The 72089-nt window shown below is 38.6% G+C and overlaps 2 protein-coding genes across 3 annotated transcripts; one reads left to right on the top strand and one right to left on the bottom strand.

The window, feature by feature from the left end:
- Positions 1 to 11704: 11704 nt before the first annotated feature.
- On the top strand, positions 11705 to 40872 carry vrk2 (VRK serine/threonine kinase 2). The gene is made up of 13 exons (XM_073833927.1): positions 11705 to 12046; positions 12353 to 12408; positions 12492 to 12561; positions 19617 to 19704; positions 20104 to 20212; positions 24915 to 25007; positions 25319 to 25451; positions 31032 to 31152; positions 31467 to 31525; positions 32913 to 33070; positions 36532 to 36678; positions 39961 to 40122; positions 40344 to 40872. The coding sequence occupies exons 1-13, from the start codon at positions 11920 to 11922 to the stop codon at positions 40728 to 40730; spliced, it is 1710 nt and encodes a 569-aa protein (XP_073690028.1). The 5' UTR covers positions 11705 to 11919; the 3' UTR covers positions 40731 to 40872.
- fancl (FA complementation group L) lies at positions 40662 to 66811 on the bottom strand. Of its 2 annotated transcripts, XM_073833929.1 has the most exons (14): positions 66590 to 66811; positions 66367 to 66425; positions 65053 to 65113; positions 64672 to 64728; positions 64405 to 64502; positions 59531 to 59627; positions 56616 to 56684; positions 47973 to 48123; positions 47762 to 47845; positions 46153 to 46198; positions 45741 to 45822; positions 41191 to 41307; positions 40943 to 41014; positions 40662 to 40793 (listed from the first exon to the last, which is right to left on the bottom strand). In XM_073833929.1, exons 1-14 carry the CDS (start codon positions 66674 to 66676, stop codon positions 40758 to 40760), a joined length of 1116 nt encoding a protein of 371 aa, XP_073690030.1. In that variant the 5' UTR covers positions 66677 to 66811; the 3' UTR covers positions 40662 to 40757. The 2 variants fall into 2 exon arrangements, with proteins under 2 accessions (XP_073690030.1, XP_073690029.1); XM_073833928.1 differs by lacking the exon at positions 40662 to 40793 and having other exon boundaries at positions 40884 to 41014.
- Between the last annotated feature and the right edge of the window lie 5278 nt (positions 66812 to 72089).

Raw genomic sequence — 72089 nt, 5'->3', positions numbered from 1 at the left:
AGGCAGAACATAAAAGGAAAAGGTAGTGCTAAGTAAATAATATTATTGTAATTGGCACACAGGTGAATAATTCGCTGTAATTCTCAAAGCTTGTTAAGGTTCCCTGATGTGTACAGCTAGAGAAACTGTATGCCTTTCTACTGTCATTCAACTCATAGATTTGGGCTACTATAAACAGGCAGTGCATAAGAACGGAAGTTCGCACATCTATTTTAAATTCTTTCTCTCCTTCTTAGTATTTTACTTGCACAATATAAGAAACTGTACACATGTAATCAGATTTTTGGTTAAAACACTACAGCTGAAAAGTTTGACAGAAATCTTGGAAGTAAGATTTATTTATTTTAAAGAAATTAATTTTATTCAACAAGGACACATTAAATTGATCAAAAGTGGCAGTAAGGACTTTTACATTGTAACAAAAAATATTTAATTTAAATAATAATGGACTATTTTCACAAGACTGATGATGTGTTTCAACTGTCATCATCATAATAAATCTTGTTTTTCTTATTTTGATTTAAAAAAGTACATTTATAACACTATAGTTTCTATTATATCACCTTCTCAAAACTAGTTAACGCTAATGCGAGGGTGTTTCTAATGCTGTGTCTATAGGAGGAACAGTAAATGTTATTGTTCTCTGTTCTGACTGCCAATATCAGTCTTTCTCAATTTTTTTTCCTTTGATTGAAAGTTGTGAAAACTAGGGATGCACCGAAATGAAAATTCTTGGACAAAGCCAAAGCCGAACAAAATTAAACACTGGATTACTGAACATTTTTTGTGTCTTTCCCCCAATGTATTTTGCCAACCATTGCATAAACTAAATAGCCAAAATGTGCTTTGTACAGTTTTGTCTTGCTTTTCAAAGAAGAAGAATAATAATAAATTACAAAACAACAATGTAAAAACATTTATTTAAAGGGATAGTTCACCCAAAAATGAAAATTTGATGTGTATCTGCTTACCCCCAGGGCATCCAAGATATAGGTGACTTTGTTTTCTCAGCTGAACACAAACGAAGATTTTTAATGAAAACCGGTGCAGTCTGCCAGCCAAATAATATGAGTGGATGGGCACCAGACCTTTAAAAGTAAACAAAAACATGCACAGACAAATCCAAATTACACCCTGCGGCTCGTGACGATACATTGATGTCCTAAGACACGAAACGATTATTTTTTTGCGAAAAACTGAACAGTATTTATATAATTTTTTACCTTTGATACACAGCCACGTCCATCTGTCAAGAGCACGAGCTTATCATCCGGCTCGTGACATGTGAACGCGCTCTGTCGTAGAATACGCAAACGGCGGAAGCAATCTGTCGCATGTATACAACATTCATTGTTTACACAGTGCACACAGACTGTGGGTATAGCGGCTATTCAAAATGGTAATTACTTGCGCTTATCCTGATTGTTCAAACCGATTTAAAGCTAAAAGATTACGTTTGCTTGCGCAAACTCATCCGGGACTTTTCACTGATTTCCCCTTATGCCGTTTGCGTATTCTACGCCAGAGCGCGATCACATATCACGAGCCGGATGTTAAGCTCGTGCTCATGACAGATGGACGTGGCTGTGTATCAAAGGTAAAAAATGATATAAATACTGTTCAGTTTCTCACAAAAACCATCGTTTCGTGTCTTAGGACATCAATGTATCGTCACAAGTCGCAGGGTGTAATTTGGATTTGTCTGTGCATGTTTTTGTTTACTTTTAAAGGTTTGGTGCCCATCTACGTCCATTATATGGCTGGCAGACTGCACCGGTTTTCGTTAAAAATCTTCGTTTGTGTTTTTCTGAGGAAACAAAATCACCTACATCTTGGATGCCCTGGGGGTAAGCAGATAAACATCAAATTTTCATTTTTGGGTGAACTATCCCTTTAACACTGAACATTTTTAATATTCTAGTAGACATTATAGCCTACAAACAAAGCACAATTTAACTTAAAATTAATAAGTTGGTAAAATAATATTCTCTGGCCATTTTTAAGACCCGCTTCTTGAATTAGGCATGTTTTTTAAAATGTACAAATTGCTGCATTAGTGCGCGCCTCTATTTGATCGCGTCACTTCATTGTTCTCTATAATTTATTCTGCCTTTTTGCTTATTCAAAGTTTTTTTTTGCCATTTTCAGCCGAATAATTTCGGTTTCCGAACATTCGGTGAATCCCTAGTGAAAACACTATCGTGAAGGGTTTTTGTTATTTGAACAAATGGGAATGCAAATAATTATTTGTCTCCCTTTCACTGCTCTCAGATTTTTCCCCAACTTCCACTTTGAGAAACCCGGAAATGTGAGAAAGGTCCATTGTTACAATGCAGAAGTCTTTACTGTGATGTATTAATTAAAATAAATGCTGGTCTTTTAAACTTCCTATTCAAAGAATCTTGAAACAATGAAATACACAAAAGCAAAATTGATAAGAAATGTTTCTTAAGCACAAAATTACTATATTAGAATGATTTCTGCAGAATAAATTATTTTCTAGTTATATATGTTTTAAAATGATTTTAAATTATAATAATATTTAACAATACTATTGTACTTTACCTTATTTTTTTAATCAAATACATGCAGCCTTGGTGAGCATAAGAGTCTTCTTTTAAAAATATTAATACTGACCCCAAAATTTTTAATGGTAGTGTAAATGTAAATAGTTTTCAAACCTTTTTCAGTAACACATTACTAAATTACACATTATAATAAATGTACCAAACATTATATAATGCTAAATCAGTTATTAGTTAATGTACATTCAATAGAGAAAATCGAAAACTGTATGATACACTCTAAAAAATGCTGGGTTAAAAACAAACCCAGCGCTGGGTGAAATATGGTCAAACCCAGCAATTGAGTGTCATGTATCTGGTCTGTCTTCTCATCATGAACTCTTGCACACACATTCATGGACTTCATTCCCCACAAGCCACTGCACTAATCACTGCATTCACCTGGCCCTTGTTTCTCACTGCACTGATTAGTTCTCACAGCTGCACCTCATCACACTGACTGCATTTAAGCTTCACACACACACAGCCACCTTGCGAAGTCTTATCGTTCCATATGGTCGTAATTCTAAGCGTTTTTCTCTGTGTTGGATTATCTGTGTATGACTCTGGACTGTGTACCCCGTTGACGATTCCTGCTTCCTGCCATTGCGACCATTCCCTGTCTATCGAACTGTTTCCCGGATTACCTACGTTGTTCCTGTTTTCTGGTGATTATTCTGGCCTGTTGACGATTCTAATAAATGCTGCAAATGGATCCGCACGTCTCAGTCTGACTCCTCCTTGTGACATTGAGTTGTTTTGATCCATTTAACCCAACCTTCGGGTAGTTTTATTTTACTCAATTATTGCTTAACAACTACTATATTTCTTGAATCAACCCAAAATAGGTTGAAAATTAACATTTATGAGTATGTTAAATGATTATTTATAAGTTGAATAAGTAATAATTAAATTAAACTTTTTTTTTTTTATTTCTTAATATTGTGTTCTCCTTTTGATTTTTGCTGATGCCTTTAGTTAATGTGTGTCTGATTTTTAATTTACAACCTATTTTGGGTTCATTTTAAGCCAGCCATATAGTTTTGAAACAATAATTGAACTTAATAAAACTACAGAGAAGGCTGGGTTTTTGTCCATATTTCACCCTGCACTGGGTTGTTTTGAACCCAGCATTTTTTAGAGTGTATTAAAATTAATTCATTTATTTGCATATACAATAATTGAAATTTAAACAAACTGATTTAGCATAGCTGAAATACTGACTTGACACGTCCTGTAGATTTTGCCTTCCCACAGCCTTTAGTCAACATGACAATCATAATATAGGGCTATCTGTAAATCCTTATTTTGTCTGTTAATAAAATTTACCCCATTTTCTGTCTACAACAGTAGAAGAGCTAGCTTTAGAGGCAAAGATGCCTAGACTGTATACACAAAAGCAACTTATCTCCTAAGACCAAGTATAAACATAAAGGTCACTGATTTGCAAGTTGTTGATATGGCTTAATTGTGAGTTGTTGTGTCTGAGCGGTATGAGGGAAGACACTTGTGGTCAGGCAGAAAGAGCTAGAGAGGGGAGACATGTAGATGAGAGAAGAGCAAACTTACAAAGGGTCACAAGAGGTCAAATCAACAAACTAAACCACACCACAGTGACCTGGATATTGGCCGGCTTGCTTGTACGATCAAACAAGCATGAAAAATCTTTTAGAGATAGTAGAAGTAAAGCCAGTTTTAGTGTTTTTTATTTTTTTTCCTGCCAAATTGACTGCATGTTGGTTTAAAAGATCCAGTTTAAAATGATTTTACATTAGAAAAAATGAGGTGCGGCCTCCATAGGCACCCGTTCACTATAGAGGATCCATTGATCCTCTACATTTCTCTATATCTGTTTTGAAGAAATGTATCTACATGTTGGAGGTTAAGAATAACAGATCATAGATTCAAACATAAAATTAAGGTTATCATAAAAGATGTTTGTGGATTCCAAGTTCACACTCGACAAAAAAAAACAAAACAATGAAAGGTGTCAGAGAGTCGGTGATGGCTTTGCTGGTGCTTTACTTCACATCCAGCAGTGTGTGGTTCTAATTGGTTGTCCTGCAGGGCAAAGAAGAGTGCACATGTCTGGGGAGTCCATGTCAAAGCAGCACAGAACATGTGTGCACACACACACACACACACACACACACAGTTTCAAACACAACTCCCTTGTGCCTGACTCTGTCCTCTTTCTCTTTCTTTAACTTGCTCTCTCTGTCTACCTGACCCTAAGATCGATGAGTCGCACAGAGGCAGGGGCTGGCCATGTGGACAGCAGGGTTGACACAAAGCTAAAGGGGCTTCTTGCCGTCTCACCAAACACATCCAGGCACAGAGCAGCAGACAGCTTAATTAACCCTGGGATACAGGAACTACAGGTTACAGCCAGGCCTCACCGCATGTTTACTAGAGGAAAAGAACTGGCATAGGAAAGAGTAAACCTACATTCTCGCTATCCTATTCCCACTTTTATGTCTGCAGTGGCTTCTTCTGAAATGCTACGTCATGAGACAGTGGAGATAAACAAAGTGTCAGCCAAAAAGCTGAAATGCTATTTATCTGCTGTACTATGAAAAAATGACTATATATGTGACCCTGGACCATAAAACCAGTCATAAGAGTAATTTATTTTTTTAACTGAGATTTATACATCATCTGAAACCTGAATAATTTGGCTGATATACAACTACTTGAAAATCTGAAATCTGAGGGTGCAACAAAAATCCGAATATTGAGAAAACCACTTTTGAAGTTGTCCAAATTAAGTTCTTAGAAATGCATATTACTAATCAAAAATTAACTTTTGATACATTTACAGTAGGAAATTTACAACAAAAAAAAAATCATGAAACATGATCGTTACTTAATATCCTAATGATTTTTGGCATAAAAGACCAATTGATAATTTTGACCCATGCAATGTATTTTTGGCTATTGCTACAAATATACACATGCAACTTCAGACTGTTTCTGTGGTCCAGGGTTACATATAATAAGATATTTATAATCATTTTAACAAATTTGATAATAAAATGGATCCTTTTGGTCATGGTTTATAATTGATTACTGCAGTAGTCCACAATATTGCAGCATTTTACATAATACTTAATGGAACACATGAAGTATGTCCAACATTGAATACTTGTGCACTATTACAAACTATATTGTAGCATGCTTAGTGTATTCACACTGAAAAACGTCATGGTGAACAAAACCACAAACCCGCTGGGCCTCATTTATGAAACTTCCATAAATATGAGAGTAACATTGGGGTGATGTGCACATAAAACAGACTTTCCAGAAAACTCTCCTTTAAAATGACCTAAGATACATATATAATAGCAATGAAGCAATAATAATTAGTTCAGATGAAGTATCAAAAGTAAGTAATCATATGGTTTAATTAAACAAAACTGTAAAAATACATGATGTATTATAAACATAGAACTAATGTACACAATATAACAAATAATTGCAGAGGGCGCCAACAGCCTGACGATTGTTTTTACACTTTACTGCGAAATCTTATCCTGGTTTAATATTGACTAAACAACATTTAATTCAAATGTCCATTTAGTCTTTAATATTTGGCCATTTCTTTACACAAAAATGCTACAGCCACTGTAATTTCTTGAATGTGTGAACATCAAAACATATAAACTCAGAGCGAGGGTTTAAACTGTTATTTTGAAACCACGATGAACAGTTAACATATTGAGAAAGATATTGATTGTTTGCGTAGGTTTATAAATGATTGACCTAACAAATCTGATGAAATGGTGCATGCTGCATTCCCAGATGAATGTTATAATAAACCCAAACTCACAACAATATGCAGAGATGGAGTTTGAGAAACTCCACACATGTAAATGATAACAGTTTGTGTGAATTCTCGTCTGTAGAAATCGGCACTTTTTTGCAAAATGCAATCAAGGATTATTTAAAATCGAGTCGAATTGAATCGAGGAACCGTGATAGCCCTAGTGACGAGCGCTGTGTTTTTTGTAGAGTTATAAAAAAAAAAAAAAGAAAGAAAGGGCAAACTTGTGAAATATTATTATGGTAGTGTATCAAAATTCTATGGAAGCCTGTTTCTGCCGCTAAATAAAAAATGTAAAAAAAGGTAATTGCAGCTTTTTCTCTCAAAATGTTCTCAGAATTGCAAGTTGACTCAGAATTTTGAGATAATAACTCGCAAATTCTGAGAACATATCAGTCTTTTTGTCCCCTCAAAATTGGACTTTATCACGCAATTGCAAGTTTATATCTGACAATTTTGGGAAAAAAGTCAGAATTGCGAGAATAAATTCTCAGAAAAAAGTCAGAATTGTAACTTTGTATCTCGCAATTCTGACAACTCAAAATTGCGAGTTTATATTTCACATTTCTAACAAAAAAAAGTCAGAATTGTGAGATAAAAAGTCGCAATTACCTTGGCGAAAACAGGCTTTCATAAAATTCAGTGTCATCAGTTTGCCAAAAAGAACAGAATGTTTTACCAAAGACCATTTGGGAGGGAGCAGGTGTAGGCTTACATTTCTTTCGTACAAACTAACATTTTAAAACAACAAACATTTTCATGAATTCAGAAGTTTACTTCAGAACAGCTTTAGAAAAAAAGTTCTGCTCGTGTTTCATGAATGAGGCCCAAATTGAGGAATGTTGGATACTGTATGCTCTTGACGGAAGAGGTTAAACAAGCTAAAGCTAACCTCAACATAGAAACAAATGCTTTCAAGTCTGTTGAAGATTACACAATCCTTAAATAAAATTCATAAAGATCATTTAAGATGTTAAAACACAATTTAAAAATGTTGGGTTGGTAAGATTTGTTAATGTTTTTTGAAAGAAGTCAATTATGCTCACCAAGGCTGCATTTTTTTTTATCAAAAATAGTCATATTGTAAAATATTATTGCAATTTAAAATAACTGAATTTGATATCAGCCATTACCCCATATACTGATTTGGTGCTCAACATTTATTATGTTTACCAGTGTTGAAGAATACAGTGAAAACAGAATACTTCTGTGGAAACCATGATATGAACAGAAAGTTCAAACATAACAGCATTTATACTGCCATCCTTGATGAATACATGTACACATACATGTATTGAATGATTGCGGCAGAGCAGCTTTACAGCTCAAATTATTTTTAGCATTATCAGACACACTCAATGATATCCATTAAACCTTTTTGAATTCTGAGTTTAATTTGCTACTCGTCTGAAGGACTAGTCTATGGCCACTTGAAAAGCCATGGAAATATTATGAAGACATGTAAATGATTGTCGCCCAAGGGCACATCTTTAGGAAACGAGAATAACGTAAACGCACATATTTTAATGAAGATGCCATTCCTTAGGTAGTCTATACTAAAGATCGAGAGCACTCAGACAGAACCAATTCCACATTAAAGGACGAAATCAAAATATCCACAAAGGTCTTGCTCTATCTATTGATTTAAATGAGCTGGACTCCGGCTAGATTGTTGCTATGCAATATTCTCTGATTTTTTTATTATTTGTTTATCTAGGACGAGCACATAATAAAGACCACTGCAGAATGCACAACTCTAAAAGAGAAAAAAATTACATCATAACCACCACCAATCTGCACAAATAGTGGCACATCATGAAGAGATATATAGCACTAAATGATGTTTGGTTTGGGGTTTTACATTTCAATTTAGCCCCAGGCCTTAGAGACATTAAGGCCCTAATGTACATCTTGGTCAGTGCGAGTTCCCCGGAGCAGTCCTCGTGCTTTATTAGCAAGTCTCTGGCCTTCTCATAATAGCAAACCAGTCTCTCATTACTGGTCATTAGATTCATATTACTTGTATTTGAAATAGCAATACATCTTGCTAGCATAACTAGTTTTAAAGGCCTCGATAATGCACTAAAGAGAAAGAAAATACTCGGAGCAAAACAGTTTGTAATTGGAACACGGTGTAGAGGCTGTTTGCTTGTATGGACTGCTAATGTGGTTCTCTTGTATAATAACTTGTACAATCAGTACAGAAATGTGCAGACTGAAATAATCTCGCATTTAAGGCATACTTTGACTCAGAGGAACGTATAATTTCGCAGGCAATGCCTTGGGGTTACAATATGATAAGTCGACATGTAATGCAGACAATATTAAACAGCTTCTTTTAGTGTGCTGAATGAACACTTGATAATGGAAGCGATGCAATAAGACCCATACTGGGAATAAGAGAGAAAATTTCAGCATCCTCACCGTTTTTTCTCTACAAGCTAATAAAGAACTGCACACATGAAGAATACTAAACATGCGCTGAAAGCCCCGACACAGCCATCGTGCTACACCTTGACAGCTCTGCTTCTCGCCAACCGTGCATGTCAGTGTAATGATCTGTGATAGGTCAGGTCATTATGCCCTTTTACATATGCATCTATAAATGCATTCATAAATACAGAACTTTTTTATCGTGTCGGGTTAAGCCGTGACATTTTAAAATGCATTTTCCTCATCTGTTCAGCATATTCCTTTTTGACGCTGATGTTTTGCTTTCGCAGAGTATTACTGCTACCTGACCCAAAAGGTCAAAAACAGCACAACACAATCTCACAAAAAAAAAAAAAAAAAAAAAAAAACATGGATCTGCTGCATTGGTGAAAGCGTTCATTGTCTGATATTAACACTGCATTATTGCAAAAAGTATAAACGTATCATCCTTAGCTTAGAGCCTGTCACCTGTGACCTATTTCCAGATTCATTTTTTTCAAAATGTTCTCAAAGCACTTAAAACAAAAATCAAAACAAAGCAGCCAATGCAACCCCAGTGACACATGTAAATTAACCAAGTGAAAAAATATATATTTTTAAATTAAACACAATTTGAATTTGGTGGCAAACTCACCATGCACCTAACACCTTGGTCCTTCTCTGAACTTTGACCTTGGAAAGACTTTTCCACTACTTTAAAAATTTTTCAAAATACAAGTTTTTTATTTATTAACATCAGTGGCATTATTTAATTTGATAATGAATTAATTAATCTGCGATAAAATGACTAAATTAGTAAAAAATACATGACAAAAATTTGAAATGGGACTATGGGATTCATTTAAATTTGTATGCACAGAAAAACAATTTATTTTTTAATAAAGTGTTTTGGGGAAAAATGAGAGCTTTTAAATGGAGTTCACTTAACATTTTAATCTTTATCACAACATCTATTTTGAACATGACTCAAATACAACGATGTGCCTGCAGTTGAGAAAGTGACAGACATGAAAGAAATGTGAGAGAATGAGAAGTGTCAAGACAGATTCACAAGGGCTGATCTGTCACTTCTTGATGGCCCGGGTGAAAATCACAGCCTGTTCGTTTACAGTCCATACTGAGTATACACAGCACATTAGGAGACTCATTATCTATTTCAGACCATATGGACCTGGGCTGAGGTGGGTCACTGCAAGGCCATCCTAAGCTGCTCTGTCTAATTGCAACAATTATGCCATCTTCATTACAAGGGGCATTTATGGAAAATGGTGCCATGGCCCCTCAAGATTGGTGTCATTGCACTATGGGCTAAAAGGGAGCCAAGGAGATATGCCCTGCAGCCCACACAGCCCAAATGTGCTCATATCCCAGTGATTTGGAGCTGAATGTGACACAGAGAAATTTTATAGCCTACAGATTTCTATGAAGTTGCATGCCTGTTTAATTTGTATAACACTCTTGAATTATTAGATACATGGTGTGCCTCATTGATCATCAGGTTTAGCCAAATGAAAAATATATTTTTGAAAGATTCTTGAACTAACTGTTCTTTTGATTCAGATCTTCTTAATTAACATGTTAAGCTATTCACAAACCCTACCAAAACTGTTCATTCACAGTGAATGGTTTGTTCACAAATTTTTGGAAGCCCGTTTCCACCACTAAATAAAACATAACAAGGTTATTGCGACTTTTATCTCACAATTTTGACTTTTTTTTTTCTTGCAATTTTGAGTTTGACTTTATATGATATGATTTTATATCTAGGCATTCTGACTTTATAACTCGCAATTGTGCATTTATATCTCACAGTTCTGAAAAAAAAGTCAAAATTGCGAGAAAAAAAAAGTCAAAATTGTGAGATGAAAGTCGCAATGACCTTTTTTATTTTTAACTCGCAATTCTGACTTTTTTCTTGCAATTGCGAGTTTATATCACGGAATTCTGACTTTATTTCTCAGAATTGTGAGATATAAACTTGCAATTACGAGTTATAAAGTCCAGTTCTTAGGAAAAAAAAAGACTCTGATTTCTCAGAATAGCGAGTTTATATTTTGGAATTCTGACATTATAACTCACAATTATGAGAAAAAACAAGTCAGAATTGCGACTTTGTATCACGATTCTGAGAAAAAGTGAGATAAAAAGTCGCAATAACCTTTTAAACGGGCTTCCATAGAAATTACACTGAACAGCTTGTTTAGAAAAAACAAGTTACAATAAGTTAAATAAGATAATGGGAAAAAACAGCATATGCTGGTTAAGGTAGGTTTTGATGCTGGTATGCTGGTTTTAGCTGGTCTTTTGCTGGTTAATGCTGGTCCTTAGCTGGTTTAAACCAGCTAAGGACCAGCGTAAACCAGCAAAGGACCATCTTAAACCAGCATACCAGCATCAAAACCTACCTAACCAGCATATGCTGTTTTTTTCAACAGGGGTGTTTGTGACATGATAGTAGGCTACAACAGTTGGCTTTGGATTTTATTTTAAATGTGCAAAAACCACAGCACAGATGTTAAATCAACTTTAGTACCGTCGACTGTAATTGCACATTATAATTACACAGCAGTGTATGCATGACTTTATTTTTATGAGCTGATACTAAACTGAAACTAACCTGTGACTTTTGAATCAGTTCTTTGCAGCAAACTGTTCGAATGAACCGAATCGCGAAAACGAGTGGAAGCTCTCGTCCTTTGAACGTCATCGGCTTTGCCCTGTGATAAACCATATGCTACGGCTGTTGGCCCGCCTTTCTACCAATTTTATTGGTCGTTGAAAATGAAAGGCACACGCGTTCCTGTTTTTGATTGGTTGTTTAAGATTTTGCGGGAGCGTCAATCACTCTCAGGAAGTAGCAAGTTGTAGCTGTGAAACGATCGAGGACTGTGTAGAGCTGTAACTGATTATGAAGATGACATGATCATTCTGTTTCTGTATAATATTATGCTTTTATATAGTGTTGACATCCTTTTATAATAACGCGTTGTTGTTATTACTAGTTTGTTTGTGAAACAGCAGCTAAATAAGGCTATTAACCAGGAACTTGACAGAAACTTTACAGTCAGTCATCAGTCTCACTTTGCACATTTTAACATCATGGCACCAAAGAAAAGCACTTTACCCCGTCCACTTCCTGAAGGGTGCATCTTAACAGATTCAGAAAAGAAGAGTTGGCGCATCGGTAAAATGATTGGAAAAGGTGGTTTTGGACTGATTTACTTAGGTAATGATTTTATATTTTGCGTAAATATGTATTAGCGTAACGTTACTCCCTTATATTTTCAGTTTCATATTTGGCATTAGACATGGTGGTTGAGTAACATTAGCTAAGGGCAGAAGAATTCAAAAACCTGAACATAATTCTTTTGGTGATTACAAATTTTATACTTATAGTGTTTGATAATAAAATAACATTACAGTATAATAGACACACCCTGATTCACATAAGATAATTACTCTAGGCAAATTAGGATTGGGTGATTATCCAAGTTTCTAAATGTTCACTCTTTTATTTGTTCATGTTTTACAGCCTCTCGGGATGTGAATGTCCCTGTTCGGAATGACACTGATTTTGTGATCAAAGTGGTGAGAAATATCATAAAAAATCATTTAAATTAGCTAAATGTTTACAATGCTTCTTATTTTTACTGTATATACCTTTTTTTTAGGAATATCATGAAAATGGACCTTTATTCTCAGAATTGAAATTTTACCAACGAGCAGCAAAGCCAGATACTAGTAAGATACTATGTTCCTTTTAAACCTAAATGATTACTCCACTTCCAAAATAAATAAAAAAATCTTGATAATTTACTCTTCTTCAGTCACAAAGAAATTAAGTTCTCTTTCATCATCTCGTGTTCGAGATCCACCTATGGGAAGGGCATCCGTACCTGACCTCTGCAGAAGCATCCAATTGCACCAAGTCTGGCTTGACAGACAGGAGCGCGTGCCCACTGGCAGGTAAGGGACCACCCCTTACCGGGCGAATAAAACCAATGCACGCGCTACCTTTCCTCAGTTGACATTCGCTTCTCGCGATCTCTGCACTTACACAGTTCGGCTGGATTACACTGCGCACAGAGTGTCTTCAGGAGGACATATCTTTACTGATCAGCCTCCGCCAGACGTGACAGTCGTCTTTTCAGCCAGGTTAGCTGTGTTCTGCCTCTGTGAGCTGCCCACGCTCTTTATATATCTCCCTTCCACGGCTGCCCGCCACGGATTTTTCCGAGTTTTTCTCCGAGATGTCGCTCTCCAAATCTGCTACTCCCGGGAGCATCTCATCACGGGCCTGCCCGGCCGCGTGTGGAGCTCTCATTGCCGCCAAGGACTCTCACGAGTTCTGCGTGGTATGCTTGGGTTTTAAGCATGCTGAGGAAGCTTTGGCTAATCCGGAGAATTGCAGTCATTGTCTTCTGCTTCCCAAGAAGCTCTTGCGACGTCGCTTGAAGGTTGCGGCTACCCAGTGTCTGGAACCCGGCCTTTCAGACTCGGATGGGGGACACGGTGACGGCGACGCGCCTCCGGGGGCCTCCCAGGGCGCGACGTCTCTCAATTGGGCTGAGCTGCCTAATCCTGCGTTTCCCGAGGAAGATATTTTCTCGGGAAACCTTCCGTTCGTCGATGAACCGGCCGGTTCCGGCGATGATGACGACGCGGGCTTGCTTGGAGTCTCAGAGGACGAGGAGGCCATCCCGCTCTCTGGTGTCGCCCAGGTTAATCCCCCCGCGGCCGTTCCCCAGTCTATTCTCCTGGAGGTGTGCGAACGAGCGGCTGCTCGTCTCAACATCGAGTGGCCGGCCCCACAGAGCGCCACCGACCAGGAGAGGGACGTGTATGATGGGAAGGTGCTGGGACCCCCTCCCGGCCCGAGGAAACAGCTTTTTCCCGTCCTTCCAGCGTGCGCTAAGCACATGCGGCACTACTGGACCGATCCGCTTGATTTTAAGCACGGCTTGACGGGTTTAGAGGTAAAGGATATGGCGACTCTCGGCATGGGCGACCCCCCCGCTGTTGAGCCGTCAATCGCCAGACACCTCAACCCCGCTCAGGGCGGGCTGCTCGCCCCCCCTAAGCCGGTGCTGCCAAGCAAGATGGACCGTTTTTCCGCCTCTGTTCACCAAGCGGCCTATAAATCGTCGGCCTTGGCAGTCAGAGCGCTAAACGTGTCCTCCCTTCTCTCCGCTTACCAGGCGGAAAATCTAGATGATTTGGGGCAACAGCTGGACAAAGGATCGCCCTCGCCTACCCTATGGAAGGAGATCCTTATGGTTAACGACCTCGTCCTCCGTAACGCTCGCCAGGCTGTCCAAGCCAGCGGGCGCGCCATGGCGCTTTCTGTGGTGGGGGAGCGCGCTCTCTGGCTCAACCTGTCAGGACTCCCCGACAGTGAGAAGAGGCGCATCGCAGGCGCCCCCGTCGAGCCTGGTCAGGCTCTCTTTGGTCCCGCCGTGGCTATGATGCAGCAGCGGTGTGATGATAAGAAGAAGGAGGACGAGGCTTTCAAATTATGCCTTCCGAGGAAGACAGGTGCGTCGCGCCAGTTGCCCACTGCGCGTGTGCCCAACCCTCCTGTTACGGGGCGAACCCCGCATCAGAGTAGGGAGAGACACCGTAACAAACCTCCTCCGCGGCAGAACAATCCTTCCGCCGCAAAACCCTGGGGTAGGCCGTCTTCTGCTGCAGCTGCAGCTGCGGCCGGGAAACCCCCCAACCCCACCCCCTCCGACTCGAAACGCAAGCGGCCTGCCTGATGTTCACCAGCTGGGGCCGGAGAGCCCGCGTTCGCGAGCCGCAAGCTCTATGGACTCTCTACCTGCCCCGGAGCCTTCGTCCAAAAGACAGAGGCTCTCCCATGGAAGGGCTGGCCACCTTCCACAGCCAGAGTGTTCAGTGGCTGTTATGTGTTATCCCCCCACGTTCAGGGGGTCAGTTGTCAGGGAATGTGCACAAGCACTGTCACCACACAGCACTTTCATTGTTCCCCAGACCAAACAAATAAAGGCTTCGGCCCCAGTGTTCCCCAACACACAAAACACAAAGAACACACTGAAGGAAACGAATCTAATAAATTCGTTTCAGCGAGAGAACATCTCTCCGGTTCCCTGCACGCCGTCCCTAGTCTGTCCGCTAGATGGCGCCATTGCATCACATATGAGCGATCCGGGCGTATTAGCAGCCCAAAGCTGCTCTCCGGTTTGTGTGGGGTCTCTAATGAATCAGGTCGCAGCCTGGCGGTCAGTGTCAGCTCCCGAATGGGTGATTCGTACTATAATGAAGGGGTACAGACTTCAGTTTGCCACAAAGCCCCCTCTTTTCAACGGAGTTATCTCTTCTCACACGGAAGAGAGCTCCGCTCACATTCTGAAAGACGAAATCTCCGCTCTTCTCGAGAAGGGGGCGGTGCAAGTGGTACCACAGCACTCAAGCAGTCAGGGGTTTTACTCCCGTTATTTCCTAGTCCCGAAGAAGGACGGTTCTCTCCGCCCTATTCTGGATCTCAGAGTGTTGAACAAACATCTCAGGAAATACAATTTCAGAATGTTGAGCCACTCCTCTCTTTTAAGATCCGTAAATCACACTGCGTTTTTTACAGTGATCGATCTGAAAGATGCCTTTTTCCACATAAGCATCTATCCTCCACACAGAAAATTCCTTCGTTTCGCCTACCAAGGCGTTTGTTACGAGTTCACAGTTCTTCCTTTCGGGCTCTCACTCAGCCCGAGGACGTTCTGTCTGTGTGTGGAGGCAGGACTCGCTCCGCTGAGAGCAGCGGGACTCAGAATCCTGACGTACATAGACGATTGGCTGATTTTAGCCGATTCGAGAGAGGAAGCGATACAAAGCACTGCCCGTGTGCTCGCTCACATCACAGCGCTCGGCTTCAGAGTGAACGTGAGCAAGAGCAATCTCACTCCTTCGCAGAATGTGATTTTTCTGGGGCTGGAGCTGAACTCTATAACAATGCGCGCACGGCTCTCGCAACAGCGCACTCTCTCTCTTCTGAAATGCCTCTCGCTTTTCAGAGAAGGGGCGAGGGTACAGTATCGCACATGTCTCAGACTACAGGGTCTTATGGCTTCGGCTGTCCATGTCCTGCCTTTAGGCCTGCTGAGAATGAGGGCGTTCATGAAGTGGGTTTTATCTCTTCATCTCAGCCCATTACGCGATCTCTGCCGCTCTGTCTCGGTGACGCGCGCTTGCACTGCAGCGCTGCGCCACTGGAGGAATGTGGAGTTTTACGCTCATGGAACTCCCCTCGGGGCAATCATGATGCGCAAAGTTGTGACGACAGATGCCTCCTTAACAGGGTGGGGTGCCACACAGGAGGGCAGAACAGTGAACGGTGTGTGGCCAAACACACTTCACTCAGCCCACATAAATTATTTGGAGCTCCTCACGGTTTGGAAAGCTCTGAATCACTTTCTGCCCCGCCTGCAAGGGCATCACGTGCTGGTGCGTTGCGACAACACCACAGCCGTGGCTTATATCAACCGTCAAGGGGGGATGCGCTCTTCAAAGCTCCATGCTCTAGCTCACAGGCTGTTAGTATGGAGCAGGCGACACTTCCTGTCGTTACGGGCGACTCACGTCCCAGGCGTTCTGAACAGAGGAGCAGACCTTCTATCGAGGGGGAACCCACTCTATGGGGATTGGCGCCTCCACCCTCAGATAGTGGGGCTACTGTGGAGGAGATTCGGTCAGGCGACCGTCGATCTCTTCGCCTCGCACGAAAACGCCCAGTGCCCTATGTTCTTCTCGCTACGGGACGAGGACGCCCCCCTCGGCGTGGACGCACTGGCCCATCCATGGCCCAAAGTGCTTCTCTACGCATTTCCTCCGCTATCGTTAATAGCGCCCACTCTGGCCAGGGTGAAAGAACGGAGCCTGACGCTCATTCTGATAGCACCCAGATGGCCCAAATCTCCATGGCTGGCACAGATAATTCCTCTTCTGTATGCACAGCCGTGGCCACTCCCGCTACGCACAGACCTCCTGTCTCAAGCGAACGGGGAGATCTACCATCCCCACCCAGACAGGGTGGCTCTATGGGCCTGGCCCGTGAGAGGGCGAACTTAAACACGTTGGGGCTCCCCCCACGTGTTGTCGCTACCATTCAGAATGCCAGAGCCTCCTCCACACGCTCTCTTTACAACTGCAAGTGGCGTGTTTTTGAGCAGTGGTGCGATGAGCGCCAGCTGATAGCGTATCAGTGCTCATTCACTGCTATTTTGAGCTTTTTGCAAGACCTTATCGATGGTGGAAGATCTTTTTCCACTATTAAGGTTTACTTGGCGGCTATCGCCGCATGTCATGTTGGGTTCGATGGCACGACAGTGGGGCAACACCCCCTCATTCGTAGATTTATGAAAGGCGCCCGCCGCTCCCTTCCAGTCACTAAAAAAGTGATTCCAGAATGGGACCTCTCCATGGTGCTGGGGGTCTTGTCTCAATACCCTTTTGAACCGCTGGGAGACATTTCTCTTAAGCTTCTGTCTCTTAAGACAGCTCTGCTCCTGGCACTGGCATCAGCCAAACGTGTCAGTGACTTGCATGCACTCTCAGTCCATTCCTCATGCACTAAATTCTCCATCAATGGAGATAAGGTCTTTCTAAGGCCTAACCCAGCCTTTATGCCAAAATGCTTCCCAGCATTTGCGTGTGAGGTGATTCAGCTTTCCGCTTTTCATCCTCCTCCTTTCTCCTCTTCAGAGGATAAGAGGCTGAACGCTTTATGTCCTGTTCGCTCTTTACGGGTTTACATTGACAGGACCAGCGCTTTCAGAAGGAGCGACCAGCTCTTCATTTCTTGGGCCCCCCCTAACACAGGGAATCCCATTTCTAAGCAACGCCTCTCTCATTGGCTTGTGGAAGCCATCTCCTTGGCATATGAATCTAAGGGAGTGCGTCCTCCAGAGGGCCTCAGAGCTCACTCCACTAGAGGCGTGGCAGCCTCCTGGGCTCTGTTTAACGGGGTTTCCTTGCAGGACATTTGTGCCGCTGCAAGCTGGGCCTCACCACATACATTTGTCAGATACTACCGGCTGGATGTCACCCAGACCCCGGTAGCTCATTCTGTTTTAGGTGTGGGTTCTTCGTTGGGTTGCGCCCTCGGACCCTTAACACCTTAGGCTTGAGTGGTCCAACTCAGCTTATTCATGTTTCTAAGCAAGTCATCTGCCCCCCCCCCCCCCTCCCACATCTTTATTATGTGTGCATATATTATTATTAATATATCAGCATGAGGTGTGTGGCCTTATTATGTGCATGTTACCACAGTTCATTCTTGCACGGCTGGTATTCATGCTCATTATGGGGGTCTGATCCTTGGTGACGTGTCAAGCACCGCCTCTCCAGGTGACCGTCCTCTGGCTTACAGGGCCTCACTGTGGGTGTATTGGGCAACCGGGGAGCTGTCCATATCTCCCATAGGTGGATCTCGAACACGAGATGATGAAAGAGAACAATAGGTTACTGTCGTAACCCCGGTTCTCTGAAACATCGAGTGGAGAGATCCACCAAGTTTGCCCCGCTTGCTGCGAGAAGCGAATATGCTCACTGAGGAAAGGTAGCGCGTGCATTGGTTTTATTCGCCCGGTAAGGGGTGGTCCCTTACCTGCCAGTGGGCACGCGCTCCTGTCTGTCAAGCCAGACTTGGTGCAATTGGATGCTTCTGCAGAGGTCAGGTACGGATGCCCTTCCCATAGGTGGATCTCTCCACTCGATGTTTCAGAGAACCGGGGTTACGACAGTAACCTATTGTTTTTTGAGGAAAACATTCTTAGATTTTTCTCCATATAGTGGACTTCAGTAGTGCTCAACAGATTGAAGGTTAAAAATGCAGTTTTAGTGCAGCTTCAAGGGGCTCTACAACATCCCAGCCTGAGAAACAAATGACCTATCTAGTGAAACGATTATTTTCTAAAAAAAAAATAAATACAAATACTTTTTCATCTCAGATACTCCGGATCAATACAGTTAGGGTATGTAGAAAAACTCCCATCTTATTTTCTCATCCAACTTAAAAATCATTCTACAATTGTCCTCAGCTGGGTTCATTTAGAGCCCTTTGAAGCTGCATTGAAACAGCATTTTAACCTTCAGTCTGTTGAGCACTATTGAAGTCCACTATGTGGAGAAAATGTTTTCCTCAAAAAACGAACTTTTTTTGACCGAAGAAAGAAAGACATGAATATCTTGGATGAAATGGCGGAGTAAATTATCAGGATTTTTTTTTATTCTGGAAGTGAAGTAATCTTTTAAATTCTGTCCAAATTATGTAATAAACTTCTGTTGGTATGCAAGACATATAAAGAAGAAGAAAAAAGCATAAATACTGATTGTCTTATTGCCAAAGGAGGTAGAAACAGATGCAGTCTTTGGAGTAGTGTTGAATGAAAATGCTGAAGACCCCTCATCTTCATCTGAGAGTTCTCAAACATGGAGTGCATGTCACTGATGAAGTGGCTATAGATGTAAATTAGCCTGGCTAGGCGAATTAATAAACCAAAGCAAACATGCACCTCTGTGGTCGTTAGTGCAATCCCAGCTTGTTTGAGCTCTAATTCAGAGAGAGTGACCAAATTGCTGATAATGATGCTGGTTTCTCCAAAGGGCCCCTGACCACCTGTCAATCTGGTGCACAGCCAGTCAAGACAGATTCCCCTTCCAGCTAAGCTGGAGGAAGTGCTTCTTTATGAGCGTGTGAGAGATGTATATATCACATGATGTGTTCATAAAGCATGTGCAAATATATAAAATGACTAAAACATTTTTAACTTTAATCACAGTGAGCAAATGGAAGAAGTTAAAACGGCTGGAGTTTTTGGGGATTCCAAATTACTGGGGGTCTGGACTGGCTGAAAATAACGGAACAAGGTATGATACTTGAATTTGACTTATCTTACATCATGACATGAATACTTCGACGGACGAAAAGGTAAGATTATTCATAACAAACGAATAAGTCTGGGTTTAGCACCAAAAGCAGTTTTAAAACAGTAAAATAAAAGTGTGACACACTTTACTTCATATTTTCATCACTCTCATGTGTAAATAACATAAAACAGTCTTGCACACTGTTAAATTGCACAGAAAATGTGTTAGCCTTTGCCGACACATTTAAAATCACGTAGTATTTCTGTCATACAGCCCAGCCCTGAATTTGACATTAAATACAATGCAAACATACATCTTTTTTGTTTTATTTTTTCTTGTGTTTCAGTGTTGATAATTGGGTATTCAAATACATTTTTATTTTGTTTTCCGGTTGTGCAGGTACAGGTTTATGGTGATGGATCGGCTGGGTACAGACCTGCAAAAAGTGTTTATGGAGAATTGTGGACAACTAAAGAAGCCCACTGTTCTACAGCTGGGTGTCCTCATGGTGAGATGCAGCTGAACTTCGTGCAACATTTAGTTTGAGTTTAGAGCTACTTGCCAGTGTTATTATTTATATACTATTATTTTTGTTTTTATTTTTGGCCCAAGGTTAATAATAATAGTATAAAAACTAACCTAAATGACGTCTCTTACTGAAATGTATAGTAGAAACCCCATGAAAAAAATCCTTATTTTATACATATTTTGAACTCTGGGGTGCACCATTATTTTGTTGACACCAATTAGTTGCACTTTGTGAGCTACTGATTCTACCAGCTGCTGTTTTTACCAAGACACAACATGGAATACACTACTCGGAAAATAAAATACTGATACGATGCCACATTTTGCGGCCTTTGGTTGTTATTTTTTAGTCGAAGGGCAACAAGAGAAGCAACGTGAGTCCTCATAAATGCATAAACATGCATTACAAAACACGTTTAAAATTTCAGTTTCATATTTGGCATGAGACATGGTGGCTGAGTAGCTTAGGGCAGAAGAAATCAAAAATCCAAAATTATATAGTGAACCGTAAATTTGAAAATTAATTTCAAACTGTAATTCTTTTGTTCAATACAATTTTACACTTAAAGTGTTTGAAATAAACAATAAAATAACCCGTTTAAAATAAAATACAACCTTAATTCACATACTATTACATATTTGTAATCAATAAGAAAGGTAATGGAAGTATTCACTGCTTTCCTAGTGATAAGAAGAGGAAAAAAGAATGGGAAGAGTCCTTTGGATAGAAAAAAAAAACTTTCTAAAGACTTGCATCTATGTTCTCTGCTTTGGCCCTGATACCTTTGAGAGATTTAGTAGACCACAGCTTACGAAAAACAACGATTTGCTAGATGCCATCCTGGCAGGATGTAAACATGTCGACGCTTGTCATGACCCTGCAGCCACTAAAGCAGTTTCTCAGTGCGGATTTCACCTGTTATCCGGACTCCTTGTGGGGAAAATCTATGGTACAGCATTTTGTTGAACCTACGCTTATATCCATCACCATATATAAGCTCTTTCAGTAGCTGTGGTGATTGTATTAGTATTTTATTTTCTGAGTTAAGTATTTCGAGTTGTGTTGCAGTAAAAATAGCAACAGGTAGCGCCAGTAGCTCACCAGTGCAACCACTTTACGCCATTGAAATAATGGTGACCCCCAAAGTCCAAAATATGTGTAAAATGATGTGGATTTTTTATTTTATGGGTTTTCTACTACATATTGTAGTAAGAAACATAATTTACGTAGCATTAAAGTGCCCCTATTATGCCTTTTCAAATATGATATTTCATGTAGTGTGTCATGTAGCTGTATGTGAACATAAACTATCTGCAAAGTTGTGACGCCGACAGTGCACTATAAATGAAGTTTTTGTCTAACAAAAAAAAGAGTCGGCTCACATTCGCCTAAACGAGTCGTCAGCAATTCGAATCTTTTTTCTGTAACGGCCACACGTCACGAGCTACACATTTGCGTAATGTCCACCCACGTTCAATTTCGCAAACAACTTGCCCGCCCACAAACAGTAGGCCTACCATTTTCACGTGGATTAACGTTACATCATGTCAAGAAGACGCCCTGCGCTGTGAGAGTGAATTTGTTTTATATGCCCTTCCGAAAGATGAAACTACCAAGAATGAGTGGTTAACATTAATTTTTTCAACACCTCAGCAGTCCAATGCCAATCTTGTGTTGTGTTCGCGTCATTTTACTGATGACTGTTTTTCCAATCTTGGGGAGTAACGTTACAACGCGAGATTCACCAAACACTTGGTTTTAAAAAATGGATCAGTGCCCAGTTTATTTGGACCGGCTTGCTCCTCTGAACTTCTACCTGTAAGTATGATTAATAATTGATGATTGTATTTTCTAGCGATCATTCAAAATACGTCTTTGTGTACGTTGGTGTGTAACAACCCCGCACATGTCTTGGTAAGCGGCTAACTTGCGTTTCTGTAGTTCTGTTGTTCAGCTGTGAGTGCAATGTAGTATAAAAACTGTGATTGATGCAGCTTGACTGTCTGTCTGCCTTATTAGTTTAAGTAATGATAATGATAAACGATGGCTTAACGCAGTGTTATGGGTTGTACGTTACAGTGTTGAAGTTCACAACGTAGAGGTGTGCCCGGTTCGCTTACAAAAGCAAATTGCAAGCACTTTCCACAGTTATAATATGACACCCACTGAGAAACGTCCTGCTCCAGTCGTGCTTGCAAAACAGTTTCTTGTCGATGTGCCACTTCAACCGTTTCATCGTCAGACTCCGGCTCGAATTGATAGGGTAAAATCGAGGCTATCTTTTCTATGCATTAACAGGTCTCCACAGCTGTCATTCAGTTATGCCAATGGGCGTTTCGTTTTGCGCTGAAGCGGTAGACCAATCCAAAAGGACTGCACCATCTGACCAATCACAGCGGTGAGGGCTCACTGAAAGGAGGGGTTTAGAGAGACTGATTCTTCGAACTGCTTCACACGAGTCGTTTACGAATCATTTAGAAACGGGGTAAAATTAAATCTAATTTTTGAGAAAACTGAAGTGTTTTTTGAACTTGCATACATGTAAACCTGTTTTAAGAGACTATTACAACAATATTAACTACCTTTAACATGGCATAATAGGGGCACTTTAAGCCATAAAAGTCTTTCCCGGGGTTCCCTTTAATGTTTGTATTTAGCTGTAAAATCAATTTTAGTACTTCAGCTTAAATTAATTTTATTTTGGTTAGCTGTCAAAGCAACATTTCTCATTTTTGTTTAAGTTTTTTAAGTTATTTTATTTTTAGATTAATTTCAATTATTGAAACTTTTTTTAGTTATATGTAACAACAACACTGCTGCTTGCCTCATTACAATTTATCAACGCTGTAATCTTGACCCATAAATATGTTTAATGTGACCGGCGCCGGTAGACAACAATACATTTTTCCATACTTTAGCCTACCTTCTGTGTAATAACGAAAACATTTATTTCAGTAAAAAATCAGTCCTAAACTCTCAATTTCAACATTTTGAACAATAGAGCATATACTTTTTTTTTTTTTTAAGAAATTCTCGTGTTTTTAAATTTTTCTGATAAACAAATGAACGCATTAAATATGAATTTATTTTTAATCAAATTAAAATTAAACCCTTTTATTTTTTGGGAGGTTTGCTGTTAAAATTAATACATGGAAGAAAAAGTGTGAATATTAGTACAGTATGATATGATGCTAGTTTTCTCAAATGAAACGGTAAAAGTGACACTCACAGCAGCTCTGTAGATTGAGTTTTTCTGTTCATGTGAGGTGCAAAGGCCGAAAATTACCGGGGGCGTCAAGCATGCTTCAGTATGTGTGTAGGAAACAAAATTGCGCCTCGGCCATTCAAACATACAGAGGCAAACGGAACATGCAGGATACATCCAAAAATAGAGTAAATTCAGTTTTTATGAATGGACTCCGCGATCCCGTCCATGTTTTCACGGAGGAGAAATTGTAAACGCCATGTAGAGACAGAAATGACATGCTGTCGTGTAAATAAGATAAATAACATTAAAGAACAAGGCATAAACCTGTTCTATAGGAAAAGGTAACCTTAAAGGAACACTCCACTTTTTTTGGAAATAGGCTCATTCTCCAACTCCCCCCGAGTTAATAAGTTAAGTTTTACTGTTATTAAATCCATTCAGCCGTTCTCCTGTTCTGGCGATATCACTTTTAGCATAGCTTAGCATTGATCATTGAATCCTATGAGACCAATAGCATCGCCTTAAAAAATGACCAACGAGTTTCGATATTTGTTCTATTTAAAACTTGACTCTTCTGTAGTTATATCGTGTACTAAGACCGGCGGAAAATGTAAAGATGCGATTTACTAGGCTGATAAGATTAGGAACTACACTCCCATTCCGGTGTAATAGTCAAGGAAGTTTGCTGCCGTAATATGGACGCAGCAGGCGCAGTAATATCACGCAGCGCCTGAAATTAGTTCCCAGCTAGGTAACTTCCAACGAGGAACGCTCCCTGTGCATGCAGGTGGTCACGTTGTGCTGCATGATATTACTGCGCCTGCTTCGGCCATGTTACGGCAGCAAACTTCCTTGACTATTACGCCGGAATGGGAGTGTAGTTCCTAATCTTATCGGCCTAGAGAATCGCATCTTTACATTTTCCGCCGGTCTTAGTATACGATATATCTGCAGAAGAGTCAAGTTTTAAATAGGACAAATATCGAAACTCATTGGTCATTTTTTAAGGCGATGCTATTCTAATCTCATAGGATTCAATGATCTATGCTAGGCTATGCTAAAAGTGATATCGCCAGAACAGGAGAACGGCTGAATGGATTTCAAAATGGTAAAACTCAACTTATTAACTCGGGGGGAGTTGGAAAATGAGCCTATTTCCAAAAAAAGTGGAGTGTTCCTTTAAATGACTTCTGTTGTGATCTGGCGCTACATAGAAAATTAAATTAACTTGACCTTCAAGGGGGCCGGGGGGAGGGTTTGATTGAATGTAGTTAGCGTGACAAGGCAAAAAGTATTCACAGCATTACTTAACATGGTGGATTTTGAGTTGACTTCAGTAAACTTCAGTTGCATTTGCTTGGAGTCCAGCTGCCTTGCATCCAGCTCATCTGCCTGTAGTCATTACGGTAGGTCATTATGAGGTTACTAAATTATTCATGTTAACCTTCCCCTCTGTCACTTTGCCCTCAACAGCTGGATGTGCTGGAATATATTCATGACAACGAGTACGTCCATGCTGACATTAAGGCTGCCAATCTATTATTGGGACACAAAGATCCAAGCAAGGTCTGCATACACATTAACACAATCACATCTTAAACAATCTTTTTGTGTATAAAACACTTATTCAAGTACAGCACATACTGAAATAAAAGTGTTTTTTATTACTTTCATTGATTGTCTACTAAGACGGCGAGCCAGCATTGATGACATTTGGAACTTACTCTCGAGTATAATCAATGAATGTCTCAATCTGCTGTCACAACCTAAATACTGACCCCATTTTCTTGTGCTTTGCACTAACATACCATACCATATACAGTAGGAGGGATTCAGTTTGTCTTTAAGATGATTTATGCTGACTTTATCTCCTGCAGGTGTACCTGGCTGACTATGGTCTCTCATACAGATACTGTCCTAATGGCGAGCATAAAGAGTACAAAGAGAACCCTAAGAAAGGACACAATGGCACTATTGAGTATACAAGCATTGACGCTCACAAAGGAGTAGGTAATGTGAAATGTGTCGTTTATTTTATCTTTTGAAACCACCCTGAGGTATTACTGAGATAGAAACATATGCTATTATGCACAAATGTCCAACATTTACCAGTTAAAGTCAACATGAATTGCTGTTTACAACTGGTTTTAATTCTGTTTTACTTTATATCTTTTTGAAATTGTAATAGGGAAAAGGAAAGAAAATGGTTTTGGAAATTTGATTAAGGATTACAAAGACAACCCTTCTTTGAAAAAACATGAATCAATGTATTAGCCACAGTTAGACATGGAACATGCGTTAAGTAAGTAAATGGTGTCAGTTTTAATCTCATGTTCACTTTAAAGGAAGAGGTTCACCAAAAAGTATGAATTAACTATCCATATTATTACTCACCTTATAATAGGGTCCTGTTTATGTTGCTGGGACTTGTCAGTATCATGTCCTCAACTCTGGGTCACGCTATTGGAAACACATTAACTTGTAAATTGTGTACAGTCCTTTTTATTGGATATTGATTGTTCTATCCATGCTTACTTGGGCAGACTTAATTCAAGAAATCCCTAATTAGTCAAAGTCATAACCTGCATCTTGTATGCATTTACTATTAATTAAAGCTTTGATGTTTTGTTGAACTGGGACTCAAAGCCAATATCTCTGAATGCAGTGGCCATAAGATATTACAGGAGTTCAATACTGAATTCACAGTGGTAAAGCTTGCTAATAGCCAGGTTTCTGTTGCTGTTAATTCTGAAAACACATGGAAAAAATACAAGATGCCCAGTCAGCAGAAAAATATTTAAAGTTTAATATTTGACAATGGATGATTTTTCCCCCTAAATGTAGCAAGTTGGTATAATAAGAACCCCATGGTGCCAAAATGTTTTGTGAAATATTTATAATAATTTAAATATTTAAAAAAAGCATTAAGATTCATTTATATATTAAACATATTACAGTTTCAGTAATTTTCTTACTTTTTGGACTTTTTTATTTATTTACTGTAAGTAACAGGTCTCTTTTCTCACTTAAAAAAAATAGGAATATACACATTAAAATACATAGCTGCCATTATTTTTATGTAAGTATATCCCTTTAAAGGAAATCATATTTGGGGGTTCATGGAATTAACAAGCAAGACAAAAATAACTTTTAAGTAGTTTGTAACTATTTCCATATTTTCTATATACTATAAAACAGTATTGTATTATTTTATTAAAGGAGAAGTTCACTTCCAGGACAAAAATTTGTCATCCAAGATGTTTGTCTTTCTTTCTTCAGTCCTAAAGAAATTATGTTTTTGAGGAAAACATTTCAGGATTTCTCTCAGTATAGTGGACTTCTATGGTGCCTCTGAGTTTGAACTTCCAGAAGGGCCTTATCTAGCAAAACCATTGGTTATTTTCTAAATAAAAATTGACAATTGATATACTTTTTAACCTTAAATGCTTGTCTTGTTCAGCTCTGCATCAACTCTGTGTATTCCGGTTCAAGACAGTCAGGGTAGGTCGAAAAACTAACATCTGATTTTGTTCAACTTCAGAATCGTCCTACATCGCTGCTGAAGTTCCGACCCAATGTTTGCAAAGTGAACGTGCAAAGAAGATCAAATGCTGATGATCAAATATGATGTAGGATGACTTTGAAGTTGGAGAAGAAAATGTATTGAACCAGAGTTGATGCAGAGCTAGACAAGACAAGCATTTGAGGTTAAAAAGTATATAATTTGTCAATTTTTTTTTTTTTAGAAAATAACCAATCGTTTTGCTAGATAAGACCGTTCTTCCTCGGCTGGGATAGTTTAGAGCCTTTTGAAGCTGCATTTAAACTGCATTTTGGAAGTTCAAACTCGGGGGCACCATAGAACTATATGGATAGAAATCCTGAAATGTTTTCTTCAAAAACAATTTCTTTACAACTCAAGAAAATAAAGACATGAACATCTAGGATGACAAGGGGGTGAGTAAATTATCTGTAAATTTTTGTTCTAAAAGTGAACTTCTCTGAAAGTTGGTTTTATATGTGGAGGATGAATATGTGTGCATTATTTCTATGTAATGATATCAAAGGGAAAAAAGTGTATGACTTGTAGCTCATAGCACAGACTTGGAGCAACACATAGTTTAATACATCAGAAAGTAAATCATGCTCAAGTTCAGACCAAGGTCTGGCTGCTTTCAGACAAGACCATGTTCTTACCTGATACAATTTGTTAACTTTTCATGTACAGGATTCTACATATGGTCCTGATATTGTCTCACTGCTCTGTAAATGTATGGCCAGTTGTACTGTGTAAATCACACTGCATATGGCAAGTGATATAACACTTGAGAGTTTATAAAAACACCTACCCACTGATGCACTGACTCAGGAGTTCAGAGTCCTGATCCACTCCTAAAGCTAAACTCAAAGCAGCAAGGCTGTAAATTTGACAAACCTCGTTTGTGGCACTATCAAACAATCTGTAGCCAAGCCGATGTCACCGCACTAGCTGTCTTGACGTAGGCTGTCGGCGACCGTTGTGTAGGTCATTAGCATCGTCTGCCCTGTAGATGAATGCAGATTGCAGAGTGTTTCTTTTCTTTTGGCCCCTGGCACCCCGTGTAGATGTTGATTTGTTACCATGGTGAGGAGTGCAGAGATGGGCACTTCGTGTCCCGCAGAACCCCGTGCTAAAGGCCTAATTATCACCTGTAGGGTTGAAGTGAGCCGGCTGAAATTCAGGAGGAGAGGTTCAAGAGTTTGACATGGCGCTTTGGATAATCACAATAACAATAGACCGTAATTATGAACAACAGCTTCTATCTGATGGAAGGTGTTGTTCTCAGCCTGGAATACATCGTTCTTGTGGATTGGCCTTTTTATAAGTGAATCGGTGTCAGGACTAGGCCAGGCAGCCCACCCCTTCGGCTCCCTATTATAGAGGCGGACAAAATGTTTACGAAGCGTGTCTTATCTTGTGCACTTTGGTCTTTAGTCATAGTTCCCTTTTTACGTGCCACTTAAGAAGCATTTTTTTCAAGGTCACCTGTGAGGGATGTTAAAATCTTTTCTGTTAAATTGTGTGTTTGCTAAATTAGTTTGGTCAAGGTTGAAGAAAAATAAAGAAAACCTATATACGTTACCTAATGGTGTTGCTGGCTAGCGGGCAGGGAGGCTGATTCTGTAATGGGCATGGCAGGATCAATGATGGTCATGGATTTAGGCAGAGATTTTCCCTTTTGATGAATGCAGTCAATAGGTAATTTCTCAGGAGATGGACTGCAGTTACAGTATTGAGTTAACACACTCTCTAGGCACGAACAAATGATGTGCCTTAATTTACCCTTATTGATGAAGTTGGAGCTTTTCATGAAGGGACATGCTTAACGGGAGGTTAACTCTCATATATGAGCAGAACTGACAAAACCATTCCATTCAGATTTAAATTTAGGTGACCGTAATTCATTGAGGGTCCTTGGCTTAAAGTCAACCCGTAATTGGTCAGTCTGACCCAAAATGTATTTTAGTTTAATAGCTGGGATCCAAAATGAATATTTCATATATAAATGCTGCTGCTGCTGTCTGTCTGGTTGGTGTAAGACTACGGTAATTGGTCGGTTTAAGTGAGGCCATTTCACACTCAGTGCTCATAAGCAAATGCTTTTGCTGTAACATTAGAGCAGTGTTGTTAAAACTGAACTGGGATAGATTCCCATTGAGCTTATGCAAGTGTGAAACCAGCTCTTTTTGGATTATTTGAAGACCAAAACCCTTGTACTCATTCCAAAAGTACTAATCTCCTCTGCTCCTGAGGTTAAGAACAGTTGTGTAGAATCAAGAATATGAGTTGTTAAGCATTGCCAGACAAATGAAATAAAACATTTTAGTGCTGGGTAAAAAAAAATGTTAGAATGCTAGGGATGCATCAAAATAAAAATCCGGGCCGAAACCAAAACTGAAAATTCTGGATGCACTTGGCTGAAAATGTACAATTTTCAGGCATATATTTTCAGCTCATAGTTTTAGCTGTTTTTCTTATTCGGCTGAAAATGCCATTTTTGGTCGATAATTTTCAGCAGCCGAAATTTCAAGTAGCCCTTCTTCACTGCAGTACACAAGATCTATGGAGATGGTAGGTTTAGGAGTGGAGATGTGTAGGTTTAGGGATCATGGGAGGGAGAATCTAAAGTATGAATTGTTTAGCAGTGCCAGACAAATGAAATAAAAATAAATTAGTACTGGGTTCAATTTTTTTTAATTTAAACTAGGGGTGTACCAAAATGAGAATTCTTGGCAGAAACCAAAACTGAAAATTCTGGATGCACTTTGCTAAAAAAACGAAAATGCTTTGAATTATTTTGGCGGCATATATTTTTAGCTCATAGTTTTAGACGTTTTTCTTATTCCGCTGGAGATGTGTAGGTTTAGGGATCAAGGGTGGAGATGGGTATGTTTTAGGGATATTTTTTTCAAAAGTTCTCACAGGCTTCACGCAAAAACAAACATGCAGCATGACCAGTGTAGTCTGACTAAAAGGCAAATGCCTTTTGTAAGCTGCTTCTGTTTAGTAAATCAGAAATAGACAACATGAATTGTTTAGTCTGATTCATAAATGAATGATTCTCTTATGACCTGGTTCTTTTTAGTAAATTAAAAACATACAGCATGACTTATAACCAAATTCTTAAGTGAATGCTTCAATCCCCACTGAAGCATCAGGCTCTTATGAGTTGGTTCTTGTAATGAATAGTCCAGGAAGATGAGTTAGCGATTTGAATCAGTCTGAACTTTGGTATAATTTACAGAATTAGATTTTCTAAGAATGTGCAAGCAAAATTGACATTTATCACTGCATCCTTCCCAAAAGAGTTGGAATCGAATTTAATCAAATTAAAATCAAGAGTTTGAGAATCAGAAACAAACCGATTTAAGAAATCTGTATTCATACCTAGCCAAGGGTAGAGTTTCTTCTTGGATATTAAATAAATGTGAGAACAATACAAGATGTAGTGGCCTTGTAAAAAGTTTTTAAATATACAAAAGACATTTACACTAGATGGCAGTTGTGTAATGTGCTACGGCAGAGGTGGAGTTGGAGGAGGTCTAGGGAGCACATGCACACGCTCTCAGGCTCTTCTCTTAGGGCCAGCGGAGACCCCACGGAATCCAGAAACATGTGGAAACTATTTGGGCCCAGACATTTATTTCTTTGTTTTACTGCTTGGCTCTCCATCGGAGAGAGTGTCGGGCCGGGCCACAGGCTGTCTGGATCATGTCAGAGGCCGTCAGGATCAGGTTCCTGGACGAGTCGCCAGACCAGACGAAGGAGGAGGGAGTGTGAGAGAGATGTGAGGAACGCTGGTGGGAGGAAACTGACCTACTCTTTCAACTCTCAGCCCCTTATAGAAAAGCCCCGTTAGCCTCAGAGGCAGGCCAGGGCACCAGCTGAGAAAACAAAATACTCCTCTCTATCAACCCCCCTCCCATTCTCTGCCTTTTTTATAAGGGCATATTTCAGGAGCCAATGGACGGGTCATTCAATCAAAGGGCTTTAACTTGCTTCTCAACCGACACTCAACTTCTTTTCCTTATCTTCGCTTTCTCCAACAGCCCCGTCCAGACGAGGAGACTTGGAGGTGTTGGGCTACTGCTTGCTTCACTGGCAGTGTGGAACTCTGCCCTGGCTCTCATCTCTTAAAAACCCAGCTGAGGTCCAGGAGGCCAAGGCCAAGTACGTTCCCCTTTTCACCACAGGTCTAGGTCTTGTGCTCTGTTGTGTACAGTGGCTGCTGATCAGAAGCTTTCTGTGCTTATTCAGCCCGAATTATTCACTCAGCTGCTTCGTTAAAGCCTTAAAACTCCACCAAAGGTGTAAAGCCACAGATTTTCTTTCTTGCCTGGAAATTTAAGCTGTGGATTATAAGAATCTGCAGATCCTCAGAATAGAGAATAGTCAAATAGAGTGAAAAGCAAAGATGTGTTTAAAGATAGATTTTGCAACAAGACCTCTGGTTAACCTTTCTCTTTATCATCTCTTGACCACAGGCTGATGTCTAAACTGCCAGATTCTGTCCTGGATATGTCCACCTCTGGCTCCAGCACGGGTAGGTGCACGTGAGCATGCAGACCATTTGCATTGATCAGCAAGGTACAGTATGGGGCAGGGATGTCGCTTCCTCGCCATCCCCACAAGCGCAATCTCCTTGCCTCTCCTTCATCAACGGACTCTAGCGTCCCCGCAGTATCATTCCCCCCTCCGCAGGGAGCGAGGGCATGTGCGTCTTCTGAAAGGGGGCTTTGTGATCTATGATTATGATGAGGCCTTATTCCCCCAACCTTGAGAGGCTGGCTGCAGCTGGACCAGAAAGATAAGACCTCTAACATGCATCAAGGCTGCGCATGTGGTATACATTCAGCTGGCCTGCCACAAAGAGAATACGCACCGGCGTAGCACTGCATCTAGCATATTTATTACAGTGAAGAATGGAAGGTGCCCATATTAGACACACATTTGTGTTCTCGTATGAACAGAGAGGCCCTTCTACATTGTGCTCCTGCCACCGTCCATTTGTTAGAAAGATGTGGTTTTTGTTCCCTTTGGAATGAAAATTAAGTCTGCAGATGCAGGTTGTCAGTTGGCCGGACTTTTGCGCGTGCTTTCCGTAAGCATCTAGGTCAACTGCAGGATGCATCAACATAAAACATGCAGACCATGCTCAGTTGGGGTTTATCTGTGAATTATGCTAATACGCAACCACGGTCCACCTCCACAGTAGTCCTCACTTCGGTAGTTTCCAGAAAGGATATATTTACATGATGAGGTGTTTCGACAATGCGTCCTGCTCAACATCTGATTTTCAAGATTTGAAAATCGAGAATCTCAGGGTGCAAAACTTTAAACACTGAGAAAATCGCCTTTAAAGTTGTCCAAATTAATTTCTTAGCAATGCATGTTACTTATCAAAAATTAAGTTTTTATATATTTACAGTAAGAAATTTATAAAATAACCTCATGGAACATGATTTTACTTATTATCCTAATGATTTTTGGCATAAAAGAAAAATCAATCATTTTGACTTATACAATGTATTGTTGGCTATTGCTACAAATATACCTGTGCTACTTATGACTGGGTTTGTAGTCTAGGGTCACAAATATGGTCATACTGTACAAAGCTCAAACTTCTTGACGTTTAGTCCTGTGACATGCAAGAACCAATGAATTTTGAGGTTTGTGCTGCGATATTCGATGTAGTCTTTTGACTGAATTAATTTGATAAATGGAAGTGTTTAGATTTATTTCATGCCACTTGAAAGTTTCTTTGTTTTAACAAAAACTGAAATGTTCTTCTAAATATATCTTTGAGTTCGACAGAACAATTAAAGTGTGGAATGACATGAGGGTAAATGGTGACAGAATTTTCTTTTTTAGGTAAGCTATCCCTTTAGGTTTTGGAATATTCAGATGTTCTTCTTTCTGACCTCTTGCAGAGATTGCCAGGTACCTGTCCAGTGTGAAAAACCTTGGCTACAATGAAAAGCCAGACTACCAAGCCCTCCGGAAGATTCTGTCAGGAGCCGGGCCACAAGGCCCACTGGACCTCTCTAGGCCGAGACCGTCAGAGACAGCCAGGCCAACCGCACAAAGGGTGAGTATGAGATGCTTTGGCACAGCAGCCCAGTAGTCTTAATAGAGACCATATGAGCCGGGGCTGGAGCACTCAGAGCAGCCTGTGGGCTGCGGCAGATTTATCTGTCTGGGAGAGAGAAGGAGATGCTCAGGTTTGGGAACCCTCCTCTGACCCCTTCGCTGCTGCACCGACTCCCACTTCTGCTCAGAGCCATCTGACTGGCCAATTGGCGGCGTTGGAGTTGGGCCGAAGTGGTGCGGACCAAAAAAAGGAGATTTACACAGTAGTGACAGACTCCGAGTTACTGAAGGCCCTCAGCCTGGGGCCACAGCTCAATGCAGTGTCAAAACCGTACTAGAGAGGTATTTAATTAAAGCGATTTTATTTATTGCGATCACATGCAGGCTCGTATTTCAATGTCTGTATGCACATTCAGAATTGAACTGTGGAAAATACACCACTTTGAATTCCCGCACTCTATTACGAGAGACAAGAATGGCACTTTTTCTCTATAAGGGGAATGAGCTGGTGAATCTTGACCGTGGTGTCATAGGTTAACCTTTGCTGACCTTGCCAAAAGGCTTATTGGCTCTCGAGAGGTCTGGAGTGGAGAGACCTTAATTCCTCTGGAATCACTTCACAGTTGATCACTGCCAACTTGAACTGCTGAACTTTTGCGAACACCCGAGCAACCCAATTTGGGGCTGTTGAATACACACATTTTGCTGAGGCCAAAAGATCACCTGTTAGAATTGCCTCTCATTTTTATGTGGAGCTGTCCAGCAGTTTGATCTGTGGTTCAATAGAGAAGGCTCAGTGTTGAGGATTTAGAGAAGGGTTGGTAAATACTCTGTGTTTAGGGTGTCATTTACTCTCCTTGTGCTATGATATTGAAACCACTCTGCACAATAAGTAATACAGTGGACCACCTGAAGAACACATCTTGGGTCTACAATTTTAGATTAACCTTTGCATTTCCAAGTGTTTTATAAATAAAACATGAATCATACAAATAATGATTTGACTAATATAAAAAAATCATGCCATGAATGAATTGAAGTGAAATTTCACTTGTGAAAAAGGTCAGAAGTCAATAGTGTAGCAATGTATGAAGCTCACACAAGTCACTTTCAAACCTGCCAGCTTTCTTTTGATCAACATGACAAATTCCCTTGACCAACTTGAACCCAATTGAAAATCTGCCTTCACATGTAATTTCTGATCAAGGATTTCTATTGAAATGACTGGATTTCGCCCCCAACAAAAACAATGCTCTGTTGTTGTCATTCATTGTTTTTTTTTTTTTTAACCATTTCCGACTTGAATTTCTGGCTTTCAATCTGGATGTAGGAGCTTCCCGGATGCACCAGACAAGTGTTAGACTAAAGGTGTGTTCACACTTGTAGTTTGGTTCATTTGGTCAGACCAAAAAAGAAAATGATACATTTGGTCCTGGTCAACTTAGTGTTCACACTGGCATTTTTCACAAACCTAAAGATACCCAACCTAAAGACATAGTGATACATTCACAACCTTATTGGTTGGCTTGAAACACCAAACACTCCAAACAAAAGGAAAAGGTGCGTTTGACTTAAAGCTGCGGGTGTATGACACCAAATTCACTGGTCTGCTCAGCGCCAAATACATCTTAAACACATCTGCTGGACTAAGCATGCTCATTGTTACATGTATATGATTTTATTTTCATCTGCAAACTCACAAAGACTTCATAAAAGGCACTTTACCTCCTTGTTGCTCCACGTTTGCCCTCTGCTCATTTTGTTTTGGCTACACCATGTGTTCCCTTCGTGAAATCATGTCATATAGCATCGCATCTTGTCATTACTTCCTGTGTTTGGTTAGTTTAGAAGTATTTGGTCCGTGTCGCATTCATATTTAATTCAAACTGCACCAGAGTTTGTCTGGAAGCGGACAGAGACCGCTATATCTTTATAGTGTCTCTGTCCACTTGTTTGGTGCACACCATGGTTCAGATGGCAGCGTTCACACTTACTCAAATTAAGCACTCTAACAGAGCAATCACACCAGAGTTCGTTTTAATCGAATCAAACGTGACAAGTGTGAACACACCCTAATGGTGCGTTCACACCGGACGCGACTTGCGCGGAAAAAACGCGCTATTCGCGCGTAGTTGAACGCTTGAACATTTGAGTTTACTCGCGCCATTCGCGCGGTAAAATTCGTGTCATTCGCGCGTGACATTTTCTTCACAACAGACGCGAATTTGCGTAAAGGGAGGGGCTTCTGCCACTCGTCAGCGGGAAAGTAGTTGTAAAATAGGTGAATGAGCTCAATTTGCCAGCTTTAGCTTGCTTGTAGTCTCAATATGTATGTATATGTAGGTCAAATTGAGTAAAGAGCGTTTTTTTAAAACTAACCAGATTGTCCGACCTCTTCACTCACTTTATTCCTAGCAAGATCCCTTTTATTCCTGTTTCTACAAAAGTCCAAAGATGTATCGTACAGCTCCGAGGAACCACAGACAGCAACGGTGATTTTGTCCGCCATTGTTGTTTCGGATTTCTGCCTCCGTCACTACTAGAGCAAGCTCCTGACTGGTTAACGCGGCGCGGATTTTCGCCAAAGTTCAGATCTTTGAACTCGTGCGATTCGCGCGGCAATCACTTGAAACGCTCAATGCGCGCTGCGCGTTTCGCGCCGCCTCATTCGCGCGTTTCGCGCTGCAGGATGGCTATTCGCGTCTTTGCATTGACTTAACATGTAAATCACTCGCGCTTGCCGCTTCATTCGCGTCCGGTGTGAACGCACCTTAAGAATGTTTCTCTGATAGGGAAGACTACAGGACAAGTTCAAGGGTTGAGAAGATTTGATTTTTCCTCAGTGAGTACATTGATGTTCCTGTTTTGTGCCCAGGAGGTTGGCTGATAGTTGCAGTATCAATGTATTTTAAAGTTCTACAAGCATGTATGAAGAGTTCTTACAAAGCGAGTGCAGAAGTGTCTTTTTCCTCTGACCTTGACCACCCTACCTTTAGCACAGATGGAAAGCATCAGTGTCAAGAGCAATGGCATTAAGATTTGAATCCCTTTTTCTTTGTAGTTCTATTTTTCTCTGTGGTTCTGTTCATCTCCTTCTAGACGATGTAGCTTCAGTTCCTTTGAATAAAGGCTAAAACAACACCATCAATGTCCCCCTCGTGTCTCGGCTCTCCTGAAACCACGTCAGGCAGCGTGAGGCCAGCGGCTCCTCGTGTCACTCCAACACTCCCAGAGTTTATTTTGCCTACAGCTGACCTCGCTGGTGATCTGTGGCCAAATTTAGTTTGGACAGTTGCCACCTTAGGGAGAGCAGTAGATCTCATTAATCAGGGCAGGTCTTCTCCTCTCAGGATCCAGGTCAGGGAGGGAACATCGAGTGCTCTTTTTCTCTCTCTCGTGAATGCTCAGAGACAAAAGCAAGTAAATTCCTGTCATTTAATTTAACTTAACCTCCCACAGGCTGCAAGCCAGCCCAAGACTGTGGAGAAAAAAACAGCAAGATCAAAGCCTGTGGTGAAGGCGGAAGAGGAGGATGATGAGGAAGATTTGGGCCGGTCAACACCCAACAAAGTTGGGAGCAGAACAAAACGAGAGACTCAGAAACAGGTATGATATTTATCAGTCTTCAGTGTCACATGATTCAACTTCTCCTTCACAATTTCTATGTTGGTAAAGAAACATGTCTTATTATTATGAAGTAGGTGCTTGGACTAGAATTCTGACTGCAAATATAAATGAACTCCATCCAAACTTTATGTAGACTTGGACATTTTGAAAAGTTTTCAGAGTACAGGCGAACCTACAGCAGGTGACACATGAAAGATAAAAAAAAGTAATAAAAAATTAATACACCTGTCAAACTCGACTGTAATAACATTTTTCAGGATCTTTTATAAATAGAAAATTGCTCATATATACATGAATAAATGTAAAAAGATATACATAATAAATATAGCTGCAAGCAACTGTTATTGAGGTTTTTAAGGCATTTAAGCAGATAATAATTATATAAAAAAACATTTTTGGTAAATCCATTTACCATAGAAAGATGATTTTTAACTTTTTTGACTGTTATAGCACCACCTATAATCAGATTCCCATAAAACTTCATGCTTGTTTAGAATCATCCGTCACATGTGCTCACATAGTTTTCCTGACGTTTGGAGTTTTTGTTTAGGATTTATGACCCTGTTATATCTAACCAAAGTGTAAAGTTCAATTTGTTTTTAGAATTATTTGTAATAAGTTTTTTTTAAATAATTTTTGAACTAGATACTACTTCGCAAAAGAGGGTTTTAACATAATTATGAATAATTAATGAACTATTTAATTTAAAGCAGGGGTTCTTGAGGAAAAGGTGTTCAGAATGAGGAGATCTATCATATATATATCAATATTGTGTGTATGTGCAAAACGCGACATGATTAGAGGCGCAAAATTTAGCACAGTTAGCACCACCTAGTGGTCGATTTGTTTCAAATTTCTCACAGACCTTTAGGGCCATGAGTAAAACAGGCCCACCGTGGGTCATTCCCATCTAAGGCTGTCACTAACAATTATTTGGGTAATCGAGTAATCTGTCGATTATTCTGATGATTAATTGAGTAATCAGATGATTATATATTTTTTTTGTTATAAAAATAGACCTAAGTGAACAATGGCCTTTAAAATGACGTAAAATACATATATAACAGCAATGAGGCAATAATAATTAGTTCAGTGGTTTTACTCAACAAAACTGTTAAAATACATAATGTATTATAAACAATAGAACTAATGTACATTATGCATTATAAGAAATGCCTGCGGAGGGCCAACAGCCTAATGATTGCTTTTACATTTTACTGCTTGATCTAATCTTTTAGATTTAAGTCCACTTAATCTTTAATATTTGGCCATTTCTTTATAATAAAAAGCTACATCAAAACATGTAAACTAAAGAGTGAGGGTTTAAACTTTTATTTTGAAATCACAATGAAACAGTTAACATATTGAGAAAGATATTGATGTATTCTCCTGTGTTTGTGTAGGTTTATAAATGCTTGACCTTACAAATCTGATGAAATGGTGCATGTTGCATTCTCATATGAATGTTATAATAATCCCAAACTCACAACAACATGCAGAGATGAAGTTTGAGAAGCTCAACAGTTTGTGTGGCAGTAATGGCATTATGCTTAATTATGATTTTTTTATGAGTTTAATATGTGGAATGCAGCATTTCCGGTATTTTGCTGATTACTGGACACAGGCTAAATGCAATCAAGGATTTTTTAAAATCGAATAATTAAATAGATTCGAATAATCATTGCAGCCCTATTCCAATCAGCCTCTGATAACTGTGTCTAATAAGGGCTCAAATTCATAAATCGATGGAAACCATGTTTTTTGAGATATGCAAATTTACTCATAGAATCTTGTGGCACATTGTACAAAGACACTGCATACCAATTTTGAAGTCATTCGGAATAACGGTTGCATAGTTATAGACATTATGTTTTATTCCCGTTATAGTTTGGTGAAAATATCTCTTTCCATCCAAGAGTTACAGGCATTTTAGTAAAAGTGTCCTGTCATGACGACGAGTCGAAAGTTCAACTTAAACCTTTCTGCACTGGTTTTGTTCTAATTAAGTGAAAAACCTAGGACTAGTTCGTAGGTTTTTAGGGGAGAATACTGGTTTTTGGACAATTTAACAATAGGGTTTCCCTAAATGTATAGTTAGGGCTGGGCGATTCTTTAAATTTTTTAGATTAATTCGAATTTACGTTTTAAGACGATTTATTTTTTTATTAAATCGAGGTATCGCGATTTTTTTAATACAAATATTAGATACATTGTAATTGCACCAATGGCAGAATAATTAAGAGGCAATATTGTCCGACCACATGATGGCGTGCCTAATTAACCGCTGTATTCAGAACGGAAAACAATTAACGCATTTTGGTAAAATAACGTGAGTCACTAATGAGACATGATTAGCTGCTTGCTAGTAAGTTAGCAAGGTTACAGTATATACAATTTCACTTACCACATAAACAGAGTAGAGAGATGATTGAAGACAATGGCGAATTATTTGCATTTCAGGGCTCTAGAGTGCGACCTAATTTCTCAATGGTGCGACTAAAAAGAATCTTAGGTCGCACCGCTGCGACCAGCAGTTCAAGGGCAAAAAAAAAAAAAAAAACTACTGAGTATGACTGAAAAAATATTGAAAAAATATTTAGGAGCACCATGTGCGACTGACCCGACCAGTGGAGCGTCAAAGGTTTCTATGTGTTTTGCACATTGACTAATGTATCTCAAGTGTAGAGAGTGTAAATAAGAGACTGAATGGGCAGTAGCTTCGTTTATTATAATAGAGCTTTGTGAGATTGCGAACTAAGATGAGTGACGGCATTTAGTCATTTTTAAGGGAGTTTGTAAAGGAGATATTGATTTATTATAACAGTTAAACAAACAAGAAGTTATTATTAAGTGACTTACATTGTCTGACTATAACACTATTGCCTGATTTTGCTCTATTTCATCGTCAAAAGTAATCTGAAACAAGTCACAGCTGAGCCGCTGCGCATCTCCACTCAAACAAAGCGGTGTGTCTTTTATGAATGAACGTGCGTTTTTAAACGAATCTAGTGAAATGATTCAATTTCCCATTCATAAAGAGTCACTTGCTTTATTCCTGAATGAACCATCCGTACGAACGAATCAAATGAATGATATGATTCAGTAATTAAATCAGGAAGGGTTTGGGGGAGGAATCTATTTAAATCGTAAATCTGATTTTTTTGTGAAAAATCTGGGATTTTATTTTTAGGCCATATTGCCCAACAATACAGTGGTTTAATACACTCTCATTGATGTTATTCAATGGTGTCATCTTTACAGAGTCCAAACAAAGCTGACATGGCTGCTAAAGGAAGTGTTAGACAAAGGCCTATGCCCTATGAAAGCGATGAGGACTTCAGTGATAAAGAAGATGAACGCCTGCCTCCGCGAGTTCATCCTAGAACAAGAGCAGGAGCACGGCAGAGACAGGAACTTAAACAAGTAAAACCAGCAACAGAGCACAGGCCAAATGCCAAATAGACCACACTCAATCATTAACTTGTTCAAATTGATCAATGTTTTAAAAGCATCAAGAGTCACAGGAAATATGGTTTGCAGTGTTTATTGTTTGAGACAAAAGTCTATTAACACATTCAACATACCAGCCCTCTCAATTATATTTCTTATATTTTGAAAACGTAACATTTGCTCCAACAACACAGGAAAAAAGGAAAGCAGATGTTTATGAGGGCAAGACCTGGACGGCCATGAGGGGAAGACAAAACCGCCACTACAAGAACCAACAAACACGTACTTTGGTATTAAATGACAACCATCCAGTACTCAGCAGTGAGGTCGACTACGGCAGGAAACAAAGATGGAATCAAAACCAGTGGGAAGAACCTGATGATAAAGGAAACCACCGGGGAAGTGATGTTCATGGATTGGAAGATGAATGGACTCGGTACCATTACAGAGAAGGAGATGACTTTGGGAAATCAGAAAATCAGGGTCAATGGCCAATCAAAAGAATGTTGATCTTCCTTGTTATGATACTGACTGTTGTTGGTTGTTGGTGTTACCCTCGCTGGAGGCGGAATGCCACATGACCAATACTCTGAATGAACAGACTGTTGTTAAGCATTTCCTGTGACCATTTTCACAGTGATGGGCTGAAAAAAAAAAAAAAAAAAAAAGACAGACACGTTTTGCACTATCCATGAGATAAGCTTTAACAAATGTATTTCTAGATTTAAATAAAGGTTTTTTTTTATTTTTTATTGTGCGTTTGCTGTGTTTTTGTGATCAAGTTGAATATTACCTTGCTGCAGTAAGGACATTCTCCAAACACAATATTAAAGCTTTGGCGACTTGTGGGCAGACCTCTCAGCCACTGTAAAGACAAATAGAATAAACACTGTAACAAATAAAAAAACAGAAAATTGCATATCGGTCCTGTCATGGTAATCTATGATTGTTCTGTTGTTTGAAATACTGTTTTTATTTTTTAAATTTTTTTTTTATGGGTTGAGGGTCAGTGTTTCTGATTGCTGAATCTGAAGCTCTTACCTCATAAAGACACACTTGATGGAAAGGCTGGCCACAGCGTGGGTCATTGCAGACCTGATCTGGAATGGCTGACTCAAGTCGATAAGAGTAGCATATGCCACATTCTACGCTGAAACTCTGTGTACACAACAACAAAATGAGAAAAGCTTTCACATGTACAGGCTTTCATTAAAGGAACATTATCTTAGTGTTCCTTTACTAGTTTCTGTTATCATTTACTCAACTTTGTGCTGTTTCAAACCTGTAGGATTTTTATTTTTCCTTGGAGCTCAAAAGAGGAAATTTTGACAAATCTACCAGTTATTTTATTATTATTATATTATTGTATGCCGTTACAGCAAATGGGGATAGATGCTTTTAATCTTTATAAAAGATGTGTATAAATGCAGCATCATAAAAGTGATTTTAAAATGAGCCTCCGAAATGAGACACAACAAATGAGCATGATGGTAGTCTCAGTTTTGGTCCGTTTACACTAAAACGCAACCCTGGAGTTTTTAAACTAAAACGGGGTTTGCAGCGCTTTCGAGGGTTGAGTAGTCGGAGTGCCGAAGTAACAACAGGCAGAAAAGTAGAAAAAGTTATGCGTTTTAAATGGCAAACTAGTGTCTCCTTAGAGGAGATCACATGCAACAGCGATCATGACTCAGGTTCACATATATAACTATAAAAGCAAAAATAAATAAATAAAATGAAAATAATCATTCATTAATAGTAATCTAGGTAAAACGTTAAATTCATCAAGATTTTAATTTTAAGTCATATCAATAAAAAATAAAAATCTAATGAAAGGCATCACTGTCATTTAGGGCTGCACGATTAATCGCACGATGTTGTGAGGCGCGTCTAGACAATGAAGCCGGTACTTTGTTTAGTAGTAAATCTCCATCACGTGCGTTCAGCTGGAACGGCAATTAATACACAGAGACGTAAATCACTGACAAGCTACGCCAAATCGCGCTCAAAATCGCATTCAGTGATAGCTTGTCAGTGATATACTTCTCGGAATGCTCCAGCTGAACGCACATGATGGTGATTTACTACTAATCAAAGTACCGGCTTCATTGACTAAACGCACCTCACAACATCGTGCAATTAATCGTGCAGCCCTACTGTCATTAGAGCTGGGCAACGATTAATTGCAATTAATCACACCCAAAATAAAAGTTATATTTTAGAGTAGTCAATGTGCAGCTTGTATGACAGTATAGATTTATTGTCCCCTGTAAATCTCTCAACATACAGCCATTATTGTCAAAAAAGCGGGTAACACAAGTGAGTACACCCTAAGTGATAACAGCAGTATGTTGTTTAACCATGCAAAGCCACATGTCCTATTCATCATGTTTATGTATTTGTCTGCTTGACAGGACCATACAAAGTTGTGTATCTTGTATAAGAGCAGTTAAAATTAGGTGCAAGTACAATTGTTTCATACTGACCACTGGATGTTCAACATGGCATCTCATGGCAAAGAACTCTCTGAGGATTTGAGAATTAGAATTGTTGCTTTCGACAAACATGGCCAAGGCTATTAGAGGTTCAGTAACACCCTGAAACCAAGTTACACTACAATGGTCAGGGTCATACAAAAGTTTTCCAAGATGGGTTCCATTTGGAACAGGCCTTTCAGGGTCGATCAACGAAGTTGAGTACTCGTTCTGTGCGTCAGGTGCAGAACCTGGCTTCAAAAAACAGACGCATGAGTAGGGTTGGGCATCGAGAACCGGTTCCAACTTGGAACCGTTTAAAAAATAACGATGCCATTGGAATCGTTTATAAAATTTGTTTTCGATTCCGATCATCGGTTCCAAACACACAAGTTTTGGTTTCCATTGTGGCCACCGTATTTCTGGAAATGCTTGCCGCGCGCTTGTTCAGTTGCAGCTATGGAGCACGGTAAGCGGCGCTCAAAAGTGTGGCTTTATTTCACACTCACACTAGGCAGTTTGAACCGTGCCCAAGTGCGTTTGACCACCAAAGCGCGGTTCGTTTGACTAGTGTGAGTGCTCCGAGCCGTGCCCTGGCCCGCTTGGAAGAGGTGGGACGGTAAAGTTGGACTCGGGCGCGGTTAGCATGCAGTGTGAGCGCTAACCGTGCTGGAGCACGGAACAGGACGCGTGATGTCGCGTTTTTGCGAGGTAATCAGCGTTTTTATAGTCCATAATCAAAGCTGCAAAGTCCTTGCTGCACTTCAGCTGGTACCTTGCAAACCTCCTCATACAAGCAGCACGATTGCGCGAAAATTTTCGTGCCACAAATGCGATAGACATGTTTAACGATAGGCTGTGGACAACCACGGAACAAACGACTCAAAATTACTATCCACAAAGTAAAAGAGCGATGGACTAAATTGCGTTCAGCGAGAGCGCGCTCTTCCTGTGTTTTTACATGCAACACGTGACAAAATGATATCTTGCACGGGAGGATGCACTACGAATATAACGAAACACCTACGCCTGCATGATGTACAAATTAAGGGGTGTAGCCTGTTTGACGTGCTGCGCAGGTCCACTGTCTCGTCATGCACAGAGAGTCCAGACCAGGGTGCAAGTTCTGCATATATAAATCTGTTTTTGGGCTGGTGCAGAGGCATTCCTAATTTTCTCCTACATGGGCTGCAGCTCCTAAAACTAAAACTCATATTGAATCAAAATAAAATTATCCTCTGTGAAATCAAATGAGCCTGTGACATGTTTTGACTCAGCCCACAAAGAATCGGAATTGAGAATCGAAAAGAACCGAAATCGAAAGGAAGAATCGGAATCGGAATCAGAATCGTTCAAATCAAAACGATGCCCAACCCTACGCATGAGTGCTGCCAGCATTGCTTAAAAGTTGCAGAAGACCAAATGCCGCACATTGCAACAAGTCAGTTTGCATAGGCATCGTCCCAGAAGGAAGCCTCATCTATAGCTGGCTCACAAGAAAGCACGCAAACAGTTTGCTGAAGACAACCCGTCCAAGAGCATAAATTACTGGACCCATGTCCTGTGGTCTGATGAGACTATGAGATAAACTTGTTTGGCTCAGATAGCGATGCCCTGGTGAGGAGTACCAAGAAAATTGTGTCTTGCCTACAGTCAAGCATGGTGGTGGTAGCATCATGGTCTAGGGCTGCTGGTACTGGGTAGCTGCAGTTCATTTAGGGAAACATTACATTCTGAAGCAGAACATGATGCTTTCCCTCCAGAATCTAGGCCGAACGGCAGTTTTCCAACATGATAATAATCCCAAACACACCACCAAGATGACAACTGTTTTGCTGAAAAAGCTGAAGGATGAAGGTGATGGAGTGGCCAAGTATGTCTCCAAACCTAAGCCCTATTAAGCACCTGTGGGGCATCCTCAAGCGTAAGGTAGAGAAGCACCATGTGTCTAATGTCCAGCAGCTCCATGAGGAGTGGAAGAAGATCCCAGCAACAACCTGTGCGGCTCTGGTCAATTCCATGCCCAGGATGATTAAGGCAGTGCCAAATAACAATGGTGCTAACGCAATATATTGACACTTTGGACACGATTTACTTAGGGTGTACTTCTTTTGTTGCCAGCTATTTTGACAATAATGACTGTATGTTGAGTCATTTTTAGGGGACAATAAATCTATACTGCTATACAAGCTGCACATTGAGTACTCTAAAATATACCCTTCAAGTTTCATTTCTATAGTATTGTCCCTTGAGAAGATATACTAAAATGGTTGCTGATATGTGAGGGGTGTACTCACTTTTGTGACATACTGTACATAATACATTTATTCTGAAAATTTACATTTTACAAAAACTTTTATTTTGGATGCGATTAATCACAATTAATCGTTGCCCAGCAGTGCTTTTATATATTGTATTTCTATCTGATCTGAAATTCAACATTTGAAATTCACTCTCCCTGCTGATGTGCGGCGGCTCATATTTGTTCCCACAGGGTGAGGAGACTCAGGTGGACTCATCAACCCTATATATGCTTGACCCCCTCTTCACACAATCCTCCTGCTTAGCAAGACGTCTCAGCCAGGCTGGAGAATCTTTACACACACACCCCCATTCCCATGCTTCTGCTTTCTTCTCCTCCACTGTCGGTGTTTGCATATTGCTGTTCAGATAATTAGAGGCTTTTTTCCTGAGCAATCCATTAAAAGGATGGAAGATAAAAATTTCAACATCTGGTCAAGTAAACTTTTCTCGCTTCAGAATGTTAATGATGGTCAAGCATTAATCTGCGGTACAGACTGTGAATAAACACTGCGCCCTTTCAACCCGCGAGCTGAAAGAGAGAAAGCATAAAAAATGCACACAAGGAAAAAAGATAAATGGCGGTGCTATGATTAAACAGCTCTTGATAGTGCTGAAGATTCTGCCACCTTTGTTATTGTAATGATCTTATCTGTAAACAACCCAATTAAAGGAAATCCGTACCCACCTCTCCCGATGATAAAAACATAAAGAGAAAAGGAGGTGGGAAAAAAACACACACACTGCAAGCTTCAAATGTGATGGTGCTGTGGAACTAATTGTAAGTGGCAGCGTATGAGACGAAAATATGCAACGTACAGATTTTTCGTGGGTGGTAGGCGATGGAAATTCTATCTCCAGCACATCCTTCATATTCTGTAGGACACTGCAGTCAGGGTTCCTATGAGGAGAGAAGGAAATCAGACCTTCGTACACTAATTAAACGCATACAGTCAAGTCATGATGGTATAATGAATCCAACTCAGTGATTACTGCCTAAAAAATCCAGGATATCAGCGTGAGAATCAACATTCTGGGCCAAGACATTCTCACTATGTGGTTTCTGATTCATTTTACACTGTAATACAAATATCCACTCAACAATATATGCAGTATGTACATGAAATGGCAAATTTGCATTTGAATATGCAGTATCCTCTTTGATTTCTCATTAATCATGTACATGCTGCTTTAATTGGAATCAAAAAGAAATGTATAATTATTTGCTTACCATAAATGCATATTAGCATTTAATTTGTTCCTTAAAGGAGTGACAACTGAAAGACAGAAGCAAAATTATTAAAAGAGTAGTAAGAAATGTCAAAAGTACAGGTGCTTCAGCATTAAGCCGATACTAGCTTATACTAATAGACAAATGCTTAATGTATTTGGTAAGGTGTTTTTAAAAACATAAGACTGCATTTACTTAAAAATACCGTCAAAACAGTCAAATAATATGTGACCCTGGACCACAAAACCAGTCATAAGGGTCAATGTTTTGAATAAATAAGCTTTTCATTGATGTATGGTTTGTTAGGATCAGACAATATTTGGCCGAGATACAGCTATTTGAAAATCTGGAAACTGAGGGAAGTTTTGAAAATTTACAAAATATCTTCGTGGATTACTTAAATAGAAAGAAAACTTTCAAAAGAACATTTATTTGAAATGGAAATCTTTTGAATGGTAGTGTATATTTTTTTTAAAATATATCCACATGAATCCATATTCATTTAAATAAATCATTTATTTAAATATGAACGAATTTAACTACTTAACCTTTAACCTTGATTGAGAATTGTTACATTTCACAATATTGGTATGGTGATGACCCTCATAACACAGTACTGTTATCTGTTCTGTCACATCTTCAATTATTCATTATTAAAACATACACACATATTTATGTTTTTTTGTAATAGCATTCCACACTGGACTTCATAATGTTTGCAAAGCACTGGGGGACAAAAATGCCATCAACATAAATCATATCAATCAATCTGCATGGCAAAAACAAGCCCGAGGGAGTGTTGTATATGAAGGCAAGAACGGCGCTCACCCCCCTAATGTAGCCGAGCAGTTTCAATTAACTCTACCTCATCTCTCATTCAGCGTTCCTCACCTGATCGCAGCGCACTGACAGACAATGCACAGCCGCGTCATTTCTTACCTCTAATCTCTATTCTCTCGAAGAAATGCCACAGCAGAGCGGCCGAAAGAACAGGGCATTTCCCACTGTGACAAACAGTCTGACAGAAAGGGAAATATTCAAATAATTCAAATAAAACGCGCTCATCATGGCTGTTCCACCCGAGAGATCAATCTGGGAGGAACGTGATAGCCGCACTCTCTGTTTGTCATTTGTAAATGCAAAAAGCAATATTTCTGTCTGACCCCGCGCTCGGAGGGTCCGCGACTGCCACCGTCTTGACTATTGAAGTGTGGATTTAATATCAATGAATAACATTGCTAGGCAACCGACAATGTGTTCTGTGTGCCATTGTCAGCCAAGCATGACCTTGGATTTAAAGAAACAATCACGGCGGCTTAAATAGTGCAAACTGACCTCCATTCCGGCACCATCTCACTCGAAATCTAAAAGCACATTGCGCCGCAAACATATTGCGGGCTGTCAGCTCGGCCGCTCCAGCTGTAGCGCTCCTGTCTAAATGCAGTAAAGCATTTACAGCATGTGCACTTATGTACGGAGGTAATTGAAAAACAAGAGCATGAGAGGGAGGCACGAGTTTCTCGCATCCGAGCTGCCTCTCACACGCAGGAAACCGTAATAAAAGCTGTATGGAGATAAACAGAGATTTGCAGATATGAAAAATGCCTACCGTGCTCAGCCCCGAGCAAACAGCACTCCGGCAGCATTTTGGGGTGTCTGGGGTCAATCTGTACTTTTATTGAGACATTGTTTCCTAGGGAAGAACAGCGATATGGCAGCTTAACATCACGGGAAATGATTGTGGACGGACGTTGTTGGATGGATGGGGGGTGATCTGCAAATAATGAGATTCAAATGTAGTAATATCAATGCAATGTTACCGATGGCGATCCTCCTCATTGAGTCCGCTCTTGTTGGTTTTTCTGGTTCCAACACCCACGTCTGCTCGTCGATCTCATCCAGCACCGACCAGAACTCGGACAGAGCCTCCACATTTAACAGGAATTGACTGTGGACATTGGCTAAGGTGCTCTGGGTGTAGAAGAAAGGGCAATAAATTAGTAACAACTTGAACCCACTGCAAAATCTGCTTAATTACTCATCCTCATGTCATTCCAAACCCGTATGACCTGCATTCATCTTCAGAACACAAACTGACAGAAGAAATTAAACTGTTGAATAAAGTGAGTAATTTTGTTTTCTTTGCACACAAAAAGTATTCTTGTAGCTTCATAACATCATGATTGAACCACAGTCCTTACTACCTTTCTGGGCTTTGAAGGTGGTGGTTTCAGGGTAAGAAAGCTCTTGGATTTTATCAAAAATATCTTAATTTGTGTTCTAAAGATGAATGAATGTCTTACGGGTTTGAAATGACGTGGGTGAGTACTTTATGACAGAATTTTCATGTTTTTTCTTCCGTCAGTCCTAAAGAAATTACGTTTTTTAAGGCAAACATTTCAGGATTTCTCTTCATATAGTGGACTTCTATGGTGCCCGTAACTTCCAAAATGTAATTTAAATGCAGCTTCAAAGGGCTCTAAACGATTCCAGCCGAGGAACAAGAAACGATTGGTTATTTTCTAAAAAGAAAATTGACAATTTATATACTTTTTAACCTCAAATGCTCTTCTTGTCTAGCGTGTACTCTGTGTTCAGTTCAAGGCAGTTAGGGTAGGTCGAAAAACTCCCATCTCATGTTCTTCAGAACCGTCTTACATTGCTGCAGAAGTACCGACCCAGTGTTTACAAAATGAATGTGCAAAGATCATCAAATGCCTTTTACACACACACGCAAGGTAAAACAGCGATGTAGCACAATTTGGAGGAGTAAATGAGATTTTCCGACATACCCTAACTGTCTTGAACAGGAATACACAGAGTACGTGCAGAACTAGACAAGATGAGCATTTTTTTAAAAATAAATGATCGTTTTGCTACATAAGACCCTTCTTTCTCGGCTGGGATTGTTTAGAGCACTTTGAAGTTCAAACTTATAAGTTCCATAGAAGCACCATAGAAGTTCACTAAATGGAGAGACATAAAGACATAATTTCTTTATGACTGAAGAAAGAAAGAAAGACATGAACATCTTGGATGACAAGGGGGTGAGTAAACTATCAGTAAATTTTTGTTTTGGAAGTGTACTTCTCCTTCAATCTGTACCCTATGAAATTTAGTTTTTTTTTCTTTTACATATTAAATGATGATCTTTTTTATCAGACATAACAAACAGCTTCCCACTGGGGTCCTAGGTGAAAAAAGAAAAGAAAAGAAAATATATATACATATATTGCAAAAACTTTCTAGTAATTGTTAATAAGAATGCAGGCTTGTAGTCGGAGTTTAAGCTAACTAAATGATTAGAGAAGTCTGGCATGCATCACCAGAGGCAAGTCGTTTTTCCAGAAAATCAAGTTTTAATAAATAATTAAACAAACAAACATGCATACATTTTAAAAAATAAAATAAATAAAGGTTCCAAAAGGGTGTTTTTCCAGTGATGCCATAGAAGCAGCATTTTTGGTTGCCCAAAAAACCTTTTACAACAGTTCTTAGAGAACCATCTTGAAGAACATTTTAAAAGTCTAAAGAACCTTTTTCGACTATAAAGGACCTTTTCTGCATTTGAAAGATGTACAAGGTTCTTAATGGAACCATCAATGCCAATACAGAACCTTTCTGTAGAAGAGTGTAGATGATTTGTTTACAATAAAATTAATAACACCCATGTAGAAAATAGGGTAATTGCATTTTATATCTGCAGATTTGCAGAAGGAATGGATTGATTGTACAAAATAAGACATGAATATATGATTTCTGTTCCAGTATTGGAAACACTTTATGCCTCTGAACAATAACCATGCAATTGATCAATTAATTACCATATTATATTTTCAAATATGATATTTTTAAACTGGCTCAAGCATTTCAGTTTGAATGGACATGAAGCCTCTCAGTCAGCGGTTGTACTCTTAAATGTTTTTCCGACTCTCAGAAGTGCCTAGACGCTAGAAATAGTATCCTTTTCAATTCTCGTGCAACTCTTGATCTGCAGGAACAACAGGTTTTTTTTTTTTTTTTCAGTCTGACATTGGCTAGGCTGTCTTTAATAACTCTTGAACACTTCTGCATATGGAAGATGTTGATACTGTCCACATGTCTGGTTTCATATCACTGCTTTATACAAACTCTTCAGCCCTCTGCCATCAACACTCGGGGAGGAAAAAGAAAAAAAGAAACATTCCCACTGAAGCCTTGCCAAGTCTTCATCAACTACCTGTCAACAAACCATTGATTAAAGCACCAACCAAGAACAAATCAAATATAAAAAGTGACTGAACAGGAAAAGACCAAAACTCATACATCAGCAAACAAGAGAATTTCAGCAATAGCGTTTGATCACGGAGAACCACAGACGACCCATCTACGGTTCAGCATAACGGCTTCCTCTAATTCTAACATACACAAACACAGTAGGCCTCTGTTTCCTTTGGAGCTGTCCAGTGGTGAGGCACAGCTAATGGTTTGAGTATGGCCACTCATAAATCACAGCTGATGATTGACAGTTGATGGGCTTTGGCCCTGTTTCACTCCACGCTGTCAGAGTGAGGGAGCACAGGTCGCCCACACCGCTGTGACCTCAGACCCACACTCCTCGCTTTCCACCCGGCTGCCAATTCAAGGCCTTTAATCTCAGCCCAACATCAGAAAGATTTAGTCTGGACACCAGATCCTCTCTGCTCAAAGCCACGACCACTGCTTTATTTTTAGTACTAATAAATACGAATAGGCTTATTTAGCATCAAAAAGGCATCGTTTGAAATGAACTTTTTGCCTTATCAAAACTTTAAATATAAGCGGCTCCGTAAGTCCATATATACTAAGCACTGTAAGTCCATATATACTACCGAAGGTGAACTTTAAAAAATAAAAGATAATTCAATTTAGAGTTTTTAATATTTAGTTATTTTTCTTTTTACAAAAAAGTTTTTTTATAGGGCTGTCTATTTATGTAAAAAAAAAAAAAATACAACACTTAGTCATATTCCATTTTGCTTTGTAAAGGCTTGGCGGAAATGTATGAAAGCCCGTTTCCGCCACTGAATAAAAAATAAAAAAATGTTATTGCGACTTTTTTCGCAATTGCGATGTAAACTCACAACTTTGACTTTTTTTTCTCAGAATTGCATGATATAAACTCACAACTGCAAGAAATAAAGTCAGAATTGTGAGATACAAATGTGCAAATCTGACTTTTTTTCTCAGAATTGTGAGTTAAAGTCCAGTTTTGAAGGGGAAAACGGACTGATATGAGTTTATATCTCTCAATTCTAACTTTATTTCTCAGAACTGTGAGTTTATGTCTCGCAATTCGGACTTTATAACTTTATAACAATTTTGAACTTTTTCTCAGAATTGTGACAAACTTGCAATTGCAGAATTGTGTGATATAAACTTGCAATTGTGAGTTATAAAGTCAAAGTTGAGAGATTAAAACTCGAAATTCTGACTTTTTCTCAAAATTCTGAGACATAAACTTGCAACTGCGAGTTATAAAGTCAGAATTGTGAGTTTTTATCTCGGAACTCTGACTTTATAAAACTCACAATTCTGACTTTATAACTCACAATTGTACGTTTGTATCACACAATTCTGAAATTACAAGTGTATATCACAATTCTGAGAAAAAAAGTCAAAATTGTTATATAAACTCAAAATTGCAAGTTATAAAGTCAGAACTCACATTTCTAAGAAATCAAAATTGAGAGATATAAACTCATAATTTTGACTTTTTCTCAGAAGTGCAAGTTTATATCTGACTTCTATATCTGAAGTCCAGTTTTGAGGGAAAAAAAAAAGTATTTATATGTTCTTAGTTGTTGCGAGTTTTTTTTTATCTCACAATTCTGACCTAAATAAACTCGCAGTTCTGAGAAAAAAAAAGTCACAATTCTGAGTTTATATGTTGCAAATCTGACTGCTGACTTGTTGCGAATTTGTATCTTGCAATTATGACTTCATTTTTCAGAATTTCAAGTTTATATCTCACAATTATGACTTTATAATTTGTATCATGCAATTCTGAGAAAAAAAGTCAGAACTGCAAGATGTAAATTTGCAATTGCGAGAAAATTGTGAGATAAGTCGTAATTACCTTATGAGATTAACAAATGTTATTTAATTCTATTGACATTCAAAAAAATTGCAGCTGTAGCTTAAAATGTAAACACACTACAAAGGGTTATTAGATATTAGAGAGAGAGAGAAAAAAAAACGCTATATACAGACACAGACAGTGTATTTTAGTGGTCTGTATATTTTTTGCTGTGATCCAGAAAAAAACTAGATTGATTTTAGATTGTGAGATGTTAAATCACATTTGTCAACAGTAATCTTGAACCATTGTAATATCTCAACAACATAATACAGCCAATCTCAGCTGATTTAAGAGGGACAGGACTGGCTGCATTTAGAGGATGAGATCTCATGTGTTTTTCTTTTGTCACATAATTTGTGTGTGCTGATGTTGATTATGTGCCTGTTTCTCTGATACATTTCCATACATGTTAAATTGGAGAGCACAGAGTCAGAGCTGAATGGAGCAGCCAGAGCTGGTAATTGAACATAACAAAACAAATCAAATGACTTCTGCTTTTTTTTTTTAGACAGTAGCAAGGAATATGCAGACAGAAAAATCAGAAAAACAGCACAGTAATCTGAATTAATCTTGTCTTTTCTTAAGACTAGAATATTTTTACAGACACCACACAGGACGGAATGCTTTGATATAGGTGGGAGAGCATAAAACAAATATGATGGGTCGTTGTGCCAATACAGCACACACAATTTAGCATTGCACAGGTGCAAAGACGCAGCAATTATTTCCCAATTAATGCCGGTTGTGTGATTATAGTTATGCTTTTATTTAAATATATGGTGCAGGCTGGATGTCCTCATAATTGAATTTCTCTTGGAAATGTGCCCGAAATGTGGAACGGCACAATGGATTCCTCCCTAGTGAGGTGACAGCATGCTTACTGTTCTGTTAACTCTCCCAATTAGGTCCCTCCTCATAATGTTCAATGGTGCATTTTCAGTCATTTAGTGAACAAGTGTCAAGTAAATAAATCAATAATTGCACAAAGAGAAATATGTATTCCTTAATGCTCACAGTCTATAATTGTGATTGTTAAGGACCCACCACATAATGAAGCAATGCTGGGCTAAACAAATTATTAATGTACTGTATAACACATACTACAATAGTAGAAAAGTGATATAAATGACCCCAGTACTACCATTGTTTGGAGTACAGTACCTTGGAGTACAATATAAACATAAAGGTACATGAATATGGTAATCATTCATTATCATTGTAAACAAACAGTCTTTGGTGAGAGTTGTCAGTACATTCAATAATCAAATGCAAATTATTTATACAACAGTTTTTTCTAGTCCTCGAATCTGATTGGCTGAGAGGAGTGCGATATTCTAGTGATATCGGAATTCCAACTGTTTAACTGTTTGTATCCTCATACATATATATGTGGTTTGTTAATAATGTGGTTTGTTAATAAAGCTAATGTCTATTTGAAAGAAATTAGCTCTAATTTCTTTATAGTAGTTAAACATTAAATATATTTTGTTTTGGGTCAATCTACTGGTCAGTCTTTAGTCTCATTAATCTATTATTTATTCCAGAGCAAATACTTTTGGCTGAGGAAAAAATATCCTCACATTATATTTTATATCAATGTAATGCTGTATAATGGAGGCTTGGGCCCAGATGTTAAACTGTCAACTTTAAATTTAAATCTGTAAAAAAAAAAAAAAAAAGGAGGGTTTTTAAAGTTACTCTGTTGTTGTTTCTCATGTATTTACACACCCGTGGTGTCAAACTGTTGTATAAATGCAATATCACACTTGTAGCTGAGCGATATGACTGTAATACAGTTGAGGCCAAAAGTTTACACCGTCCTTTCAGAATCTGCAAAATGTTAATTATTTTACCGAAATATGAGGGATCGTACAAACTGCATGTTATTGTTTATTTAGTACTGACCTGAATAAGATATTTCACATAAAAGATGTTTACATATAGTCCACAAGAGAAAATAATAGTTGAATTTATAAAAATGACCCCTTCAAAAGTTTACACCCCCTTGATTCTTAATACTGTGTTGTTTACCTGAATTATCCACAGCTGTTTTTTTGTTTACTTAGTATACTTGTTCATGAGTCCCTTGCTTGTCCTGAACAGTTAAACTGCCTGCTGTCCTTCAGATTTAGGTCCCACAAATTATTTGGTTTTCCAGCATTTTTGTGATTTTGAGATCCCTCTTTTCACACTGAGGACAACTGAGGGACTCTTATGTAACTATTACAGAAGGTTCAAATACACACCGATGTTCCAAAAGGAAAACAAAAAACAAAAAACATGCATTAAGAGCCAGGGGGTGTAAACTTTTGAACAGAATGGAGATGTGCTCATTTTTCTTATTTTGCCTAAATGTCATATTTTTTCATTTCGTACTGCCTTTCAGAAGCTACAGAAGGTAGTTACATGTTTTCCAGAACTCAAAATAAGTTTTACCCCAGCTCTTAATGCATTTCCCTTCAGGAGCATCAGTGAGCATTTGAACCTTCTGAAATAGTTACATATGAGTCCCTCAGTTGTCCTCAGTGTGAAAAGATGGATCTCAAAATCATACAGTCATTGTTGGAAAGGGTTTGAATACACAAAAAAAGCTGAAAATGTGAGGGACCTCAAGGATTTTTCTGAAGAACAGCAGGCAGTTTAACTGTTCAGAACAAACAAGGGACTCATTAACAACTATCACTAAACACACAAACAAAAAAAACAGCTGTGGATTATTCAGGTTACAACTCAGTATTAAGAATCAAGAGGATGTAAACTTTTGAACTGTGTCATTTTTATAAATTCAACTATTATTTTCTCTTGTGGACTATATGTAGACATCTTTTATGTGATATATCTTATTCAGGTCAGTACTAAATAAACAATAACATGCACTCTATATGATCCCTCTTATTTTGGTAAAATAATTAACATTTCGCAGATTCTAAAAGGGGGATGTAAACTTTTGAGCTCAACTGTATCGCCACATTGAGATTACCTACAGCCTCATGCCTACAGCCATGCTGATATACAGCTATACTGCACAGCTATTTGTGTGATATTGTTTATTTAATCATCTGAGTTTTAAATTTTCATCACTGTTTTGTAGTTAACATGTTTAAGGAAAAATACATAAATAAATAAATATTAATAATGTATATTATTTTAGAAAAATAGCCATATATTTTAGTTTTTATAAATATAATAAATAGCCCATAAATAGCTATTATATAGCTTATATAATATAGCTTTATATTAAAACAGAAACATTTATTTTTAATGGTCCTAATATTTCACAATAGGACACTTATTATTTATTTACTTATTTACTTACTGTCTTGGTGAGCATATAGGAATCTTTCAAAAAGATTAAAAGATCTTACAGACCCCAAACTTTTTATCTGTATTGTTTCAGTTCAAATAGACTGAGGGGTTAAAATTCATGCAGTGAGCATTGTTTCTCTTCGTGCACTGCAGGAGTCAGGCCGGGTGGCTGGTTGAGTGTAAATCCCGCTGAGACACACCTGCACTGCTGTGTCCGCCACCAAACAAAGAACACACCCCGCCAAATCTCCTGATCCATATTATACATTACTCACAAACTCACTGACTCTCTCTCACACATGCACACACATACATACAAACGCACACACAGTCAGTTGAACGCAGGTAATCATTACTCATTCAAATGTACGTGAGAGGCAGGCAGACAGGCCTTTCTCTTCCCCGAACAGAGGAGATGCATCAAGACATCAGCAGCGCAGCAGGACTTCAGCCGACAGAAGGCTGCTGTGTGCTGAGCTGGTCTTCTCTGTCAGAGAGCCATGTTCCACTGCCATCCCTCACCCAACACAACGCACAACCCTCCCTAACTCTCACCACTGCTGTGCAATATGCCAAGTCGCTTTCATCCACCTCAAAGTAATTGGAGCAAACGTATGACTGAAGAGGAGCCTGTTTTTCAGGGGAGGAGGCGAAAACCGAGGACGATGATAAAAAGAAAACGACAGTGAAAAATGGGTCTCCGTTCTCGCTTTTAATTGTTATACGTAAGAGGAAACTCGACGAGGCTCATTAGAGGCCGCTAACATATGTAGCTTTCCAGATCGCCGTCCTGTCGGTTTATTTGGCACAGTTTGAGCCTTTGTGAGCGGAGTTATTGTTTTTTATGGAAGCAACATCAAAGCGGCGGTACAACGGAACACCTTTAATCAAGAAAAACACACCTTCAAATGCCAAAAAAACTTTGTTAATTAAAAACATTGTATTTTAATTGTTTTTCTAAAAGAAGGACAATTTTAGTAATATGATAAAAAGCCAAATCAACTTTTCAATAACAGTTTGTTCTGTTCAAAACGTTAAGTCATTTATGATTATGTACCTGAGATGTCCATGTGATGACCAATGGAACAGGAAGATCTGCAGAAAACTCTGGGGCCTCGGTTGGATACTAAAACAAGAGAGATATATAATCACAGTTTAGAAAAGTATACCTGGTAAGCAAGTAGTAATTTAGCAGATGCTTTTAGCACTAAAAATGTCAGTGGAAGTCTGAATGGTGTTTTTTTTTTTCAATATTAAAGTGTAAAAGGTAAGATGTAGGTAAGCATTAATGCTTATTGCTGTGTTCTATGTATATAATTACTAAATATCATCCCTCCTTGTCTTATTTAGTGAAAAACATGGTTAAAACATTATTTATAACTTGTTTTACTGTGTTTTATTTTAAAACACTTAATCCACTTAACAAAAAAAATACAGTTTGATTGAAATTATGGCTCCTATAAGTAAAAGTATAAGTAAAGTATAAATAAATGTAGACTAGGTCAAAAGTTTGTGGTCATTTTTTTTAGTAAGTGACAATAAATTATAATATTACAAAAGATCTCCATTTCAAATAAATCTTTAGGTTTTTCTATTCATCAAACACTGACACAGAAGAGAAGAAATTGTTGAATAAAGTCTTTATCTTGGTGTTCTTTGCACACAAAAAGTAGTCTTGTAGCTTTAAAACATTACGGTTGAACCACTAATGTCACATGGACCGTTTTATTGATGTCCTTACTACCTTTCTGGCCCTTGAACGTGTCAGTTGTGTTGCTGTCTATGCAGGGTTAGAAAGCTCTAGAAGATGAACGAAGGTCTTCAGGGTGAGTAATTAATGACAGAATTGTCATTTTTGGGTGAACTACTCCTTTAAGCTTGAAACTGTTTTACATATGTTTCCATGCTACAACCAATAATACAACTATGTGTATGACCCCACAACCCACTTTTCCACCAGCACAAGAGATGCCTTTACTGGCTCCTGTTGAGTAAGCTACTGCTGGGTGACGGAGGGCCTTGTGAGAGGTGCCCGGCTCTAGGAGGATGAGCAGATGTGAGGTGGGTAGATCATGGCTATTTTTACCACCCAGCAGGACGGTGGGCAGGTGGGCACAGGGGGCTTCTCACGCCCTGCTGAATCTCATCAGGACCCCATGCAGTGTCCGCAAGGAGCCACTGGCATCTAGACCATGCCACCACTTCCAACACCAAGCAGAGCTCACTGACACAGCCCGACTCTCAGACTAAACCACTCACACGCCACAATTTTCTGCTTCTTCTGTGGCCTCTGTAATCACCTTATGAGGATCACTCATGGTCTTATCTGTGCCACCGCATCCCCGCACTCTCTCTCGCCTCTCCTTCAGGCCCTGCCACAATCTCACGGCTCCATCTCTCAACATAATCTTACAGTCACAGCACATTAGTGCCACCTGCTTAAAGTTAGATACCTAAACCAAAGTTCTGCTCCTTTTACAGTCCAGCTGAGTCTGAGAATCTAGATGCAGAAAGCTGTGTGAACTTATCCAGCTATCTGTGACCCACAAAAATTTGCAAATGAACAAAATATTTTAAGTTTCTTTTTGTGAACCCAAATGTGAAAATTGTTTAATAAAAAAGGGGAAGTCATGTATATACAGTTGAGGTCAAAAGTTTACATACACCATGCAGAATCTGCAAAATGTTACCAGAAGGTTTTGCCAAAATAAGAGGGATCATACAAAATGCATGTTTTTTTATTTAGTAGTGACCTGAATAAGATATTTCACATACATGTTACATATACTCCACAAGAGAAAAAAATAACTGAATATATATAAAAATGACCCTGTTCAAAAGTTTACATACACTTGATTCTTAATACTGTATAGTTAGCTGAATGACCCACAGTTGTGTTTTTTTAGTGACAGTTGTTCATCCTTGTTTGTCCTGAACAGTTAAACTGCCCACTGTTTTTCAGAAAAATCCTTCAGGTCCCACAAATTCTTTGGTTTTCGTACTACAAATTTTCGTACTAACTATATGATTTTGAGATCTATATTTTCACACTGAGGACAACTGAGGGACTCATATGCAACTATTAAAGATGGTTCAAACGCTCACTGATGCTTCAGAAGGAAATATGATGCATTAAGAGCAGGGTGTGAAAACTTTTAGAATTTGAAGATCAGGGTAAATTTAACTTAATTTGTCTTCTGGGAAACATGCACGTATTCTGTAGCTTCTGAAGGGCAGTATTAATTGAAAAAAAAAAAAAAAGATATTTAGACAAAATAAGAAAAATGTACACATCTTCGTTCTGTTCAAAAGTTTACACCCACCAGGCTCTTAATGCATTGTGTGTCCTTCTGGAGCATCAGTGAGTGTTTGAACCTTCTGTAATAGTTGTATATGAATCCCTCAGTTGTCCTCAGTGTGAAAAGATGGATCTCAAAATCATACAGTCATTCTCAGAAAGGGTTCAAATACACAAAAACAAAACAAAAAACAAAACAAACAAATAATTTGTGGGAGCTTGAAGGAATTTTCTGAAGAACAGCTGGCAGTTTAACGGTTCAGGACAAACAAGAGACTCATGAACAACTATCACTAAAAAAATAAATCAATAAAAAAACATCTGTGGATCATTCTGGTAACAACACAGTATTAAGAATCAAGGGGATGTAAACTTTTGAACAGGGTCATTTTAAAAAATTCAGCTATTATTTTTTTCTTGTGGACTATATGTAACATCTTTTTGTGAAATACCTTATTCAGGCCAGTACTAAATAAACAATAACATGCATTTTGTATGATCCCTCTTATTAATTAACATTTAGCAGATTCTGAAAGGGAGACGTAAACTTTTGACCTCAACTGTAGTTTTACTTTTTAGAAAAAAAGGAGGACCATGCAAAAACTGATCATAAAATAAAAATGTCAAGCTGAGAAAAAATAAGAAATAAAATAAGACTTGACCCTTGGCTTCACCTTGGACTTGAGCTTGACTGTAATGGCGTGTTGACGACCTGCAGAGTCCTCTGTCTTCAGCTTGAGTGTGCGGAACTCTGCATCGATGAAGAGCAGCCTGCCAAAACAGATCAATAGCACCACACATAAGAGCACATACAGTATACACACATCAGACAGGTCAACACTGACCACTTACAGTAAGTAAAAACATAACGGTTTCATTAAAGTAATGTGTATTTTGTTATTCTGACCAAGTAAATCAGACAAGATCTTTTGGTTTGAGAAAAAAAAAATGTGTGGTTGATTTCTTCATTTAAAGATGCTCCTCAGACCTACACAATTCTTTCTCCCACCAAAGAGTGCTGAAAGTCTTGAATCGACTACAACGACCACAGCAGATTTATTGCTAAAATTCCAGCACTTCACATGACACACTTGTATTTCAGCAGCTTATTTACGAGTCGTGTAACAGCATATCGTGGTTAGTCCATACATGCACACTTTGCTCTGAGTGTTCCCATTGGCAAAAACTGCAGGATCACATATCCACACTCTGTCCCTATGCACTTAGATCCACATAAAAACTCTGGGAGAAAAACTTCTACACTTTTCTTTGGCTCACACTCAGGCCCGGATATAGGCATGGGCAAGGTGGGGCAATGCCCCCCTAAATGCTGTGACTGCCCCCCCAAACGTAAAGGCATGCAAAATTCCGAATTTCATAAAACAAACAAACTAAATTGCCTTATGTTATTTATCCTATTTACACGAAGGTATGTCATTTCTGTCTCTACATGATCGCGCGTTTACAATGTCTCCTCTGCGAAAACACGGACGGGATCGCGCACTCCATTCATAAAAACCGACTTTACTATAGCGCGGAATACCACAGAATTCGTCGATTTTTGGATTAATAAATCAAAAGTTGGTCTGTCACTTAATTCAAATCGCGATATGGACTAGTGTCTGTGAAAACTGAAATGCAAAAAGACTGGAAAATAATTTAAAAAGACTGATGATGATGGCAATGTAGAGTTTGAAGACCTCTCTACCGTTTGCAAATATCTACACGGGTATAAGAATGCATTTCCTCAGCTCCATCGCATGTATGTGACCTCCCTTGTGATTGGAATATCATCTGCATCATGCTAAAGCTCTTTCTCCACTTTGTCTCGTGTTCTTACTCCCTTCCGCCGCACTATTGCTACATGAAAGAAAAAGAAATGTAGTTATTCTGGCTCAGGAGAAGGGCATAACCACAGGCCTAGATATGCATGCATTTGTTAGTCTTTTTGCACAGAAAAGCAGACGACTGATGCTTTAAAAAAAAAAAAAATTGTAAAAAAAAATACACAAAAAAAGAAATAAAAAAATATATGAATAAAATAAAAAGACAAAAAAATGAAAAGATAGATAGATAGATAGATAGATAGATAGATAGATAGATAGATAGATAGATATAGACATTTAAAAAAGTAAAAAAAAAAAAAAAAAACATAAATGCAGCCTCAAAAGGGCACAAGCCAGTGTCCTATTTGTGCCGGTCCCAAGCCCGGGTAAATGCAGAGGGTAGGGCATCAAACATAAAACCTATAAGACAAATCAAATGGATCAAAGGAGAAGATAGAGATATGGATAGGTGGACTGATATGATGACAGCATAGTTAGTATAGTTTTCTTTGCATAGATAATTAGAGAAGCTCACCCACACTTGCCCCCCCCAATATTCTACATGCACCCCCTAATGGGACTGGCTAAATCCGGCCCTGCTCACACTCTACTTTATTTTATTAAAAAATAAGCTTAATACTGCCACTCCCAACCACTAAAATATAGAGTAACTTCTATAGAAAAATAATGTTCTTCCACAGTATATTTGTCTTGTTTTTCTGTGCAAATGTATAAATATTTTTAAATCAAGATATACTTACTTAAGAAGTAAAATTATATAAGACGTTTTGATCTGAGTTTGATTAAAACAAGAACATGATATTGTTATAAATCCAGTCTTAAGTAGCACAAGTATATTTGTAGCAATAGCCAAAAATACATTGTATGAGTTAAAATGATTGATTTTTCTTTTATGCCAAAAATCATTACGATTAAGTAAAGTTCATGTTCCGCAAAGATAATTTGTACATTTCCTACAGAAAATTGATCAAACTTAATTTTTGATTAGTGACATGTATTGCTCAATATTTTCTCAATATTTAGATTTTTTGCACTCTCGGTTTCCAGATATTCAAATAGTTGTATCTCAGCCAATTATTGTCCCAACAAACCATACATTAATGGAAAGCTTATTTATTCAGCTTTCATATGATGTATAAATCTCAGTTTTGAAAAATTGACCCTTATGACTGGTTTTGTGTTCCAGGGTCACATTTGTTAGATATCTGCCAATGGGTTTAGAAAAATTTATTTAATTCAAAAGAAAAACAAGTTCTCATACCCCACTAACCGATGTTTATGTTTTAATGTTTTTAACTGACTTGATTTTGTTCAATTTCACAGAAAACCAAACTTCATTTTGCATTTTAAGCAAATGTATCTTGATTTAAGGACAATGGGATATTTATATTGGAAAGCAAGACAAACATTTTCAGGAAGTTTTTTTTTTTTTTTTTGCAATGCATGCAACATTTAATGTCACATCTATTAAAATTTAAAACCTTCTGCTCTGTTTGAAAGGGTAAGTTCACCCAAAAATTAAAACTCTGTCATTAATTACTTACCCTCATGCTGTTCCAAATTTGTAAGAGCTTGTTGAATAAAGTCATTATTTTTGTTTTCTTTGTGCACAAACTCTATTCTTGTAGCTTCACAACCTGATGGTCAAAGCACTGATGTTACATGGACTATTTTAATGATGTCCTTACTACCTTTCTGGGCCTTAAACATGTCAGTTGCGCTGCTGTCTATGCAGGCTCAGAAAGCTCTTGGATTTCATTAAAAATATATTGGTTTGTGTTCCAAAGATAAAGGTCTTATGGGTTTGGTCTTAACAACATGAGGGTGAGTAATAATGACATAATTTTAATTTCTGGGTAACCCATTCCTTTAAGACCTTTTAAGACCTGCAGAAACCCTGTATGTAAGTGAAGGCAAATGCACAGTTTAGATGCTATTTTCTAAAATTTTATAAACGCACATTGGTTATATTAAAAAGGTGCATTGTTAGCTTATTGTAAAACCTTTTAAAATGAAGAAAATTATTGGTAAGATTGGTAGTAACATTTGTGAACAAAGCTTGTGATTTTTGAGGCAAGCTTTCTGACAGATCCACCTACAATAAATCTTTTTTTTTCTCTGTTCTCCTTTTCAAAATGTCCTTAATGCTGTGTTTTTCTCTCACAACCCGTGAAGCAATGAGACAAATCTTTTGCATCACATTCAATTACATGAGCTTTTGGCACAAAATCACACCAATCATTCATTTCCTCAAAATTGAGATCTCTTTTCTGAGCTGGAACCCCATTCAGCCACTCTGCATTCTACAGGGATCTCCCGCCACAGTATCAGGCCTTGCTGGCGTTCACCTCAGTTGATTGAAACAGCTTGACGGCTCGATGTCTTGCTGGGAGGATTGATGAGAGCATTACATTTGCAACTAGAAAATCAGCTCCCCTCATAAATGGCGAAGGAACATTTGGCATGTTTGCATACAAACAGGCCATAGATGAAAGCGCAAACCCGTACAAAAAAACAAAAAACAAAAAGAATCGGAAGAGAAAGACGGGGAAAACACAAACTGTAATACCGTCAAGGCCACTTTTGCGAAGACTCCTCATCACAACTTTCCAGATATGCAAAAAGCCAGCTGCTGAAAATAGTACAGTTATTCCATTCTCACAGGTGCCACCAGGGATCATGGGTTTTAAGATATAACTGCTGGCTAGAGTGAGATGGTGAGAAGACCAGCCAATAGGAAACCTGCTCAGGTGTCATTATCTTGGCGGGGTGTTAAAAGACTACAGCGAGAGGCCCCGCGCTTCTCTCTCATACATGTGCAAGGTGTGACAACCTCTCACCACGGCTCCCATGCACCAATTGTCTAAAAAAATCCGAACAGTTTCAAATGACGATGTCAGAACAAACGCAATATCTCACAGTAAAATGGGAACAAAATGGGATCAAAGTTAAAATATTCAAGTTTCATTTTCTTATGACCCAACGCTTTGCTGCGATACTTCAAATAGCACACTTGTACAACAGCCAGAGACTGATGTTTTGTAATTTTCTAAATATCTGACTCTTTTGAACTATTCTGGGGATAAGAGGGGAGAACAGACCTGACCCCATCTATACAGTAATTAACAGTAAATGTGGCTTCTTCAAGGCAACTAAAACTCATTAAAATGACCAGGTTCTGCGGCACTTCCCCCTTCCTAAACCAATCAGGGTCCGCAACTGTGCCGGACTTGAGGCTATTAACAGAGACACGAATTAAGGATCTTAATTAATCTCAAGTGCATTTACAGATAGCGCTGGTGTATAATACTTCTGACCGCAATTCAGGTCTGAAACGTGCACCTTATTTCCAGCCTAACTTTTCAGCCTACATTTCCCCATTAAACTTGAGAGTGGGTCTCCAATTAGGCCAATTTGCATTTGCTAATATCATAATTATATCTTTGGACATTAATAGAAAGTGGAAAATGAGAAGCCTAGTGAAATCACAGCTTGATACGTGGCTGACAGAAACCACATTAGCCTCTTCTATCACAAAGCAAGAAATCTGACACACTGTTTTCATGAAACTATAGTAAGCTGATTGCTATTAATGTCTTACACGTTTACAGTAATGCAAAAGATTTGTACTGTATGTAATTAGAAGAGAATGCAATGCAATGCGAGCAAAGAGAAGCGCTAAGCCACTAGAAACATCATACTTATCCCATCCTAACGTCTCCATCTCTGTTATCAGCTGGGAATAATACTGAGGTGGTGAGAAGGACTGACATCCTGGTTGGCTCTTCATCGCCACTTCCTGATAATAGACAAGTTCATAATGAGAATCATTTATTCAATCTGCGGGACTCATGTGCTTATTATGGTAATATGATGCTGAACATTACATCATGTATAACATTTGTCAACATGAATATGGTAATGTCCAACCCCAGGGATAAATCGTACAATATTTTACGAATATTTACCAATACTGTCCTGAGTTCCAGAATGAAAGCCGTCAAATTAGCTGAATGCTGTAACCTCTGTTCAAAGAAAATAAATCAAACACAAATATTGTGATTAAATTATTACAAGCTGAATATCAAAACCAGCACCTGTCATTTGACTAATGAGAGTGACCATTAGAGTTAATTATTAATAATTTTAAATTCATAAGAAAATAATGAACTTTAACTAGTTAGGGTACCGCATAAATCTAGACAGGGTAAATCATAAATCTAATCTTTTTACCCTAGAGGCACATGGAAAAAGCCTTTTCCCCCACGCCAAACATTATGTGTTAATTAAGACGTATTTCTAGAATGATGAGAAATAGCTGCAAACTATTTCCCTGTGATTTATTGTACCTGCTTCACAATATGTTGATAACCATGAAGTAGCCGTTTCATTTGCCAGCAACAATGAAACCTGCAAAAAAATGTAATAATTTATATAAAAAAACAAGTCAAATAAAATAAATATTAAAATATGTTTACAATGAAAACTGTTTAAATGCAACTTAATTATACTAGCTCAATATACAAATGTAAATAGAATGAAAAAGCCTTTCTTTGAGCAATTTATAAGCATTTTGATAACTTTATCCAACAGTGTACAGTATTTTTCCTCCATATCTTGTTATAATTGCAACTGTGCTTTATTATATGTGACCCTGGACCACAAAACCAGTCTTAAGTAGCACTAGCCAAAAATACACTGTATGGAAGTATGGATCGTTAGAATATTAAGTAAAAATCATGTTCCATGAAGATATTTTGTAAATTTCCTACCGTAAATACATCAAAACTTATTTCAATTAGTAATATGCATTGCTAAGAACTTCATTTGGACGACTTTAAGGGGGTAGTTCACTTTCAGAACAAAAATTTACAGATAATGTACTCACCCCCTTGTCATCCAAGATATTCACGTCTTTCTTTCTTCAGTCGTAAGGAAATTTAGTTTTTTGAGTAACACATTTCAGGATTTCTCTCCATATAATGGATTCTATGGTGCCCCCGAGTTTGAACTTTCAAAATGCAGCTTCAAAGGGCTCTAAACGATTCCAGTCGAGGAAAGAAGGGCCTTATCTAGCAAAACGATCGGTTATTTGCTTAAAACAAATTACAATTTATATACTTTTTAACCTCAAATGCTCGTCTTGTCTAGCTCGGCTATATAAATTGTCAATTAGAAAATAACCGATCGTTTCACTAGATAAGACCCTTTTTCCTCGGCTGGGATCGTTTAGAGCCCTTTGAAGCTGCATTTAAAATTCATTTTTGTAGTCCACTATATGGAGAGAAATCCTGAAATGTTTTTCACAAAAAACACCATTTCTTTACGACTGAAGAAAGAAAGACATGAACATCTTGGATGACAAGGGGGTGAGTACATTATCTGTAAATTTTTGTTCTGAAAGTGAACTATTTTCTCAATATTTTTAATTTTTTTGCACCCTCAGATTCCAGATTTTTTAATAGTTGTATATCTGCCAAATATTGTCCTATCCTAACAAACCTTACATCAGTGAAAAGCTTATTTATTGAGCTTTCATATTCATATTTCATGATTATTTCTGACATTTTTCATATTACCTTACCATATACACAGAAATAAGTGTGACCATCTTCATCATATATAAGAAAAATACTATAAAATAAATACTATTGCAATCATACTTTGCCTGTTTCATCTGATGATCAGGCGGTAGAGATATTCTTATCCTGAAATCTTTTTCCTGTCAAAGATTAAATAATGAGAAAAATGTGACACTTGTGACAAACGCTTCACCTACTGGTGTAAAATTCACATGCCATTACACATTTCCACTGTAAACGAAGCTGACAACCTACGCTGTCTTATTTAGCATTACTGTGAACTGAGATGTGGAACTTTTCTTACCAGTACTGTGATGAACCCGTCATAGACTGTCTTCTCCTTATTAAGTGCAACGATCATAGGGCTTTCTCTCAACAGCAAACAGCTCATGGTGAAAAATAAGTTTGTCAAAGCACAGGCTGAATATAAACCGCTAGCTAAACACCTATTTAGATGTTTCGACAATTAACTAAACCATATAAACAGAGACTAAAGCTTTACAGGCGGGAAGCTGCCAATCTTTGCTGTCAGAAGCTTTGCCAGTTGTTATGATACTGGCAAAGTGAAAGTAACTTCCCGCGGAAAGACTCAAGCGTCGCTGACGTCATTAAAGTTTGAATCACCAAACTTTATTTGAACTAATTTGCAATAGAATTTAACTACGTAAGGCCTGTTTAACTATTAAAATCATCAATGCAATATCGCAATACAGTTGGCAGTGTACACGTACAGAATCTCTCAACATCTTGTAAAATAAAGGTGCTATTGTGATATATTAAGTTTAGTATTAGTTAATAACTCAGTGGATGTTTATATTCGCTTTTGTTTAATTAAAAAGGACGCTTTTATCCAAAATCAAAACAAGCAAACCACTCAAAGTACAACAGGTAAGTTAGTCCAAAACGCCCTGTGACGCAATGTTATAAAACACTTTGTTTTATGTCTCTGTCCTCTAAACAAACTCCAGTATCGTCATATTTTTGTTGTAGGCCTGTTGGGTGAACAAGTGAACGCAATAAACCCAACCTGTCATATATTAGACAAGATGTATTCAACGGAGGAGCTTGAAGAATGCTTTCAGGATTTATACTTTCAGGTAGGGGCAAGTTGTCACACGTTGTACACGTTTTCAAATCGTCATACATTATTATAGTGATTATGTGGAGATATTTCGCTGCTGCTTTACATTGCCTTTAACATTTTTGCTGTGTCATGAATTGTTTTGTATTTCATAAATGTGACCCTGGATCACAAAACCAGTAGCATTGGTAAGGTTATATTTGTAGCAATAGCCAAAAATACACTGTATGGGTCGAAATGATCCATTTTCGTTTTATGCCTAAAATCATTAGAATATTAAGTAAGGATCACGTTCCATTAAGATATTTTGTAAATTTCCTACCGTAAATATAGCAAAACGTAATTTTTGATTAATAATATGCATTGCTAGGAACTTCATTTGGACAAAATTAAAGATGATTTCTCAATATTTAGATTTTTTTTTTTTTTTTTTTTTTTTGCACCCTCAGATTCCAGATTTTTAAATTGTTGTATCTCGGCCAAATATTGTCCTATTCTAACAAACCATACATCAACGGAAAACTTATTTATTAAATATATTAAATATATTTAATATTATTAAATGTATTATTTAATATATTTATTTATTATCAGATAATAAATAAATCTTAATTTGTAAAATAATGACACTAATGACTGTGGTCCAGGGTCACAAATGTTTTTTTTGTTTTTTGTTTTTGTGACCCTGGACCGTATTACAATCATGTTTGACTTGATGGGCTAATTTTGAAAATATTTTATGTATGTATTCAGTGTAAAAAAAATGTTTGTTTCTTTCTTTCACAGAAACTGGATATTAATTTATGAAATTAATTAACAATAGTTCTTCCATACAAAAATAGTTTTTGAGTGTACAAGGGCTAAAAAATGGTTTCAATTTTTTTTTTTTAATGAATATATCTTTAATATTATTTCTCTTAGCCTTTTAGGTTAGACTTAGGTAATTTTATTATTTTAATAATAAAACATAATAAAAAAGTAATAAAATTAACCACATTAAAGTCATCCATGCCGTCCCCTTGAAAGTTTGCTGAGGCTCCTTAATGGGCCAACTATGTTTCATGTTTCATTGTCACATGGTAAAATAACTTTATTTGTTTTAACTGGGCAAAACAATGGAAATCTTAATTATTATTAATATTTAAAGCCAAGATGGTGTCTGATTCTTCGAAATATACACTGGAGCAGATAACACATAGCCATAATCTCTGACATAGCATATATCAGTTGTTCTCCGACAGGTTTCCTTAGTGGCAACACTCCACTTAAACATTTTTTCCAAATAGACTATAGCACCTGATTTGCATTTATTCTAGAATTATAATATATAAAGTGAAGGATAACTTTCCCCTGCCCTTGTCATTTTCTGCTGTGATGCTATGCAGATGTCTATCATTGGATGGATGTTTTGGTGTCTAATTGCCCTTTCATTAAACCTCACAGCCTCTAATATGCAGTGTTTTTTTAAACCAAAATGCTGAAATATTCAGTAAAGCTGCCTTTAAGCAAACACACATCATTACAGCTGAGAGCCCTGTATTGGAGTGTGTGATTGTATATTGCTTGTGTAGAGTGTCAAGCGTGCGTGCTACACATTGTGCCTGGAGAGATTGATGTTTTGTCATCCACCTGCTTCTAAGCTGTAAAAGCAAGCGCAGCAAAGGCAAACCTACCCAGCTTCAAAATCCAAACAAAGAAATCTTAGTGGGCTGTTTACATATCTGTGGAAGGATATCTGGGCTTGTGTTGACGGGGTGCTAGAGTGGTTGAGAGATCAGTCCCCGCACAATGGGTGAGTGTTAAATGCTTTTTTTGTTTGCGACAGTGAGGAACAATTTAAAGCAATTTTGGCTCTGGCTGTGGTTTGGAGAGGGTGAGCCTGGCAACCTCACATAGGGAGAAAGAGAGAGAGAGATAGAGCGAGGTTCCTATTACCCTTCACATGCAGATTGTTACAGCCGTACACTGCACAGGTTTAATGGCAATCCTGAATAAAGGATTTTAACAATTATGCTTTTCGGAATTGCCGGAGAAACGCGGATTATTTCTTTTCTCCTGCTATTGCCTTATTCCTGCGGCATCTGCCTTGCTTTTATACCTTTTGAGGAGCGTGATCTATTGTGCATTGTTTATCTCCAGCCATGGTCACTTCTCTGGAATGCAATTGGCTGGAACTACATCGTGTGGGTCTTGCTCCCTGCTTTTTTTTCCCTCTCCCTCTCTCTCTAACAGATTCTTTTGAAGCGAGACAAGAGCAGGGGTGGCCGATTTATCGCGCCTCTCTCTCTCCTTGCCATGCATTCATCTGAATGAGAATAAGGAGCTATTGTTCTTTTCCGATCTCGGTAGACAAGCTTTAATGCTGTTTTTACGAACCGCTTTGAAAATATATCGTTATTGCTAGACTGTGGATCGTGAGATCCTTTTATAGGTGTTGATTTATCTAAGCTTCCTTCAGTTTCTCATATGTGATCTAAATAAGATTAGAACATGCTAGATTGTAATGTGATGCTGCATTTATTTATTTAGTATTTGTACGTTTTAGAGGACATTTGTGACCCTGGACCACAAAACCAGTCTTAAGTAGCATGGGTATATTTGTAGAAATAGCCAACAATACATTGTATGGGTCAAAATTATTGATTTTTCTTTTATGACAAAAATCTTTAGGATATTAAGTAAAGATCATGTTCCATGAAAATATTTTGTAATTTTCCTGCCATAAATGTTTTAAAACTTCATTTTTGATTAGTAATATGCTTTTCAAACAACTTCATGTGGACAACTTTAAAGGTGATTTTTTTTTTTTTTTTCAATATGTTCAAATACTTGTATCTCAGACAAAAACCGTCATATCCTTACAAACCATACATTAATAGGAAGCTTATTTATTCAGCTTTCAGCTTTTTTTGGTTTTATGGTCCAGGGTCACATTTCAGAAAATGGTTATATTAGGAATATTGGATATTTTTTTGTTTTTAGTAGTAGTATACACACACATGTATGTATGCGATTTTGAAATAAGCTTTTTATATCTCAGTATGTACTTTTATTATAGTTTGTTATAAATTAAAAATGTAGATTTATATGTTTTCTTTCTCAGTGCCGAACACCTGTGCATACTATGCAGACAGCGAGAATGAACCAGTATGATGTAGACTTTGGCATGTGTATTAGTTGCAGCTTTACCAGAGCTCCCATAGCTGCCCATTATTTGAATGACTGGTGTAATGAGACGGATCAAACCCGGTGCTGAGCTGACCAGGGAAGCCGTGCATGTCAGCTATTTGGCCAGAGTCCTGGACCATCATTACACTTTCTTTATGGAGCCATTCAGACTGTACATGAAGCACAATATGTCAGTGGAAATTAAAGTGTCCCAGCACTCTCTCCTCGTTCCTGCTCATTTACCGTGTGCACTGGCCGTTAGCCTTTGCATGTCTGTAATGGGACACCTTCCCATGTCTCAGCACCAGCCAAATACTTCAAAGTTATATACTGCTTGGATATAGTTCACCACTGGCTAAAGGGATTAAAAAAGGGGGGGAAAGAAAAGTACCTTGTATCAGATTGTACCTTGCAGAATATCCACGATAGGAGAGACTGGGGCTAATTGTCACACCTTTCAAATATCTAGTTCAAAACCCTCTTAAAATAAAATATTTTGTAAATTACGTTCACCAAACTTAAATTACAATATCTTATTTTTGCCTTAATGTTTAAACAAGTGAATATAATTATGATATAATGAAAGATAATTGAAATTTAATTGAAAGATCAGTTCAGGTTGAGGCAAGTTGTAACATTTTTAAAATAGTAAATTTATACAGTTTATAAATTAAATTAAAATGTCTTAAAAATAAAATAAGAAGTGCTAGCCCCAGCCCCCTATATATTTTTTGTGCCAGCTGTAGTATTGACTATAGTAGGAATTAGTTGAATTGCTTATCCAATTATGCCTAGCTGTTAGCACACTGGCACCCATCCACTGCAGTGTGTCTGAATGTACACTACGGCTAATTTGCTGTATCACGCTCTGGACCAAACCCTTTTCTTGTGGAGGTGAGGCAGGCAGTGTGAAGACTTAGCCTGGATTACAGGACTTCAGAGATAGCGCTGAATCCAGCCTCCTGTCTGACATGAATTGATCGGATTAGAAAGGGTGGATTCCATCCTTGAGGGGAAACCAAGCACGTTGTATATAATTGACTTTTTTTTCTCCCTTCATGTCTTGTGGGTTGGCAGCGCTAGCAGAAGGGAATACTTTAGTGGGTAAATATCAGAAAGGACTCGGGTTTGACCAGGTTGGTGGAGGCTTAGGAGTCCGATCGATATTGCTGGTGTTGAGTTGCAGCGGCAGCCCAGGGACACGGCGCAGAGGAAGTGTCTCTGCGCTGTGATGCTCGACCTGCACATCCACCGAGGTCCAAATGACTCTGCCACGGGTCTTGTTTCAGAGGGTTTTGGTTGTTTGCCTCCTTTGTGCTCCTTTTCATCCACTATCATCTGCGCTCTTAAACTTTGCTCCTGCACAGTGGAATAGACACACATGCTCAGCTCGTCGGAGTGGCATGGATAAGGTTTCATCTTTTTTGGTAAATCCTAGTGTCAAAAGTGGAACTTTCACTTACAGCTTTGAATTGGGCACATCTGGTAACCTTTGAAGTGTGTGTGGAGAACGATCACAGTTATGTGCGAATGGCTCGGTAAATGTTAGATCACT

This window comes from Garra rufa, chromosome 2 (assembly GCF_049309525.1).
Source record: "Garra rufa chromosome 2, GarRuf1.0, whole genome shotgun sequence".
Lineage (NCBI taxonomy): Eukaryota > Metazoa > Chordata > Actinopteri > Cypriniformes > Cyprinidae > Garra > Garra rufa.
This window is presented reverse-complemented; position numbering and strand designations above follow the sequence as displayed.

Coding starts and splice junctions, on each gene's coding strand:
- fancl (XM_073833928.1), bottom strand. CDS start 66,676: ATGAGCTGTTTGCTGTTGAGAGAAAGCCCTATGATCGTTGCACTTAAT. Junction 59,628..64,404: donor GAGACGTTAGGATGGGATAA/GTATGATGTTTC, acceptor CTGTTTTGGCAG/GCTGCTCTTCATCGATGCAG. Junction 56,685..59,530: donor CAGTCAAGCTCAAGTCCAAG/GTGAAGCCAAGG, acceptor CTCTTGTTTTAG/TATCCAACCGAGGCCCCAGA.
- vrk2 (XM_073833927.1), top strand. CDS start 11,920: ATGGCACCAAAGAAAAGCACTTTACCCCGTCCACTTCCTGAAGGGTGC. Junction 12,562..19,616: donor AGCAGCAAAGCCAGATACTA/GTAAGATACTAT, acceptor CTTTAATCACAG/TGAGCAAATGGAAGAAGTTA. Junction 20,213..24,914: donor TACAGCTGGGTGTCCTCATG/GTGAGATGCAGC, acceptor TGCCCTCAACAG/CTGGATGTGCTGGAATATAT.